The sequence below is a fragment of the Lactuca virosa genome, chromosome 4, assembly GCF_052849685.1.
Source record: "Lactuca virosa cultivar CGN04683 chromosome 4, Lactuca_virosa_CGN04683_v6, whole genome shotgun sequence".
NCBI lineage: Eukaryota > Viridiplantae > Streptophyta > Magnoliopsida > Asterales > Asteraceae > Lactuca > Lactuca virosa.
Window position 1 is genome coordinate 66,822,454 of NC_136429.1, and position 72,089 is coordinate 66,894,542.

Genomic DNA, 72,089 nt, shown 5'->3' on the forward strand with positions numbered 1-72,089 from the left:
ACTTTAGAGGTTGTCGTGCATCACTTAAGTCTCAAAACTCCAAGAGTTTGGAGTTTACGGCCCCAAACGTGGAGTTTACGGCCGTAAACCCTAAAGAGTATAAATATGACACTTAGTCATTTTTGGCTTATTTTTCACTTCCTAGCTCAAGAACACCCACAATTCTCTCTCAAGTATCATATCACATTTCTTCCAATCTTCCAAAAATGTAATTGTTTCTTCCCTAGATTTGTTGATATAACACTTTATCTAGTGTTTATACATGATTTCATCCATGAAATCTTGTCTTTTTCATAGATCTTCAAGTGTTCTTCAAGAACACCAAGAACACCAAGAACACACACTAGTGTTCTTGGGCCCTAAACACTCTTTCAAGCTTCCTATAAGTAAGTACACTCCTCCTATCTAGTTGTTTGCTTAGTATACTTGTTAAATCATGGAAGAACACCAAGAAACCCTCAAGAACACATGGGTTTACGGTCAAGGGATATCCTTGAACTGTAAACACCATCTAGTGGTTTTTAAGTGCCACTAACACCTTCTAGGGCTTGGATATTGGACTAGAACCTTGCATGCATGAGCTGGAAACACCAAAACACGAAATGGTTGGGGTAACCATGAGTTTACGGCCGTAAACTTATGGGTTTACGACCGTAAACACATGTGTTTACGACCGTAAACACATGTGTTTACGACCGTAAACTCCCAAGGGTGGTCCAAGGACCGTAAACTCCAATGATGAGCCATTTTGAGCCCTAGTCCCTTCCTAAGCCTTTGGTACAAACCTGGAACACCTCCCTGAGGGGTATAAGACCTTAAAACACCCAATGATGCAAATTACCATGAGTTTACGGCCGTAAACTCATGGGGGAAATGGCCAAAAACCGTAAACTCATGTTTTGTTGCCAAATGAGAAGTAAACTCCAATGTGAGGCCATATTCTCCTTAGATGCAACCCTTTAGCACTCCTAGCACTTGAAGCAAAGTGTTATCCATGTATTAGGGTGTCTTAACTTATTTAATTAGTTGTTAAAGGACTAATTAGATGCTTATATGTGTCATTATATGTTACATAGGATCCGTGTGTGTGTTCAAGTCCTCACTTGACACTTAGCATCCTATCCGGCACTTCCATCCAAACCACTCACTACAGGTGAGTTCATACCCCTTAATCAACCTTTGAAATGATTTTAAATGCTTTTATGGGGGGGGGGGGGGAGAATACAAGTTGAACTATTAAGTTATTATATCAATCACATGTGATTAATAACTGTCAAGCAAATAGATTTTTGCATGTTAAACCGTTTTATCCAGCTAAAGGTTTTCAAATCTTATTTTCAAATCTCTTTTAAAGTACCAAAATCTCTTTTTAAATTACTAAGCTTTTATCAAAGCCTTTTAAACTTATATCCTTGTTAGATTCATGTCTATATAGATATAGTTATATAAGTAGGGTTTGAAGGACTTAGGACTGATAGTCCGCTTTATTTCCTGTTCCTTGTTTGGTTGTGGACTTAGAGCATCCGGTTATTTGTCCGAGTGTCGTTGAAGTCCTAATTATATATCATGTATATCTGGTTAGATATTAAAACTCTCACTTCAGTTCAATACCTTTGGGTAGCAAAGGTACCTAGATAACCTCTCAAGTAAACTATAATAAGTATAGTTTAGAAACCAACCATAACTTTTATGAAGAAGAACTTAGCTATATCAATATTCTAAAAACTTATACTTTTAATAAAAAGAAAGGTTTATAGAAATCAAAACACTAGATACATCCTCATGACGCGGATTTCACCGTTGTCAAGTTGGTAACCAGAGTCTCCTGGAGGGAGAGCGGGCATTGTGTGTATAGATCTATACGGGACAGACCATCCCACATCCTGACTGCTAGCTACAGTCCCAGCCGACCAAGCCAAGGGGTGACAAATGTCACATCCATTTCGATGCCAGCAGGTCGTCGTGTTTACATCCGTCAATCAGTATGGTTACGAGTATTTTACATTTACCTTATAATTCATGGCCTTAAGTTAAGTACTATCACGATATTTTCTACATATAAAACCATCGTAATATATTCTTCCTAGTTATACACTAGATCACATTTAAACCTTTAAACTAACCTACTTAGGATTAAAGGCTACTTTAGACTCCCCGAGGTGTATTGTCATTTAATACTACCTGGAGTCTGCATTTCATTCATTTAGACTCTCCGAGGCGTATTGTTAATTTAATACCACCTGGAGTCTGCATTTCATTCATTTAGACTCTCCGAGGCGTATTGTTCATTTAATACCACCTGGAGTCTGTATTTTATTACCATATAAACAGCAATGTCATTGCTGAAGTCAAATATTATTTTCGCTATTACATTTAATTGTGGCTTTCCCACATACTCATTAATGTAAAACCATATTTTGATAATGATAGTAATATTAGGGAAAAATGCTCTTTAAACACAAAACAGTTGGGTCTTGGTAGAAGACTGCTTTTATTAGATAAACTCATTTCTTTAAAGTCAAAACAGTCTGGTCTTGGTAGAAGACTACTTTTAATAAGAAAATATAGGATTTTCGGGAAGGTATTCAAATACGCTATAAACTTTTATCACCATCATCTAATGAGATTATTTTGAGGAAAAACGTGTATTTTTATCAATGTCATTAAAATACTTATGAACTCACCAGCATTAAAATGCTGATACTCTCTTTCAAAATAACTTGTATTCTCAGGTCGTCAGTAGACAGGTACACTCCGGGAGCTTTTGTGAAGACAGCCTTGTACCGAGCTGCATTTTATGTTATTCTCTATATCTACTTTTGATGTTGTTGCTAAATGTAACCCATGTAAAACTATTACTATTAATGCAATGGTTGTTGTACTTTGATTACTATACTGCATGTGTTGTGATACTTGACATGACGTCCTCCACCCCAGAACGTTTCCGCCATTCCGGTTTTGGGGTGTGACACAAAAAATCGCCTCTCCAGGTCTCTAATGGTGGAAAATTGAAGTGTATCTGAAAGATCCAACCCCCAGGGTAAATGGTAAACAAAATGACCAAAATGCCCAAAAGTGTGCAGTTGCGCGGGTACCCGCACAAGTGTTGCGCGAATGAAACTCCACCCTCACAAGTGTTGTTGGAATGCTATTGGTCCATTTTTCTCCACTATCCACTCCACTACCCAAGATTCCCTTGGTCCCCTCCATGACTCGCATGATGTGAATTTGGCCAATCACCTTCAAGCTTTAAATATGAATAGTTCATGCCCAAAATAAGAATCCATGACCCATCTTCAAAAGCCCACTTCATCAAAATCTTCAACTTTTTAAGCACAAGTATCCTTTGATGGATCCGTAAAGCCCAATAATGCATCGAGAAGCCCACTAAGCCCAACTCCAGTCAAACCGCAACCGCAATGAGCTCCAAAACCCTACAAAATATCTCATGCAAAATAGAAAGTACCCGACATGATCCATGATTAAGATAATAAAGAATATATAATGCAAAACTAATAAAAAGAGCTAAACATACTAAAATAAACTAATAAAAATAAGGAAATCAAATCAGCTATCAATTATAGCCTCATTTTCCCTCACCTAATCAGCCTCCACCCTCGCATACGTGTTTCCAACCCTACTATCATCTTGAGGAGCCATTTCTAAGCTTGTGTGTGTGTATTGGTGCTCTTGAAGAAGAAGGAAGGAGGCGAGTGCGCCCAACATACTACTTCTGAGGAGACTTGGCTGGGTTGACTCGGCCGTGTTGACTCAGTGGGTTTGACCAGTTTATCTTTTACTTTGACCAAGTATGACCAAGTTTGACTTAAGGGTATTTTGGGATTTTGATTGTGATTGGTCATTTGGTTGGATAGGTGACAGTTTGTGCTGAGATTCGGATTCAGGACCTCATCGGCTACTATTCAATCTTTGAGGTGATTTTTCCTCACTATAGTTGCGGGTCGAAGGCACCAAGGCCGGCCCAGTGGATTATTTATCCTGTTATGTGATAGTATGAGTTATGCTGTAGTGATCTGTTAGATCGGTATCCTGGTATATATGATGATGTTATGCTTAGTGATCTATGAGATCTGTCTGATTGTCTGTGGACTGGTTATATGTATGCTTATCTTTTATGTATATGTCGACATGGTTATGTGTGGTTGGGTTGAGGCGGACTAGTGTAGACTGAAGGTCAAGAAACTTAGGGCATCCCGGATAGGCTGCAGGCCCGAGGGGCGTACCAGTTAGGCCGAAGGCCCGAAGAATGTTCCAGATTGCCAGAAGGCCAGGTGAGGCGTACCAATCATGCTGAAGGTTCTGTGAGCGTACCAGATAGTTTGTAGGCCGGTGCGGCGTTCCAGTCAGGCTGAAGGCTCTATATGCATGCTGTTTGTTATTATGCTTATGTTATGTGTTGGTACTTTGGGGGAAACTCACTAAGTGTTGGCTTACAGTTTTGGGTTATGTTTCAGGTATTTCAGATTACCGTAGGAGGGCGAAGGCGTGTGTAACATCCCAAAATTCAAGGCCAAAAATTTCATTTTTAATTAAGTTATTATAAAACCAATAGTATAAGAAAACATCCATAAGGTCATGTCATGTCAAAACCAAAGTAGAACTAATCAAAACATGTTATCATAAAACAATATCAGAGTGAAATCCCAAAGATCTCATGTGCGGAAAACATAGTATGATGCGCTGCGATCGAGTCGGCTCCTTTCCTTTGAAAACGAGTACCTGAAACCAAAACTGTAAACCGTAAGCACAAAGCTTAGTGAGTTCCCCCATCATACCACATACCATAAAATCATATAACATACATACTGCCAGGCATATCTGGGTGCCCAACCTACCCCTTCGGTCCTCTCGACCGACTACCTTGCCTAGCATATCTGGGTGCTGGCCTACCCCTTCGGTCCTCTCGACCAGTAACCGGGAGCTAACCTCCCCTTCGGTATCTTTCAACCGGTAATCGGGGACTATTTCACCCCCTACCACTATCACATAATGACATAGCATAACATACATGAATATATTGTCAGGCATATCTGGGTGCCCGACCTACCCCTTCGGTATCTTTCAACCGGTAACCGGGAGCTAACCTCCCCTTCGATATCTTTCAACCGGTAACCGGGGACTATTTCACCCCTACCACTACCACATAATAACATATCACATGTATCAAAATCTGTCTAGCATAGCTGGGTACTAAACTACCCCTTCGGCCCTATCGACCGGTAACCAGGGACTGTCCCCCCTACTACCACTATCACATAACATCATATCATGCTAACACATAAGACATATCAGGTAGTAGCAAACCTAGATGATTATCACAAAGACAATCATCTATCATACAACTCCTACTAGTGGGCCGACATTGTGGCCGTAGACCCACCGCTACTAGAAGGTAACTCACCTCACACTGCTGAAGTCTCTTACATGGGCCTTACCCTAGGTCCATTAAATTATTCTAGTCCAATTGCTTGACTTTGGATGGCCCATTAATAACCCAATCATCAAGGCCCGATGGAAAGGCCCAACTCAAGGTCCTAGTGAAATTAGGGTTTCACATAAAATGACGATTAGGGTTAAGCTTCCTACTTAACCCATTAAGGACTTAATCCATTAAGTCCCACATGACCTTAGGTTAATTTGCAATGATTATTAATTATTAATTTAAGTTCATTAAACAATTCTCATGCGGTCCCGATAATCCCAAATTAGGGTTTCATTGCATTAGGGTTTTCCAAACCCTAATTAGGGTTTCCAACCCATCTTAGCCCAATAGGACCAAAATCAAGTCCTTAAGCCCATTACGGTTTTATTTGGGTCAATTAGGGTCCATTACAGCTTACAAGGCCCATTAGGGTTTCAAGCACCCTAAACGAATCGAACTCAACGAGGCAAGCACACCGCCACACGACACGGCGGCAGGAGGCGGCAGCCACCACCCTACGGTGGTGGTTTTCAGTTTTCTTTTCATTATCCAAATTGTAATTTTACACTTTACAATGCTAAAACTCAAAATAAACACATACACTAAACAAAATAAACACACACACAACCACCTTATGGTGGCCGGTGGTGGTAGATGGTGGTAGCCACCACCTCACGGTGGTGGCGGTGGCTTTCTTTAATTTTCCGGCCAATGAACACTTCATGCTACTCTTCATCGGAATAAACCCGCACACACCCATATATACTCACAGCCACCCCACACACGGTGGTCGAAGGTGGCAGAAACAAAATGGCGGCAGCCACCATGGTTGGTTACCATGGTGGCTCTCTTCAACAGCCGGCCAACCAACAAAACGCATAATAAACACGAGGGCAACAACGATTTACACTCACACACCCACCCCGCAGTAACACTTCGGACCCGGAGGAGGAGGACGGCGACGGATAAACTATCGGCGTTGTCAGTGGCAGATAAAGCTGGAAACAAAACAGAAGAGGGAGAAGAGAGGGAACGTCCGAGGGCGACAGCGTTTCTGGTGGTTCCACGATTCCCACACGACAGCAACACCTTCACGGTGCTCCTTCGACCGGCCATGGCGGTTTTGCGACACCCGGTGGTTGGCTTCAACGACTTCTTGTCTTCACGGTGGCGGAGGAAGGATGGCGTCGGTTGGGGAATGACATGCTTGCCGGACTCATCTGATCGGAACCGCAAGGTAGGGTGGCGGCTGGAGGTGAAGAAGGGGGGAGGCATAAGGAGATGACGGCTGGAAGGGGTTGCTAGGGTTAGGGTTACAGATCCTTATATACCCGATCCCATTATAAGAGTTTTCCATAATGACCAAAATGGTCCCTCCAGCTCTAATTAATTTCGAAATAGATCCATATTTTACCTTTTTAACCTCATCCATGTAAATCCCTTACAATTTAAGTCCCATATTTTACTAAGTGGCCCCTCCCTCTACAATTGTTTTCAAATGAGGTCCATAATTAACACTTTAGCCCCTGATTTCATAAATCCTTATAAACGGGGTCCAGAACTTACACTTTTAACCCTCGACTTCTGAAATTGTGACAATTAGCTCTTGGAGACCATCCTTTGATATATAATTATTTATTTTAGGGCTACCATTTGTTCATTAATTAATTTATTTATCTAATAAATAAACATGGTGTTACAGCGTGACTGTACACATCCTCTGTTTATGATCTATGATTTTGGGAAACTATGATGTTGGAAATGTTTTGAAAACTATTTTGTAAACACTTTATGATTTTTGGGTTGTATTTAAAAAGTTTAAATTCATCATGATTTTTATAGATGTTACACAGGTGTATATGAGGAAAAAATTGGCCTACTGCCATCCCAAGCATAAATTAGGGTTCATACCAATGAGCATAAGAATCGACGATTCAAGAAATTGAAATGTCTTAATCAGTAGGTGGAAGAACTGGAGGTGGAAGAAGGTGGTGGTGATGGAGGAGGGTACAAGTACAACAACTGACGCATGAGGATTTTTCGTGAGAGAGAGAGAGAGAGATGTGGCAAAGGGGTAACCGGGTTACCTCTTTATTTTCTCCAAAGTGACCAAATGGACCCGACAAAAACCACTTTGTTCTCTTAAAAGGCACGGAAAAAATTTTAGGGACTTAATGTCACACCCCCGAACCAGACGGCGGAAACGTCCGGGGGCGGGTGAGTTCATCTCGTAATATCATCACAATGTATATAAATGAATCATAGACAACATCATCACCATACATTCAATAATACAACATCCATGGTTTACATCATTGTATTTGTTCACAAATTACATGCCAAAATATTTAATGTATGATGAAAGCAAAAATACGGCAAAAGTACACATTTTCTCGATGACCGACCTGTTTACCGAGTCCCTGAAAATACAAATTATTTTGAAAATGTCAACATATATAATGTTGGTGAGTTCATAAGCATGTTTGTATGAAAACTTTGTATTATTTTGTAAACACCATAAAATCCGATATTTTCTGTAAAAAAACGGTTTGTAAGTTTTGTTTCCAATCTTGTATTAGAGCATGCGTGTTCATGTTTGATAATGTATAAAGAGAGTTTCCCAGAAAATCCTATATTTTCTGTATAATGAAAAAAGTGTGGTCTTAACCCCAATACCTGAGTAATGAAAACGTATAGAACGTACTTTGTATCGCGAAAGGAGTATATGTATTCCGTAAATTTATTTGTTTGTTATTCTCTATGTGAGTCGCTATAACCATGCTTGATATGACTGATATGCCTATCATGACGTTCTTCAGGCGTCGCGTTAGGTAATACATTTGTCACCCTAAACCGGCCCATCTAGCTGTAGTGAACAACTCAGGTGCGGGGGTGTCAACCCCGTATAGATCTATACACAAATTCTCGCTCTCCCTCCAGGAGACTCTGGTTATAACTACAAGACTTATGATGTAAACTAGGTAGGTACGAATCAAGGCGTGTCTCACAAGAGCCTTAACTAAATCTACGCGAATAGTGTGTCTTGTTGTTTAACGCTCTAAGTAATGTTTCAAGTATGTATTTTGAATACAAATCATCGGTGATAAAAATACCATTTGTTTTTATCAAAATGTCAAGTGTTTATTGTTATCAGCCCGATTAACATAGAATGTGTCGTGAGGCTCAATAAACATGAAATTGAGTATAACAGGCCCAATAAACATGTAATGAGTATGTAAAGTCCAATAAACATGTAATGAGTATGTAAGGCCCAATAATCATGTAATGAGTACGTAAGGCCCAATAATCATGAAATGAGTATATAAGGCCCAATAAGCATGTAAATGGGTATTTGAGGCCCATTTTTGTTAAAGAGGACATTTTTAGTCCATGAACCCGTGAGTTTCCAAATAAAGCCCATTTTTATGGAAAATTTACACTTTAGGCCCAAATTAACTGTATATTTTCATTTAAGGCCCTCTTTTTATGAAAAATGGCACTTTTGGGCCCATAAAACCGTATGTTGACAAATAAGGCCCAATAAAACCGAAAATCATCAATTTATGCCCAATAAACCGAAAATGACTCCAAAAGTCGATCTTGTTTATCTTTATTGTCATAAATGGACCTTTTGCATTATTTCTTTTCTTTTCTAGTAACTTTTGCATGTTAAATCTTTTCAACATTAAGTAGAGTTACTTCAAGTATTTAATTTACAAACATCACCGAGATTTGGTAGGTATTTCGAGTTTTATGAAAATTTAACATGTCTTCATGGCATAATCACAACATATAACATTAAAAATACACACACACATGCATAATGCTAAGATTAACCACAAAACTAGCTTGTATTCTCCCCCAAAAGATAGTAAAACTCAAAAACTAGGGGGTATGAAGCTCACCTTAGTGTTAGTTGGGTTTTGAAGAGAGGATTGAAGGAGATTTCGACCTTGAATGCTTCTTAGGAAGAGTTTTCGAACTTAGGGAGCTTTAGGAAGCTTGAATCACGAAAATGAGTGTTTATGAGTGAAAATCTTAGCGTAAAATGAAGTTAAACATCTTGATTATGAAGTAACTTACCAAGAATGATGAACTTGATGAAAACTTGTTAAAAACACACACCACCTCACGATTTCTTGAAGGAGAATGGAGGAGTTCTTGAAGGTTTAGAGAAGAAAGGAGATGTAAGTGAGAGTTGGATTGAGAAATGAGTGAGGTGGGGAGTGGTCTCGGCCGAGAATAAGGAGAGAAGATAGAGAAGGTAGGGTGGTTCTTGCATGGAGGTTATAAGTTGGGTGCATGGAGATATGTTAAATAATTACCTTGTTATTTGATGGTTATTAGTGAGGTGTCACCTTAATAATCACCATCTTTTCTCTTCTTTTTTTTATTAAAACCGAGGATATGAGGGGGAAAGAGAGAAAAGAATAAATATTGGGCTTGAATTGGATAGGAACCGAAAGTATGTAGCCCAACAAGAAATTTTTCGGCCCATTAGGGCCCAATAGGAGCTTACGATCTAAAAGAGGTAAAAGAAAGGGGTTTTCGGCCCAATGTGGTTAAATGAGTGGGTTTTTGGCCCATAGAGACAAAGTGAGTGCTTTTCGGCCCAATAAGGCCCATGAAAATTTTTATGGCCCAAAATACTATTGCTTAATGAATGTGGGTCCAACTAGGGCCCAAATATGGATTCTTGGCCCAAAAGAACCAAGTTGATGGGTTACTGGCCCACTAGGCCCAATAAAGGAATCCTGGTCCGATAAGAGATTTGAACTAGGAAGTTAGGGTTACAAACCCAAAGTTGAGTGAATATAGCGTATTGAATTAGGTTTAGGGCTTCACGAGTGAGTTTTGACTTGAATTGTCACTTTGAATGAACCACTTGCATTGTATTAACATTAAGGTTACAAGATATGCTAGAAGTTAATTACACATGGACAAAATTTCCTAGCCCTAAAATACTAGTTGTGACACTTAATGAACAAAGATGTAATAAATACATAATATGACTGTTGCCTCATTTTCCTATTTTCTTGTTGTATACATCTTCTTCATTTTGTTTTATTTCATAAATATTTGTGAGCATAATAAAACTTTAACATCAAATTCTTTACCCTATCAAATAAATTAATTTTATAGAAAAAAATATTTCAATATAGGTCCACTCGGAGAGGCACAGACTTGATAACGTAATTAAAGTTGATACTTTCATTTTACTTATATTATAATATGATTGCCTTGATTCAACTGTCCATAATCTTGCTGATAAATTATAAACCTGTTATTAGTAAAAACAACAAGTTTCAAATATTAAATTATTGTTTAAAAGTAATATAAATTTTTTAAGTCAATAAAAGATTGAAAATTTCATATTACATTGAATTAGTTATTTTCAACGTCACTCACATATCAGTACTTTTACCATATATTTTTATTTCATGTGTAATCATGTGATGATAATAGAGACCATTTTATTTTAACCTCGTTTATTTGAAACTCTCAAATTTTTTTCTAACTTCTATTTTAACTAACACATTGAATTTATTTATTATTCTAATTTTAATATTAATTCTTTAATTTTCAACCTAATATACTAAATTTATCCATTTAAATTGTATGTAAAATATTCTAACATGGAGTTCTAAACTAACAACTAATTGGTCATGGGTTCAATCCTTGGCAGAGGAGAAAAAATAATTATTTGTCGTTCCAAAAAAAAAGTTGTATGTAAACCATTATCTGTTTAATAATACCAGTTTAAGGTAACACGTTTTAAATTGCATTGATCATTTTTTGTAGCCAGATGGTGTGAGAGACACTAGGTGGTATTGATTCGTGTCTCATATTCTTATGAATCATCTTCGATTAAAGTAAATCTTGGCAAAAGGGGAATAAGCTTGCCCAATTTGTGACATTCCTAATGAAGATATATGTTACACACCAATTTGAGAAGATCAGTCTCCCAAGAACTAAAGAAATAGACAACGAATTGGAGTAGTTTTCTGATATGTTTTATTCATCCCAAACTTGAATTAAATACAAAGAAAAACAAGTAGTGCTAACATAATTCTAGGAATTGGAGAATATGCAGGAAATGGATAAAGTGGTGCTAACAAACAGGAACTGATAAAGACTTTCATGGCAAGAATTAACCAATTAATCTGCACGTTTTAGTCCTTGAAACGATTGTGTTTTGTGATGATTATTTTGGGTCGAGAGGTAGCCATTGGTTCTTTGTTGTGGGCTGTCTTTTGGGCTCTTGTGTGTTGGTCCATATCAATACCTCCCCACTTGAAATGGGACTAGTCCTCGAGTCCATGTATGAATGTTGGGAATCGAAGATTGAAGTCTTCTGCATCTTCCCATGTTGCGTTTGAGATGTTGATATTAGCCTATTGGATCAAGAGTTGGTTGATGTTGTTGTATCTTCGAGGTTGAAGGATAGTTGTTGCTACTGGTGGTTCTAGTGGACTGTCTTGCACCCAGTCTGTGGAAAACTCGGTGGCAGCTGTTTGTTCGAGGCTTTGATTGAGTAGGGAAACGTGAAACACTGGATGGACTCGAGATGTGTCTGGTAGCTGGAGGCGGTAGGCCACGAGGCCTATTTTCTCTATGATTTTATATAGTCCAAAGAAGCGTTTTGATCGCTTTTGGGAATCTCGTGCCTCTATAGAGTGATGAAGGTAGTTACGGAGGTGAAGATAAACCATGTCGCCGACTTGGAAGTGCTTTTCCTGTCGTTTTTTATTTTCTTTCTTGTTCATGCGATCTCTTGTTGTAACGAGTGTAGTTTTCAATGTATCAATGATGTGTTGGTGTTCTATGAGTGTCGCATCGATTGAAGTTGTGGGATTGGTACCGGGGTGGTAGTTATGAATGGTTGTCGCATCTCTTCCATACATGGCCTTGAAGGGAGTCATCGCAATAGCCGAATGAAAACTTGTGTTGTATCAGAACTTAACGAGGTATAAGCAGCGGTACCAGGTGCGAGGTTCTTCAAAGATAAAGGCACGTAAATATGACTCCAGGCAGCGATTGACAACTTCTGATTGGCCATCGCTTTGGGGATGGTATGCACTTGAGTGGCGGAGTTTGGTACCCAATTGCTTGAAGAGTTGGGTCCAAAAGTGGCTGAGGAAAATGGGGTCTCTATCAGAGATGATGGATTTAGGCAATCCATGGAGGCGGTAAACTTCGCGGAGGAAAATGCTAGCAAGTGAGGTGGCGGAGAAGTTGTTTGGTAGAGTGATGAATTGCGCGTATTTGGTTAGGCGATCTACGAGTACCCATATTGCATTTTTCCCCATGGATGGAGGGAGATAAGTGATGAAATCCATTGTGAGATCGTCTCATGGCTTTGACGGAATGGGTAGTGGTTGTAATAGACCATAGGGTTTGTGGGTGGAATTTTTTATTATTTAGCAGACCGAGCATTGGTGGATAAAAGTGGTGATGTCTTGTTTCATTTTTGGCCAATAAAAAGAAGTTGTGAGACGACGAGATGTGACGTTGATACCGGCATGACCTCCAAGGGTTGAGCTGTAAAATTCCTACAAAATGAGCAAACGAAGTGAAGGAATGTTAGGGATAAAAAGGCGGCCTTAGAAGTAGACCACGCCGTCTTGTTTTTTATGGTGAGGCGGGGAGGTGGGATCTTACACCAATTATGTCATCAATCTCTGATCGTCTTGGTGATCACGAAAATATATTCGTAATTCGTCCAACCATAATGTTGTAGGTCTAGATAAGGTGAGTAAGCTTGGGTGATCGATTCGACTGAGGGCGTCGACTACCTTGTTTTCTTTCCCGGGTTTCTAATGAAGCTCGAAATCATAGCCCATAAGTTTCGTAAGCCATTTATGTTGTTCGGGGGTTTGGATCACTTGGGTGAGGGGGTGTTTTAAGCTGTGATGGTCCATGTATATTCTGAATCGTCGTCCTAACAGGTATCAACGCCATTTCTTTACCGCTTCAGTAATTGCATAGAGCTCACAGACATAAGCGAAGTTGGTTTGGAGATGATCGGGCAATTTCTTGCTAAAAAACGATATCGGTTTATCATGTTGGGATAAGACTGCTCTGATAGCTACGAATGACGCGTCAGTGGTGACATCGAATCGTTGGTTGAAGTCAGGAAGGGCAAAGGTGACGAGAGACGACATCGCAACCTTCAAGTTGGAGAAGGAGGTGGCTGCGTCTTGGGCCCAGGTGAATGAGGGTTTTTTTTTAAGATGTCAGTCAATGCTGAGGCGATATGGGCGTAGTTGGGTACAAATCGATGGTAGTAGCCCGTTAGGCCCAAAAAGGCTCGTAGGCTAGTGAAGGAGTTAGGGGTGGGCCAAGACTGTATTGAGATTAATTTAGCTGGGTCTGCAGGAATTCCTTTAGCTGAAATAATGTGCCCAAGGAAGGGTATCTCTGTGATGGCAAAGAGGCATTTGGAAGCTTTGGCGTGAAATTGATTCGTTTGTAGGGTGTCAAATACTATTTTCAAATGTTCGTAGTGTTGATCGATGGTGTTGCTGAAGACCAGAATGTCATCGAAGAATACGAGGACGAATTTGCGAAGGGCTGGCCTGAATAAGTCGTTCATTGCGGCTTGAAATGTAGATTGTGCGTTGGTAAGGCCAAAGGGCATAACAAGGAATTCATAATGGCTATCGATGGTGCGTAAGGCGGTTTTGTGTATGTCGGTGGGTTTCACTCGTATTTGGTGATAGCCTGCTCGTAGATCGATTTTGGAGAAGATAGTGGCAGCATAGAGTTCGTCCAGTAGCTCATCCAAGTTGGGTATTGGAAATCGGTCGCAGACTATGACTGCGTTAAGTGCACGGTAGTCAACACAGAAGCGCCGTGTCCCGTCTTTTTTCTTGACAAGGAGCACTGGTGAGGAATAATGTGACAACCGGCTATTTCGGGTCAACAAAAGTCAAGCAAGTCAAACAAAAGTCAAGCAAGTCAAACAAAAGTCAAATATATAAGTCTTAAAGCATGAAATTATGCCGTGCTTAAGAGATTTCGGTTTTGGGAATCAAAAATCATGAGATTTCGGTTGTGATGGACCGAAATCTCATCCCATGGTCAAAATCATGACATGTTAGGACCGAAAACACCTAAGACCGAAATCATGCTTGATCCAAATCATGCCTAGGACCGAAATCACATGTGATTTTGGTGGGCTAAGGGTGAACTCGGTGGTGATTAGGCCAAAAACACCAATTGGATAAGGTGATGCTTTTCCCAATGTGATATAATCCACATACCAATGCAAATATCACATCACCCTGACCCCCATATATATATATATATATATATATATATATATATATATATATATATATATATATATATATAGAGAGAGAGAGAGAGAGAGAGAGAGATAGGTTCAGGTGTTTAAAGTAAGTATTGTGTTATTGTATGCATAAATGTGGGTCAATCATTTCAAAAACTTAAATAAGGATATATAATCTTAACTATTAATTAATTTTGTTAATTAAATAAAAATTTAATTAATCCCTAAAATATTGGATGACTTTCCTTTAAATCCCTTGAAACCGTTACTGCTTCTTTATCACCGATCCATCCCTTCTTTTTCAACCTAACCGATGCCGATGATTGAAGAAGATAAGAGGCTGGAGCTTGCCCGTTCGCCGACCAACACCATCAGCCACCACCGAGCCACCATCGCCACCGAACACCATCAACCACCATCGTTCATCTTCAACAGGTAACATACTCTTGTTTTTTCCCTTTATTTGGGGATCGACGTTTCTCTCTAGCGACAGTCGCTGCCTTTCCGCCAACGCCGCCCCTCCTCCAGAAAATTAGTAAGTTTCTCTGCTCAATCTATGAAATCGATTTTTCTGAAACTGAAGTTGAAATCTGAAAGCGATTTTCAATGCTTCGCCACTTTTTCTCAAAGAAAAAAAGTGATTGCCCACCTAGCTTACAATGGAAAGTATAATTCGCTTTGAATATTCAGTTCTACAAACGACTTTATTTACTTTATTGATGGGGTTCACGTGGGACGCCTTTGTAGGTGGTGTTGATTACAATCTTCTATCACTTTTAAGATTTTCAATTTTGCTCATGGAATTGTGATTAACTGGATAGGGATTTGCAATTGGAAACGGACTCACTGAACCTGGAATCTAATTCAAGGCGGATGTTGATTTCGCTTTGGAAAATCAGTTAATTACAAAAAAATATTACAATGAATTGATTCAAATAGTACCAAAGTGTGAAGAATCAGTGAAAAAGGCATTAGGGGTACCAGAGGAAATACACTTTGGGGCGTGTAATGGTGAGGTGTATGGAGCAATGAAGGAAGACATTATGAGAAACCTTGAAGTTGGGATTCCAGTGCTTTTGGAATATGGTATTCAGATGCTTGTTTATGCTGGGGAATATGATTTTATTTGCAATTGGTTAGGTAAGATACGAATTCCAATTCTGTTGGAATGGAATCACGAAATCCAATTCTATTGGAATCACAGAAGTTGATGCTTGAAGAACGGACCAAAAAATTGAAACGGGCCACATTATTCTTTTGGAATGTATTAGTCGTTGTTAGATTTTGATGTTTTCTTTCCCGATTTGAAAGTTTTTTTAGTTTTATTCTTTAACAATAAATGTAATTCTTAGCAATTGTTACTCGCATTCTATAAGAATTAATGTAATGTTTGTTTTTATTCTTCAATTGATGGTTCAAGAATTTGTTATTCTCCAAGAAGTTTTTAAAGTTATTTTTAAACTGATGGTTCAAAACTATTGTTTGTCTTCAAAATATTCATTCATTTAAAACATTTATTTTGTCAGAATAGATAATCTGACATTCTCATAGAATATCATTCTAACAGAATTATCTTAGAATTATAATCTAATTAATTAAAAAATGAAAATTCAAAATTAAAAAAATCAAATATATCTCAAAATTCGAAACTTTTTATTAATTAAACTTGTGTTTCCTAATTAGTAAATTTTTTGGTAAATTAAGAAACTGAATGTTACCTATTTATCCATACAATAACACAATAATCACTTTCTTAATTTACCAAAAATGATTGGCCCACATTTATTCATACAATAACACAATAATTAATTTGAATAGAATAACCTAAGCATATATATATATATATATATATATATATATATATATATATATATATATTAGGCCGAAATCTTCATGCATAAGGTTCATTACATCTTCAAACTCTCCCAATTCTCTCTCAATATCATACAAACATCTTCAAAACTTCATACAGTTTCCCAGAAACACTTCCAAACTTTCCTAGGAAAACTAGTTCTTCATTTGATTCTTGGCAATTATTGTAAGTACCCTTGTTTAATCTAGTGTTTTTATAACACTTTCATGCTGTTTAACTAATCTACACATAATATCGTGTGTTAAATACTTATAGGATACGAACACCTTCACGTATTCTAACTTGAAGAACATTCCTATCACGTTGTTATCTAGCCAAGAACACACTCGAGGTGAGTTCATACCCTACAATTTTCAAGATTTTTCTATGTTTTAGGGGGCGGGGATACAAGTAAAACACAAGAAACTTGTGTTAATATACAAACCATTACATATGTTATTCTTACAGTATATATATATATATATATATATATATATATATATATATATATATATATATATATATACGGGTACAAATTTGATTACAATAATAAACTTTATAAATATAGTTTATAAGACTTTAACCCTTTTGTAACATGTTGAGCAAAAGGGTATAATTATATAAAAATACATATATAATTGTTTCATTCCATTTTATTATCATAGTAAAAATGATAATGTTCATACAAAGGATTTTTCAATACAGCGAAACACTTTTATAAACTATAATAGGTATAGTTTATGGGACATAGACGCTATTTTACCATTTCGGGATACAATACAAAAATAATTATTTAAAGACATAATTATTTCACACCACGTAACTACTATGGAAGGATAATACTTCCAGATTACAAAATGGGTTTTCATTATACTATACGTAAACCGTTAATGCGGCTTTGTGAGACATACCTTCACCGTACTTACCAAAGTACATACTAAAGTCTCTGTATTATAACCAGAATCTCCCGTAAGAGTGTGTGACACTTGTGTATAGATCTATACGAGACTAACAATCACGCACCTAAATTGTTAGCTACAGTTGGACCGGCAGGTCTGGGGTGACAAATGTCGTACCATTCCGACGTCTGAAGACCGTTGTACAGGCCAACTAGGTCATTAGCATGGTTATAATAATTCACAAGGGGTATTAACAATACGTTTGGTTTACGAATGCATACATATCTTCAAATGGTTTTATTTAGATAAAACTACATTACACTATTTTTCAGTACAATACAATTTACATTTCTGGAAACATGCATTCAAATGGTTTTATAAAGATATAAAACTACAATATACTACTTCAGAGTACAACAATACTTATACATTTTCAGTCTTAGGGTTCCTAAGACTACAATTCACTTTAAAAGAAAATATTGGATTTTCTGGAAGAAAACACTATCATTTTCAAGGAACAATGGCATATCTTTCTCATACAAAATGCTTATGAACTCACCAACTTAAATGTTGATACTTTTTCAAAACCACTTGTATTATGAGGGAATTAGTAGAAAGGTACCCACACAGGTTTTGTGAAGATGGAGCGTAGCAGTGTTACGTCTTATATTTTTGTCGTATGTTTTTTTTTGGAGCCAAACAAACAATGAATCGAACTCAATGTAAATATTAAATTATTAATACGATAGTTGTAATACTTTAATCTCTATTAATCAATTGTTATGATATTGTACATGAAAGTCATCCACCCCCAGACGTTTCTGCCGTTTTACTCGGTTTGGGGGTGTGACAGATTGGTATCAGAGCATTGTTTATAGTGAACTAAGTATATCAAACCATGTAAGATATACAAGTATAAATACAATGGGACTAAAACACTCTGACCAAGAAATATAGTTTTTTAAATATACATATTTTTATAAAAGTGTCGTAATAAGAACCATACTAAAAGTATTTAGATAAGTTGGACGCTGAGGTTAAGCCTAAATAGTTATGTAATAATATATGGGATGAATATAGCCTGATCAACTATATTTTTGCAAGATATGACTAACATGTGTTTGGGAATAATCGTGGTGAACAACGAACCTAAAACTTACCAACCCTATATACCTAGAAACTTTAGAACCAAACATAAAGTTTAAAATATTATAGGAGTATTTTATGATACTATAGAACCACACACTTAGATTCTTTATGTACCTCCATTCTCGCGCAAACGACATGGCCGGATTTCTCCACAAAGACCCCTACTACCCTACCGCGACAGCCAACAGAGGGATCGAGGAGGAGGCATGAGCCCCCTTTTTACCTCTCTCTTTCCAGGATGCGCCCCCGCAATGGGCGACCCAGCTCCATGCATAAGCTGGAGAAGACAGCCGTCGATCGACATTTGACATACACCCACTACGTCATGATCCGGGCCCTAGAACCCACAGATCGAGCACTACCTCTGATTGTACCATGAATGAACCGCTTGGGCACTCGGGTTCAGGCTTTCCATCATAAAATAATGAAGATCAGTGGCGAAGCCCGGAACACGACATTGCAAATTCGACACATCCACGAGGAACAAGAACATGATACGGAGGCCATACCAAACCAACAAGCAGATCAGGAGAACAATACAGACCGCCTACACTCCTTAGAGGAGGAGATAACCGTAATAAGACGACCAATCCTTACAACTGAAACTAGGGTAGTCATAGCGAAACAGGGAGCGGAGGAGGCCACTCGCGAGATGTGTGAGATGGCGGGACACCTTGTGTATCATTTTGGTATATGATAGACTAGTATATCCTGGTAAGTTAGTGACTACACTACTCACACTATGTGTTAGGCTTATTGCATCTTTCATCACAACTAGTAGTAGTAAATCAAGTGAGATATGCCCTCCCAAAACCCATGAAACCCGAACCAACTTAAGGTTTTGACATCTATATGTTATTTTGGGTAACTTAAAATTTTTACAATACCTACTACTACTTACTACCATAAGTACATCACGAGGATGTTGGTCGAAATATTGGAATCGTACAACAAAGCATGATATCTATATGTATATATAGATATAGATGGGATACAACTAGCAATGACCATAGCTACTTATGAACTCTTTTCATACCATACAACAAGAATCATGCCATCATGCGAAAGTAACCAGCACACCTGCGCAACACCGGTTCTACAAATGACTGAAAGCATCTAGGGATCGACAAAAGAGCTATGCAGATAAACGACGAAAACCCTTGGAATTCCAGGTTGTTGACCGCGTTCTGTTAAAGGTCTCACCCTGGAAGGGAATGATACGTTTTGGAAAACGTGGAAAACTAAATCCAAAGTACATCGGGCCATTCGAGATTCTTGCTAGAATCGTCCCGGTAGCTTACAAACTTCAACTACCGCAGGAACTCAGCAACATACACCCCACTTTCCACGTGTCCAATCTGAAGAAGTGTCTGTCCGACGAGACTCTTGTAATCCCACTCGATGAAATTGAGATAAACGAGAGCCTACACTTCGTAGAGGAACCTGTAGAAATCATGGACGGGGAGATCAAGAGAACGAAACAAAGCCAAATACCAATAGTGAAGGTCCGCTGGAATGCCAAGCGAGGACCTGAATTCACTTGGGAACAAGAAGACCAGATGAAACAAAACTACCCACATCTCTTCCCTAGTTCATGAGCCCCAACTTTAGAACTAATTTTGGGGCGAAATTCCCTCTATTGGGAGATAATGTGACAACCGGCTATTTCGGGTCAACAAAAGTCAAGCAAGTCAAACAAAAGTCAAATAGATAAGTCTTAAAGCATGAAATTATGCCTTGCTTAAGAGATTTCGGTTTTGGGAATCAAAAATCATGAGATTTCGGTTGTGATGGACCGAAATCTCATGCCATTTCCGAAATCATCACATGTTAGGACCGAAATCACATGTGATTTCGGTGGGCTAAGGGTGAACTCGGTGGTGATTAGGCCGAAAACACCAATTGGATAAGGTGATGTTTTTCCCAATGTGATATAATCCACATACCAATACAAATATCACATCACCCTAACCCCCACATATATATATATATATATATATATATATATATATATATATATTAGGCCGAAATCTTCATGCATAAGTTTCATTACATCTTCAAACTCTCCCAATTCTCTCTCAAGATCATACGAACATCTTCAAAACTTCATACAGTTTCCCAGAAACACTTCCAAACTTTCCCAGGAAAACTAGTTCTTCATTTGATTCTTGGGAATTATTGTAAGTACCCTTGTTTAATCTAGTGTTTTTATAACACTTTCATGTTGTTTAACTAATCTACACACAATATCGTGTGTTAAATACTTATAGGATACGAACACCTTCACGTATTCTAACTTGAAGAACATTCCTATCACTTCATTATCCAGCCAAGAACAAACTCGAGGTGAGTTCATACCCCTACAGTTTTCAAAAAATTTCATTGTTTTAGGGGGGGGGGGGGGAATACAAGTAAAACACAAGAAACTTGTGTTAATATACAAACCATTACATATGTTATTCTTACGATATATATATATATATATATATATATATATATATATATATATATATATATATATATATGGGTGCAAATTTGATTACAATAATAAACTTTATAAATATAGTTTATAAGACTTTAACCCTTTTCTAACGTGTTGAGCAAAAGGGTATAATTATATAAAAATACATATATAATTGTTTCATTCCATTTTATTATCATAGTAAAAATGATAATGTTCATACAAAGGAATTTTCAGTACAGCGAAACACTTTTATAAACTATAATAGGTATAGTTATGGGACATACATGCTATTTTACCATTTCGGGATACAATACAAAAATAATTATTTAAAGGTATAATTATTTCACACCACGTAACTACTATGGAAGGATAATACTTCCACATTACAAAATGGGTTTTCATTATACTATACGTAAACCGTTAATGCGGCTTTGTGAGACATACCTTCACCGTACTTACCAAAGTACATACTAAAGTCCTTGTATTATAACCAGAATCTCCTGTAAGAGAGTGTGACACTTGTGTATAAATCTATACGGGACTGACAATCCCGCACTTAAACTGTTAGCTACAGTTGGACCGGCAGGTCTGGGGTGACAAATGTCATACCGTTCCGATGTCTGAAGAACATCGTACAGGCCAACAAGGTCATTAGCATGGTTATAATAACTCACAAGGGGTATTAACAATACGTTTGGTTTACGAATACATACATATCTTCAAATGGTTTTATTTAGATAAAACTACATTACACTATTTTACAGTACAATACAGTTTACATTTCTAGAAACATGCATTCAAATGGTTTTATAAAGATATAAAACTACATTATACTACTTCAGATTACATCAATACTTATACATTTTCAGTCTTAGGGTTCCTAAGAGTACAATTCACTATAAAAGAAAATATTGGATTTTCTGAAAGAACACACTATCATTTTCAAGGAACAATGGCATATCTTTCTCATACAAAATGCTTATGAACTCACCAACTTAAATGTTGACACTTTTTTCAAAACCACTTGTATGCTCAGAGAATTAGTAGACAAGTACCCACACAGGTTTTGTGAAGATGGAGCGTAGCAGTGTTACGTCTAATATTTTTGTCATATGTTTTTTTTGGAGTCAAACAAACAATGAATCGAACTCAATGTAAATATTAAATTATCAATACGATGGCTGTAATGCTTTGATCTCTATTAATCAATTGTTATAATACTGTACATGAAAGTCATCCACCCCAGACGTTTCCACCGTTTTACTTGGTTTGGGGGTGTGATAAATAAGGGCTTTGACTGGGTTGTATAACGCCTTCCTGTAACATTTCTGAAATGAGTGTGGTCATGATTTCTTTTTGCTATTGTGGGTAACGGTAAGGTTTGGCATTTATGGGTTTGGTGTTTGGAAGGAGGGGAATGTTGTGGTTATGTGTTTGATCAGGTGGAAGTCCATGGGGGATATCGAATAAGGGTTGGTGGTCGGCGATTAATTTGGCGATGGTGGGTTGGGGTGGGGTTTGGTGTCGGAAACTAGTGTGGCTGGGGTTTGATGGTGAAAAAGCATGGTGTGTAGGGAGGCAACAGAGTTTTTACGGATGAGTGTGTGGAGGGAACTTGAGGATACTTGAGCGAAGAGCGGTTCACCCTTGAGGGTGCATTTCTTATTGTCGACGATGAATGAGATTTGTGGAATGGAAAATTCAGCGATCAATGGTCCTAGTGAGCTAAGCCAGGTGATGCCAAGGATAATGTCTGCTCCTTCAACAGGGAGCACGAAGAGGGGTACCGAGAAACTGGTTTTGTTGAGTTCGAGTGCCACACTTGGGAAGAACCCATTGCATTCTAGGTTGTGACCGTTCCTAATCATGACAAGGAATGGCGTGATGTTGATTGGTTGTTGTGGAAGTAGGGCAACGATACATGGTTGAATAATATTATGGGTACTTCCACAATCTATGAGGGTGGTGATGGGGTGACCTTGGATGTGTCCGGTGACACGGAGGGCCTGGTGAGATTGGAGTCCAAAAAAAGCAGCATTGGAGAGAGACAAGAAGTGTGGTTGTTGATGTGTTCCCTGTTCAAGGTGTAGGTTGGTCATCTGATTGATTGTGTCGAGACTGGGGTCGGAAATAGAGCTTGCGTGGGTATCCATGGGGTCGTCATTATCAGCTATCAAAAGGAACTGGGAGGGCTACACTTATGACCTGGATGAAATTTTTCTGGGCATCTGAAACAAAGACCCTCTGCTCTGCGTTTTTGTAGAGATTTTGGGGAAAGGCGAGAAAAGGGAAGTTGGTTGGAGTTTATGTTGGTAGATGGGAGAGCCAGCGTTGTGGCTGGTGTTGGTAACAGGGGTGTTGTGGGAGGTTTGGAGTATGAGCTGGATGTGGGTGTGTATGGGTGAGAAGATGAGTTGTAGCGATGTCGATTAGTATTGAGTTTTTCTTCGATAAGTTTTGCTAGCTTGTATGTTTGGTTGAGGGATTGAGGGTTGTGGAGTGCGATTTCTGCTTGTATGTCGGAACGTAAGCTCGAGATGAAACAGTTACGTAGGGCGTGGTTAGGAAGATCATCGACACAATTGCTAATTTTCTCGAATTCAGCTTGGTAGGCCGCTACGGTAGAGACCTGTCTGAGTTTGAAGAGGTTGGCTTCGTGGTTTTCATATGAGGAAGGGCCGAAGCGGGTTTCAATGGAGCGGGTGAACTCTTGCCATGTACCGAGGAGGTTGTTTGTGGAGAGGTGTTTGTACCAGCTTAGGGCTTCGCCGGTGAAGTAGAAGACAACTAGGGTAATCCGTTGGTTGGTTGGTATGTTATAATAGGTGAAATAGTTGTTAGCTTGGAAGATCCAATCGAGAGGATTGGAACCATCAAAATTAGGGAGTCGCATTTTTGGGGGATGGGGTTGGTTATAGTTTACCGGTGGTGGAGGAGGAGGAGGAGGTGGTGACGGTAGTGGTTGTTGGTTGTGTTGTTGGGTGAGGGTAGTGAGAAGTTGAACAACAGTGTTCAGGGTGTCGTGTTGAGTAGCCATGCGAGCCGATTAGGGTAGTCATGTTGGCGATTAAGGTATCGAAGCGGCCATTGGAGACTATAGATAGCTTGATGAGGGCGTTGAGCTGGAGCCCGAGAAAATAATGCTTATAAGATGGAGCCCGAGAAAATAATGCTTCAAAAGGTGACTTATTTTGTAACGCCCGAGTAGGGAGACGATTAATAATGTAGATTGCAGAACGAAATGCATGAACCCAATAAGAAGAAGGAGCGTGCCCATTGAATAGCATAGCAAGTCCGGTTTCAACGATGTGACGGTGCTTTCGTTCCACCCTCCCGTTTTGTTGTGGAGTGTACGGGCAAGAAATGCGATGAAATGTGCCATTTTTTTCAAGAAAATCGCGAACATGATGATTTATGAATTCCGTGCCCCCATCACTTTGAAAAACCTTATTTTTGAAGAAAATTGTGTTTGAACAAAATTGATAAAAGCCCCAAAAACCATATGAAAACTTGATTTGGTTTTGAGAGGATAGAGCCACATAAATCTCGAATAATCATCCACAAATAGAGCATAATAGCGATAACCATCAATAGAATCCACGGGTGACGGTCCCCATAGATCACAATGAACTAAATCTAACACATATAAAGCTCGTTTATCATTAAGTTTAAAAGGTAAGCGATGTGCTTTAGCAAGTTGGCAAGGAGAACATACAACGGGTGACAGTAATAAAGATGTCACCGATAAGTGTCCCAATTTATTTAATAGAGAAATAGTATCAAAAGAGACATGACCCAAACGGGAATGCCAAAGTTCAAATGATGCCTTCAGTCTTGAACGTGCAACAGCTGTAAGTGCTTGAGATTCATGAGAGAGAACATATAGTCCTTGTTCACATCGGCCCTTTGCTAGAACCCGCTTCGTTGCTCGATCCTGAATAAAAAAATTGGGTTGGGAAAACAAAACATCCACATTGTTATCAGTTGTCAACTTGCTAATAGACAATAAATTATTGGTAATATTTGGGACTACCAACACATCTCGTAGCCGAACATTATTATGAATGACAGATTGACCAACATGGGAGATGGGAAGAGTATTACCATCTCCAAAAAGAACATTTGCATGACCATCATAGGGAGCAGGTTGTGTAACAAAATTTGTGGAAGCCGTCATATGATTTGTAGCTCAGGAATCAACAAACCAGTCTGGAGCATTTGTGGTAACATGACACCGAGCGTGGAAAGCTTTTGCTAATTCCGTATCTGTACCGGGTTTATGAGTGGCATAGGAAGAAAGATGTGGACATGTATTGGCGTAGTGACCATCCTTACGACACAACTGGCAATGTGGAGGACGGCGACCGCGACCGCGACCACCCCTATTAAACCGACCACCACGACCACGGTAGGAATTTGGTGGCCTGGTGTCAGCAGTGAATGCAACAGCAGAAGAGGTAGTTCCATGCAAGGACTGTAAAAATAATTCATGTGCTTCCGCTTGGGAAAGAAGATCTCAAAGTGTAGTAGGAGATCGAGAAGCACGAACAGCAGTAGAAAAAGTCTCAAAAACAGACCCGAGACCACATAAGAACCAGTGAATTTTGTCCGATTCATCAACCGGGTGACCAACAGCAGATAACTGATCACAAATAGATTTAAACTTACGACCAAAATCGGCAACAGTAGACGAACCTTTGGAGTTTTGGCGAAGCTGATCACGCAAGGCTTGAACACGCTCAATTGAGGAATTGTTGTAAGCATGTTCAAGTGCTGTCCAAATCTGATAGGCAGTAGATAAGCAAACAATTTCTGAGAATGTTTCCTCTGTAAGAGAGGCTTGAAGGAGAATAATTGCTCTCTGATCAGCCAAGACCCAAGAAGAACAAGCCAGATTTGGTACAGATTTGCCATCAACAAGAATTTCAGGGGCTGGTTTTGAGAGAGTTCCATCGACATGTCCCACAAGATTTTGATATGTGAGAAGAGAGATCATTTGGTTTTTCCAGAGAAGATAATTAGAGGAGGATAATCGATTGGTGATAAGATGAAGGATGGTGTTCATTGGGAGGGTAGAATCTTGAGAAGAGGAAGCCATAGATGAAGAAGAAAGAGGAAACAAGAAGTAACAGAGGGAAGAAGAAGAGATAGGGGGAGCCGACCTGTGCTCTGATACCATGAGAATATAACTCGTCACACCAAATAAGGTGGAGAGACAACAGATTTATACAAAAAAAATTTACAAGATACATCCTCAAAGAATTAGAAAACATACAATTACATACACACAAAATAGAAGATGTACAAGAGACTTAATGTTGTCTAATACTACAACATATGGCTTCTAAATCAACAGGATATCGTTAATGTTGGAAGAAGCAAAAAGTCGTCACCGGAGACAACCTGGGGGTTAGTTGTTACATATCACACAAATTTATAATTTATAATTTATAATATTTTACTGATATTAATAATTTCTCCATAACAAGAAAATAGAAAATGGTCATAATATACCACTGACCGAAAGTCTCAAACTCAAAACTCAAACCACAATCACTACAATTATTATGCTGCTTTTAATGTGTTGCCAATATCAATAACAAAGCGATAACGGACATCAGCTTTTGCAAGACGCTCCATTGCAGTGTTGATATATTCAATGGGAATGAGTTCAATCGCTGCCGTTATATTATGTTTTGCTGCAAATTCAATCATCTCTTGTGTCTCCTTTATCCCTCCTATCAAACTTCCTCCCACCATCTTCCTACCTGTCACATGCATCATCAAATCTCATTAATATTTCTTATTCATACAAAATATACTCAACCACATTTTAATGAATTCAGGAAAAATAAATAAAAGATTCATACCAAAAAGCAAAGGAAAAGCAGGTAGCTCATACGGCTTGGTTGGACCACCAACCAAAACCAGTTTACCATTAGGCTTTAACAGAGCAATCAAAGGCACAAGAGGATGATCAGCAGAAACAGTGTCAATAATTCCATCCATAGAACCCACACCACCCTGCATCTGGGCTTGATCACGACTCACCAGGAAAGAATCAGCACCAAAAGTATTAATAGCTTCTTCTTTTTTCTTGGGACTGGTGCTGATCACAGTAACCTTAACACCAAGAGCTTTAAGAAACTTAACAGCTACATGACCCAACCCACCAAGCCCAACCACACCAACATGCATTCCAGGCTTATCGAGCCCATAGTATCGGATTGGGCTGTAAACAGTGATTCCAGCACACAGAAGAGGTGCACCACCATCAAGTGGGTAGTCTTTGGGCCATGTGACGATGAAGTGTTCGTTGGCTACCATGTGGTCAGAGTAACCACCGTAGGTTACCATAGAAGAGTCATTGTAGGTTTGTACCATTTTTGGGCAGTATTGCTCTTGATCTGCACCACATTGATCGCATGAATGGCAACACCCAACCATACAACCCACCCCCACTTTGTCTCCTACTTTGACTTTTTTGACCTTGCTGCCCACTTCAGTCACCACACCCACAATCTCATGTCTGCAACGATCGACAAAAACAGTAGCAATTTGTTACAAAAAGTAAGTATCAAAAGATAACCCTAATCAGTAGCATATGAAAATGGAGGAGTGATTAATTAGTAATTAGTTAACTACCCAGGGATCATGGGATACTTGGCGTTGTGCCATTCATTCCTGACAGAGTGAAGATCAGAGTGACAGACTCCACAGTACAACACTTTGAACCTCACGTCTTCATCCCCTGTTTCCCTATAATCATCATTCATCACAGATTGGACATGAGTCAGCAAAAACTATGAATGCTTATTATACGAAGAAACTCGTTGATTAATGGTATATAGCTATTGGTATCAGATATTACTTGAGCTTAGATGTAATTATCGATGATTTAGCGTCATAATCAAACAGTTTACAGAAAAAGAAAAAAAAAAGGTACTTCAGACTTTTAAGCGTCCAAAGTAAAATAATAATCATATTAACAAAAACGTCGTAATTACTCGAAAAGTCAAGAAAGTAATATGAATATTCACTATAAAACAAAAAGATATTCCGATCAACTTGGAACTCGACAAAAAGAATTTTACTAATCATTCACTAATTTAGTATTGAAGTTCCAAAATAATATATCAGATCTGTGTATTGTATATACTTTCTAAAGTGTTAAAACAAAAAATTAAACCATAACAATCTACGTGAAAGGAAATAATAAACAAATTATACCTCCGGGAGAAGTTAATGGGGGAGAGTACGCCAGAAGTGTCTCTGGCGGCGTAGCCCAAGGCCTTAACAGCATGCTCCGTCTCAGGTGAACTCCCCATCGGCGATTACTGTGACTGTGTGTGTTTTCCGATGAAATGTGTGATAGAAAAAAGTGAATGCAAATGTGTATGTGTGTTTAATTTGATAGAGAAATGATGCGTTGCGCTATTGGGAATATATGGTGGAGCAGTGTCCATTGAGTTATAGTGAAAAAGTAATGCTAACGTAACAGATGATGTACAGGGAGTCATACGGATTTAGTTGCTAACGTCACAGATGACGAACTCTGATACGGAAACCCCGATAGGGGTCAGTTGTGTTATTCGTGAGAAATTATATTTTATGTCTTTACATTAAAATCGAATATTCATTTTTGGAAGTATATATTATGTCTTTATTGTTTTTATAATACTTATTTTTAGAAATTATATAATAATTAATTAAATAATTTCTAAAAATCATTTTTACAAAAACAATAAAGACATAATATATGCTTCCAAAATGAATATTCGATTTCAATGTAATTTTACATTAAATTTGATAGTGATCAAAAGGGTTTGTCACATCTCTACAAAATAATTAAATATCTAAGTTATTTGAAAATATTATAATTTCAGTTAGTTTTTCACTGTAATTTATTATAAAGATTTACCCGTAAGCAAAATAGGATCCTTAACATTTAAAATTGGAAGTCACATAATGGTTAAAATTTAATTTCTAGAATCTTTGCAATTGATATTAATTGCTAAAGGTTAATGACCGCATATGATCATTTCAAATTTTTAGAAGTTTTTATGAAAATAACTAAGTTACAACCCGTGGGAACCACGGGTAAAATATTTTTCAAATTTTATTAAGTTAATAAGAATAATTTTTTTTTTAACTTTTGTATTGATTGTTTAACATTAATATATATTTATTTGAATATCTGATATACGTTATGTATTATGTATGTGAATACATTTAATATAACTATGATTTATAAAATAATTTATTTAATAAAAGATCAATACATGCCCAGTTTAACTAAAATGTTTTTCTTGTAATATCTTTATATATTTAATCAACCATATTTTTCCCATTATTTTTGTTTCTTTTTCATAAATTAAATAATATTTAAATATCATTATTTGCTAAAAAAAGTATTTGTGTTTTCGCAATAACATTATAAATTTGTATAGCGATTAAAGGACGACTTAACAATTACTCATATATTCTAGTATAGGACTCTATAGAGTCCTAATTGAACAAAAATATCATAATCCTTGCTTTCATGCGATGAATTTCATCACAAAAAAGTAGTTTGACACAAATGTAACGAAAATCAACCCATGACATCAAATAATTCAACTACAAGTACAAAAAATTTCTTATATCTTGATTTTGATAAATCGATGTCTTCTTGTTTTGCTTATAATTCTTACATAGAGTAGTTTTAGCTTCTTTGTCGGCTCTTGTGATCGTAATGCAACTGTCAATTGTCGATGGAGTTTCCTTAAGGAAAGCTTCATGTAATAGAGCAACATATATCCAACTTATTCATTTAGTTAGTTACAACTCGTGCCTGCAACAACACCATTCTAGCTATAAACAAAAACATAGTCCCAATAAAATGCATCAAATATGAAAAATGAAAGGGTGGTATTTTGGTCTTGTAAAAGAAAAGGAAATGAATTAAATTTTGATTCCTTCAACCCATCCCTTGAATGATGAAATGTAGTATAATATGCAACCTGAAATTTTAACAAAATTAGATTCAATCCATTTGGCATCAACAAGTAAGTTATACCATAGTTAGATGTTTGGCCGTACTGATGAGCTTAAAGAAAATGGTATATAATAAATTGGCACACTCCAAGTTGAACCAACTTGCCTCGCCTAGCATTGAGATGGAAGAAAAAAAAAGATGAAAAATAAAAAGATGGAAGTTATCTGTAATCTAAGTTATAATAATAAAATAGTTGATTTATAAAGCACAATAATACGTATTGACAATTTCAAAAGATTGCCACAAGCAACAAAGTTAATCAAGTATATTGACACAAAGACTAAAAAGAATTAAAAAGAAAATAAATACATGTATGATACAACTGATAATTGCTAGCAAGAATCATCTACAACCACAATGAAAAAAGATGGTGAGAGTTTACTATTCTTCATTATTATTCATTGCATCAAAATATTTCAAAGAAAGTATGAACAAATGATATGTCATTAATCAAGATGATCTTTCAAAATGGTCTTTATTTCGTTCTATGATTGCATTCCTCTTCCAATTCTCTACAACTTTCTTAACAATAGAAATGGCTTTGCAATCTTCTCAGCAGAAAACATGTGCTCTATAATTCCTAAAGGTCCTGTTGGAGTACTTTGACCATAGTCTCCATCTCATGCTCAACCGACCTATAGAGTTCAAAATCCACATAAACATCAACAATCAAATTTAATCATACATGTATTCATATAAAATTGCATTATTGCAGAACAATAAAATGTAAGGAACACCTCTTCCGGTTTTTCCAGATTGAATTGAAAACAAACCCTAACAAACTACTTTGAAAAACATAACATGAATGACGGTCCAAATTAACGTGTCTAAAATTATTAACACCTCACAATACTAACTCGAAATGTCAGAATCAAAATGAAGCAGATTAACACTAATAAAGAAACAATAATTCAAGAAAACAGAAAATTGTTCGACATCATACTTCATCACTTTAACACCTTTGGGATAATAAAAACCCTACATATATGGAGATACATGGTAAATATCGAGAGATCGATGCGATGATGGAGGAGGCAATAACGTGGATTTGAAGATGGGTGTACCGAGAGTTAGGCGATTTTGATTACATTCGAGGAATTAAAATGAAGGAAGGGTATCAAAGTAAATTAACAATGAATGGAAAATGAAATGTGGGAGTGACACGTCATCAAAGGATTGTTTTATTAAGAGAGAAGATATGATCGTTTCCAAAAAAAAAATCTTTAAATGAAAATTATATTATATAACTAGGTTATAACCCGTGGAAACCAAGGTTCGCAAAGTAAAATAACATACAAATTATAAAAATTAGTAATCGTTATTAATAGATTTGCAGTCATTAAGTTTTTTTACAAAATTTAATATGTTAACCGTTACAAGATTGTGGGTATGGTGACTGAGGTGGGCAGCAAGGTCAAAAAAGTAAAAGTAGGAGACCATGTCGGGGTGGGTTGTATCGTCGGGTGTTGCCATTCATGCAATCAATGTGGTGCTAATCAAGAACAATACTGCTCAAAAATGGTACACACATATAATGATTCTTCTGTGGTAACCTACGGTGGTTACTCTGACCACATGGTAGCCAACGAACACTTCATCATCTCATGGCCCAAAGACTACCCACTTGATGGTGGTGCACCTCTTCTGTGTGCTGGAATCACTGTTTACAGCCCAATCCGATACTATGGGCTCGATAAGCCTGGGATGCATGTTGGTGTGGTTGGGCTTGGTGGGTTGGGTCATGTAGCTGTTAAGTTTCTTAAAGCTCTTGGTGTTAAAGTTACTGTGATCAGCACCAGTCCCAAGAAAAAAGAAGAAGCCATTAATACTTTTGGTGCTGATTCTTTCTTAGTAAGCCGTGATCAAGCCCAGATGCAGAGTGGTGTGGGTTCTATGGATGGAATAATTGACACTGTTTCCGCTGATCATCCTCTTGTGCCTTTGATTAGTCTCCTAAAGGCTAATGGGAAATTGGTTTTGGTTGGTGCCCCAACTAAGCCATATGAGCTACCTGCTTTCCCATTGCTTTTTGGTATGAACATTATAACAACAAATTAATGTGGCGATTAAATTGTTTGAATTATAAAGAAATAACAAGGTTTGATGATGGCAGGTAGGAAGATGGTGGGAGGTAGTTTCATAGGGGGGATAAAGGAGACACAAGAGATGATTGAATTTGCAGCAAAACATAATATAACGGCAGCGATTGAACTCATTCCCATTGAATATATCAACACTGCAATGGAGCGTCTTGCAAAAGCTGACGTTCGTTATCGCTTTGTTATTGACATTGGTAACACATTAAAAACCGCATAATCTCATAGTGATTCGCTCCCCGTTGTACAGAAGAACGATCTTCGGAGTCAACGTATTATCCACTTTATTTATTATTTCAAATACCAGACCCATTTCTAACCGATCGAATTTCCGATTTTCGTCAAAGAAAAAAAAACAGGGAAAACTTTGAAATTTCAAAACACATTTTCCGATTTTCGTCAAAAAAAAAAAAAAAAACGTTCAAAGCACGCAATGTTGTTCGAAAATGTGAGGGTGGTCATTTCCGAAATTTGCTAAAAAGTTGGGTTTTTTTTTATATATATATACTAGGTAAGTTTTGAGGCCCGTGCTAAGCACGACCCACTAAGAGCAATTTGATTATTTTTTAACATTAGGGTAGAATGTCATAGTCAGAAGGATTTTTCCAAATAGAATGTTCAAAAAAAAAAAAAAAAAAAGATGAAACTACAAAGTTGTAATATGAATTTGGGTTATACCAGGTAGTGTTTCTCTCGTGTGACATATAGTGTAAGTTAGGTATTTCATGTGTGCAACATATAGTTAAGTTGGGGATTTTGTTTGATGTTGTCTAATATATACTCTGTTAATACTAAAAATGAAGTAATATTACAATGCTTGTATGGGCGAGGAAAATGAAATTCATTGTCATTTCTTATAAAAATGAAAGTACATAGTCGATATTGGTAAAAATAATAAAGTCTGTTGCCATTTCCTGCAATTTATATATTCTACTAACATCTACGAGCTGAAGTGTAAAGAAATAAACCATGTAGGCCTAACAAAATCTCATTCTAAATTGTAAATGGACATATATAAAGATTCAAATACAAATAGCTTTATATATTATTCACAACGACTGTATAAAGATCATTAGAACCTAACAAAAAATGCAAGAAGTTTTGTCATGGTTCTTTCTTGCAATTTCACCTTCAGTTGCTTTGCAATTGCCCATACATCTTCACATTATTGATGCTTCTTTACAAAGAATAATTAAAAAGAAAAACTTTTTGTTTGGGGTTACATTGAGGTAACAATTGAAATGTGGGGTTATCGTGCATTTTAATCACCGTTGTAACTAATTTTAAAGATATCCAATAGATAAAAATCAGTGAACTCATACAACAACCATTTCTCCAGTTTTCCCTCAGAGATTGATGGTGTATTTCTTGTATTTGTTCTATTGGTAGAATGCTTCAACGAAGCATCTGAGATCTACAGTAAGGAAATGCCAGCATTTCCCTAACAACTTTATCTGCTTTCCAACCCGTGAAGTCAGCTGAAAGCAGTTCACAATATCAACAAAAATAATAGGGCTAAATGCAAGAAAGAGTAACGCCATGTAACTTACGTCATTTTTTTGAATTTGTACAAATATAAGTAATTATTTTTTCGGTGCATGTGATACAATTCTTGAACCTTGTTAGTCTTTTCAAAGTGTAGTTGTTAAAATTAAAAAATGACCATTATACCTTTTTCTCTTTCATAGGGATCCAAAAATATTTCCCACACTCTACAGAGTATCCTTGTAGTAGAACTATGTTTGGGTGCCTTAAACTAACATATTTGAAATATTTTCTAGAAAATTATCTTCCTCTTTGTAGTGACAATGACACAATGTTGCATTATCTATCTTTCTTAATGGCTATCATCTATATAATAGTGATATTTAGCAGCAAACCTGTCATGAACAACCAATAACATGGTTTCTCCATCCTCGATGACAATTCTTCACATGCACAATCTGATGCCATGATAAGCATCACTATGCCCTTCAGACGAAAATAACTCCAATTTGAAGACTCCTCTTACAAAACAACAAACATAAGCAACATGAAAAAGTTTTTTATAGGTGTCAAGAGGGGATTCTTATAAAGCTTGTGAAAATCATTTTCATTTCATTAGAAAACTAATCAGTGTGAGAGAAACACATTCAGAAAACTGGATCAAAACAAAAATAAGATGTTCAACGAACAAATCATATAATGTGTTAGCAATATTAACAATTCCACCTAAATGAATGGCATTTTTCAATTTTGTGCATAGCTATGATTCTTGTAAACCCAAAGAAAATGATATAAAAAATAGATAGTTATATACCTGCCATAAAGGATGGAGATAAGAAATTGACTCCATTTTACCACTTGTTTTGTATATTTTTGATACATGAAGAAGGTTTATCAAATTTCAAAACAATCCACTCAAAATAAACAATAATTAAATTTTATGCGCTTGAAAACATTTTATTTATATTAAAACTAACTAAACCAAATTTTCTTCCTTTGAATTAATCTCAATACACACTCAAAGAAATGAAATAAAAACAACAATCAATAATACAAACCTTGTTGGGGAGGAAAAGAAGCAAATATTACAGAAATCCTAATTTCTTGCACATTTGAATAAAATTGGGATGAAAAGTAAAACTTAACAGGAAGATAATACATAAGAATAAGACGGGGCTGTCTTGAAATCATCTATTGAATGAAGCTAGTGCATCCTTATCATTCAACTAACAAAAACACATCCAACCCAAATCACCAATAGAACTATGACAACTTGAAAACAATCGTATTCCAAAAGGTATATAAATAATACCTTTTCCGTTGCCATGATTAAAAATCAACAACCAAGAAATCAAGAAATTGGAGAAAAAGAGTTTGTTGCCATCCAGAACAACTGGAGACAAATTCAATGAATCCCCTGGATTATATAAAAGCCCAATTATAAAGAAATTAATGAAGATCGTAACATAACAATAAACATACATGAAAAACATAAGAATGAAATCAATAGCAATACCATCGTTCAAGCATATAAGAGTTAAGAAGATAGCCGGTGGATGAATGAAAAAACTTGCACCAATTTTGTGTGTAATTGTGGTTTTTTTAGAGGAGGCGTCGTCGGTATTATAATTGGTGGCAAACCCTAATATTATAACCCCTGTATGAGGAATTTAAAATCACAAAGGGTATGTCATGAAACAAAAATGGGATCGATTATCCATGTCGGTGATCAATCGATACATCAGATTGGGGAATATGAGGCAATGCGATTCGATGTTATTCTCCATGGCGGAAATGTGAATCGGCGTTATTCTCCATGGCCTCGTTTAGAAGAAAGGTTAAGAGGCGGATTGAGCAGCCGTTTCCCTGAACCTTCCATGAAGTTCGTGAAGAAGTAAGACAATGGGGGAAGCGATGGCATATCGGGCACCTTGGAGAAGATATCTAGTAGAGGGAAGGCGTCGCCAATTTAGTTCTGCACGAAGAGGAGCGGTTGTATGGTAAGGTAGGTCACAAGGGGAAGCGGATACGGTGCACTGGAGAAAATTAGGCGGTGTGAATCGACGTCAATGGCGTCGTTAGAATATAGGTGACGTGGCGTTTAATGAAGGTTGGAAATTTGATTTTGGAGGCATGAGAAAAACAAGGTTTTTATATATAATAATGATATATATATATATATATATATATATATATATATATATATATATATATATATATATATATATATATATATATATATAAACACCCTTTTTATCTCCTTACGCCAAAATCAAATCTACAGAGTTTGTTTCACGCCACGTATCATATCTTCATAACGACGTAACCTTCAGCAACAGGCGTTTTTAACTTCGCATCCTCCACATAAATAGCCCCAACGATTCAGCGACTCCTCTTCCCCGCTAAGCGCAACTCCAGATTCCTCCTCAAACAATCGACCGAGAGATATGTCTGTTACCGCCACCGCCTTCTTCCACCCAAGACTATTCTCCGGGTCACTTGGTTTTCAGTATCCGCCTTTCCCAATACACCGCGATGACCCCTCGCCGTGATTCTCCATGTAGTTTTGTGACTACACCTGCTTCAATCTTTTTATTGATCGATTTTATTTTCTATTAGTGTGCCAAAATTGAATCGAAACACTTTTCCTGATTCTCAGGTATTCATCCATCCCTTTGAAAAAAGTAATAATTCATAGATATCCCTACTTTTGTCTAAAACTTCGATTTTTAAAACATCCCAGCTTCTTTCCTTATTTTTGGATTGATTGATTTTTAGTAAGTAAGTTTTTGTCGGATTGTGTCTAATAGACGTATGTAATCAGAATTTGGAACCATAGGTTAGTTTAAGGACGATTGGTTCTTTATGTGGGTATACATATAGAGTAGGAAGATGTTGAATATGTCATGCAAAAGAAGAATTTAATTATGCTCATAACGTGTTTGATAAAATGCCTAAGAGAAGTTTCATCTTTAGAACCTTAATGATTAAATGACAAGAAGAAAATAAATGATTGATTTTCACATACCGACATTGAGGTGGTTGTATTCATCGTTGGAAGTTCAAGATGAACGTGAAAAGGTACTTGTTTTTCTTCTTCTAAGCCTATCAAAAATTCAATTTGGACGTTTTAGAACTTTGTGCGATGATATCATGCCAAGTGCTTATGAAAATGCCTACGTGATAATTAGAACCAACAACATGATTCCCACTACTAAATAAAGCAAGGTTATTTTGATATTTGTGAAAATTGATACATGGAACTAGAAATTTCATTTCAGTAGGGTCGGATTCCCTGTTGATCAATCTTATATTTACATGTTTTTTATGCAAACATTTACACATACACATCTATGATAAGAATCATGTATATATGTTATTCCCTTAAAAAAAACTCAAGTATGTTCCACTCTATTCCTAATTTAACTATTTATTTATGTCCTATTTTAAGTTTATTTATCTTGTGAAAAAAAATTATTATGTAAAACAATGTTAAAGTAACATGAATGACTTGTTAGCAGAAGTTGTTTCAGGGTTTGTTTAGGGTGCTTAAGAGTTTTTTTTGGCACAAGCACTGAAACAGGAATCATCTGATATGTTTTTCTTACAATCATTAAAGAGGGTTACCATAAAGACATAATTGTCAAACCTCTTATTGTTAGGAATAAACTACAAACATGAATTGAGGGTTTGGAAATACTTTACTTGATGGACATTCAACGTGTCAGGTAAGAAGTTAAAGTATTAATTCATCAAATCTCCAAAAGAAGATTTCAGATTATGTGTTTAATTGTATATTTTAAAGTTTTTTTACAAGTGTTTTAACTCCAATCTTAGTCACATGTATATCATATGTAAGAAAGCATTAATTGAGCCTAATCTACAAATGAGGGGACCATGAAAAATAATTTAGATTTGATTACAAAATGGTTTTAAACTTTGCTGACAAACTAACCAGAACACTAGAACATCACATCGGGTAATCTGAACAACAACTAAGGCTACTTTCATTTCTTGAGGTGTGAGGTATATAAGACATGTATACCAAGTTTCAATGTTGCTTATTTTTAAAAGTAAAAAATTATATGCTTTAAACATTATTTTTTTGCTCTTAGTAAACGGTTAAACATTTTGTTGCTTTTTCCCATTTCTTTTTACCACAGCACGTTAAAAGTATACACAAACAACTTTTCTTTCATAAATTGTGTCGTTATTCACTTTCGTGCTCTAATGTTTTCCTTTTCAACCAACGCAACGTGTCCTAATGTTCCCCTTTCGCATGGTTTCCAGCCTTCTCCATCGTTTCCATGAAACAATTCATCACAAAAATGATGTGTTTCTGGTGCCTCCTTCAGGCGCTTTTACACGCTTCCAAGGACGACGCGAAATTGGAACGATGCTTGTATGCGCTTCCCGGTTCCAAAAAAAACGATGCATCAAATCGGTACGACCTCTCATACACTTCTTGAAGAGACAATGTGGTCTATATATACCCTATTCTCTCCATTCAACATCAGTCTGTTTCAATTGCTATTCAGTTCGCCATACTTTTTCACTCTTCCTCATCATATATCATCGTTGACGTGTTTTTTTTTTTCAGGGTCTTAATGGAGATACTCCAAAGCGGGAGCAATTATTGCCCATATATGAAGAAAAACTGAACATATATTCGACAAAAAAACCCTTCTATTTTCCATCTTCTCCAATCACACGTCTTGCTTCTTCTACAACAAAAAATGAACATATAGTGGACAAAAAAACCCTAATTTTCCAACCTGAGTGAGCGCAAGCATTTATTCTTCCTTTTTCCAAGATTCTTCAAAGGGGTTGCATTACCTTCGCAAGTCAATTGTAGTTTACCCTGCAATCTTAAGGTTATCTATTAGCACCATTAATTGTTAAAGAAACTAATTTTACCTATGTTGTGTTCAAATTCACCATTAATGTTGCGTGTAATAGTAATTGCATCTACCAATATTATATTCATATCTTCATACATTTTTTTATCTATAAATTTGTAATATATGAGACATGATGTCTTGAGATATGACATATTCATGGGTACATTAGAATCTCGTGTTTTTAATATTCTGTTTTAACCTTAAACGCATCTACAAGTTTGGTTTTAATAGAACTTGGTAGTACAAAAGCTTATAGAGACCTTTAAGATAAGGCAACATGTATCTCAACAATAATCATGCCATTCAGTGTTGCTTGCAATGCCTCAGTAATGAAGATGATAAGGTTTGGATTTTCTTTGTCAATCTTAGTTTTAATTTGATCAAAGTGTTCTTAATTAGAATTGGTGCGTGTTTTTAAGACATCAATTAATTCATTTGGTTTATTGGTTTTAAAAAGTTCTTTGTGTGAAAGGCTTGCAAGAGAAGTCAGACTTGTTGCAATCAAGGCAATATTGGTATTCATAACATTGGTATGTTTTTATCTAATGGCACTATATTATGATTTCAGGGCTATTACGTGCTTTTAGGACATTTCCTCTTCAAATTGTGACTGTTAGTCATGGCTAGAGATGAACAGAATGCACGTAATAATACATTCTGCTAGACCTTGTGCTATCAATCTGGATAGTATAACTCCATGATTCATGTCAGTGCATATTGACTCATTAGAAAAACATGAGAGGAAATTGGTTATCTGATTGTAAACCAAAAGATTAAGATATAATTATCATTTACTAATTAAAAAGAGATTATTATCTTTTTTAATTTGTATCTTATTTCTCGTATTGTTATTATTTAAATTTATTTCTCTTATATACTCTAAGGTGTTTTACAAGTTTTTTAATGCCAAATTTTCTCTTTAAGGTTTTTACATATCATATTTGTGTTGTGCAACAAAAAGAATGGTTGGCATTCGCTATTTTGTAACAAAATGCATACCAAAGTTTGTGATGAATAAACTTGGTATTATAGCTTGTAAGATTCTAAATCGAACAAAACATATTTTCCTGTTTATTGTTTTCATGTTTTTTTTCACATGATTCTTGACGAGAGAAGATGCTCTTGTTAACAAACTTAGACTTCCATCTTTGTTGCTCAGATTGCTGGTGTAGATGATTCACACATGATCCATGAAACAAGGAATGAAGGTTTTAAATTTTCATTTCAAAATAGCTTTTAAAGCTTTCAATAGACTATCTAACTAATAATAAATATCCATTATGATTCATATTGTTCGCTTTAACACTCGGTCGTTCTAAAATTAACAGGATGCCATCATGAGACCTTCTTTAGAACAATGGACAATACATCAAAGATTAATTAAAATCGGCCTATCTGAATAGGCCTTGATAGATTTTCCATAATACAAAAAATTCATAGAAGTAAATAACAATGGACTTTCGGTAATAACAATGTAGATTCATTTTCTTTTTCTTATTCATGCATTGTACATTGAAAATACATAGGGCTGTAAACGAACCGAATGAACACGAACAAAGGCTTGTTCATGTTCGTTCGTTTAAGTTAGCCGAACAATCGAACGAATACGAACGAAGTTTTCTTGTTCATGTTCGCTCGTTTAACAAATTGTATTGTTCATGTTCGTTCGTTTATGTTCGTAAACATGCTAAACGAACATAAACAAACAAAGATAAACAAACACAATTGAACATATATGAACATAAACGAACTATAATATAGTAATGTAATAAAAAAACAATTTAAAATATATGAACATAAAAAAACTTAAACGAACAAACATAAACGAACGTAAACGAACAACATAAACGAACGTTCACGAACGTAAATGAACGAACGAAACCATTGTTCATGTTCGTTCGTTTAACTAAACGAACGAGAATTTGTGTTCATGTTCGTTCATTTATTAAATAAACGAACATAAACGAACTTTCTGCCGAACAGTTCACGAACGGTTCGTCGAACGTTCAGTTCGTTTACAACCCTAAAAAACATCTATTTATAACACTATTCTTTTACTTTTTTGGTTACTAGCATAATATATTTTGGCCAACTGTAATACCAATGCACTCATATTTGTTTACCAATAATAGTATTATTCTTACATTTTTTTTATCGATAGAATCATTTGAAAAATATGAATGAAAGTTCATTGCTATTTGTTGCGTTTAACCTTACGGAAAAAAACTCAAGAAAGAAAATTACGATGTGTTTGTTAGAGTATGGTTGTTAGTGTAATCTTATGGTTTCCCAGGAAATACCAAAAATACCCTTCACGGGCCGTGCTTAGCACGGGCCTCAAACTTTTCTAGTATATATGTTTTGGTGAGTGCCCAAGACTCAACCTTTTTCTTGTCATGTTGCTAGATCTCTTATTTTGTCCCTTTTTTCCATGATTTTGATGGACTTAAGTGATGAGATCTCATAAAGTTTGCAAATTTATGAATCTCCATGTCAAATAGAATATTTAGTGTCTTGGATCTGATATAATCAAGTTTGGATGTCATGCATGGGATTTTGGTCATTAAACCCTATTTTTGACCTAAAATGGAAAAGGCATGTTTTGGACATGCAAGTTTATAAATCCATGATTTTTAAGATCTCTTTGGAGTATGAAATCTTTCTGGAACTTTGGAGGTGCAACTCTAAGGATTTGGTGCTTAATGAGAGTCTTGATGCATTAAGTCACCATTAGTGGTTGGGTTTGGAAGTTTGGCTTATGGAAGGATTTGAGTATTAAAGTTGGAAACTTTACCCATCAAGACCATGGGAAGGACTAGGTCTGATCCTTGGAGTTTTGTAGTTGATGGAAAAAGGACTTAGCAGGTTAAGATGTCCAGACGCATCACCACGGCGTGGTTGAGGTCACCACGACGTGGTGACTTGGTCCAGACCTGTCTGTTTTGGCGGTTTAGGACCACGAGGTCACTAAGGAAGCCACGATGTGGTGGCTAGTTGGGTTGACTTTTGACTTTTGATTTTGGCCTGGATTTTGACCAAAGTTTGACCTAGGGGTATTTTGATATGTATTTTGAGTTTTGGTCACTGTATTTATAAAGGTGACTGATAGAGTTGCTTCTGGAGCATCGTGCTGTTTCAGTTTCTCATCTGTCTGTGAGGTGAGTCTCCTCACTATACCCGTGGGTCGAAGGCACCAATACCGGCACACTAGGAATTGTATTGTAGAATGCTAGTTGTTTTTGTGATACTTGCATGAAAGACCATAGGGGTGTCCCATGGCCATTGTATGTAAAACCGGGATTTGGCCCTCGACATTACAAGGAAAGACCATGGGGGTAGCCCATGACACTTGTTTGTAAGATCGACATCTGACCCTCAACATTACAAGTATCATATTTACTGATTGGGTTGAAATAGACCCCAGAGCGAGGCTCTAGGGCAGGGCCCATATTTGATTTTTGGGTTGGAATATACCCTAGGGTCAGGCCCAAGGATATGTATGGTATGTGGTATTTTGAGGAACTCACTAAGCTTTGTGCTTAAGGTTTTATGGTTATGGTTTCAGGTACTTCCGGTTCAAAAGGAAAGGCCCGCCGTGACTGCACAACATCTCCCAGAGTTTTCCGCATTTATGATATTTACTTTGATGTTTGTATATAATATATTCACTTGATTGGTTTGGAACAACTCGTTTATATGGATTATTGTTTTAAAAAAAATTATTATGAATTTTTGGGACGTTAAAAGTTGGTATCAGATCTGGGGCACGGGTCGATGTGTTCGATAGGGACGTCGATCTCTATAATGAGGGGTGAAGGTGGGTTGCACCTGATCCCACATCGACTTGGAAGGAGAACGAAGCAGTTTCTTAAGAGGGGGTGTGGATACCCTCTCTATCACAACTCGTTTTAAAGCCATGAAGGCAGCATATCCCATAAGAACTTTACAGTTAAGCGTGCCCGGGCGAGAGAAATTCAGGGATGGGTGACCCCCTGGGAAGTTTTCGTGTCGGGAGCCTAAAACGGACAATATTGTGATACGTTCTAGAGGGGGATGTTAGAAATGGTATCAGAGCCTTGGTTTGAGGGATTCGGGCACACTTTCGGGCATGTCAGAACTCAAACTGAAGAAATGATAATCTTTTAAAAGAAAAACAAAATTGAATTTCTAAAAGAATTTTACTAAGCAAAAAGGGGTGCGATGTGTGCAATCTGCCTAGCTCAAGTAAGTGATTCCTAGAATACCCATATATGTTGATATGTTATATGATATAAATGTTTGCATGCTAGGATAAGGCTAAGGATACCTTCAGGAATCACATGATAGATTTTCTTGATATGTGGTGCCTCATAGCCTAGGAGAATTGGATGATATGCTAGATTTGGAATCTATATTGGTAGAAGTGATTGCTAAGTGTATGCTTTAAAAATTATATACGATTAGGATTATATAGCCCTATAATGACTCATTTAGCCTTATTTCCTGTTCCTCATTTGGTTGTGGTCCCAGGGTAGAGTCTTTTATTCGACAGTCTATTTGATCATGTATTGTGTATAATTTGCATACATACGACAACCGACAGTGAGAGTGGAAGTTCCTAGCATGGGTGGTAGTAAGTGAACTTGGGATGTCCTTTGTTTGTTCCGTGGCTTGGAGTGTTACTGCACGAATGCTGCTTGCTTTGTGCTTTGTGGAACCTTTAGTGATGTGAGTTAGCTACTAAGTGAATACATTAAGTTATATGCTACAAGGGTTAAATAATCTCAGAGTGAAGGATTTGGCTCTATTGCGCAACTCTCGTTTGAATTTAACCATTGCGGGGTTGAGTCTTTTACTCGAAGGAATATCTAAGCTTTGTTGCATGTGATTGTATTCATGAAGTAGTTAACTGAAATTATTGGGAGTTTTTCAGCAGCTGATGGCAGGGTGAGATCGGGAACCTAGGAGAGCCTAGAAAGTGCTTTAGTGGGTTAATTGTGTTGTTTAACAGGTACGTGGTACCAGTTTAAGAAAGTAACTTAGAGGATTCGAGATAAATTTTGAGGAAAGTATGGATAGGTGTGGAAGGTAGTATTGGGCCCGCACTACTAAAATCACAGAACCCATACTTGAATCGAGGGGAGTCACGAAAAATCTAGGAAACCTGTGGGATGAGGACTCTTTGGGTATGTTCTGATTATTGTATGGTTGCTTTTAAGAATGGTGATGAGCACTCGTGGAGGAGAATCTGGTTCAAGCTCAGGCACTGGTATTGAGTCGATGGATGGACGCATGCGGGAGTTCATATCATTAGAGATTACCCACGGTATTTTATAGCAGAAGCATGTGATGTTTGGTACCATCAACGACGGGATCATGGACCTCTTGGATGATCGTCTCAGGCCTTTTGGGCCAAGATAGCAGCAGGAAAGTTGGGGGCTCATTGGGAGCTCAAGGCTTATGGAGCCCTAGGATTTTTCGGGGGTGGGGATCCTATTGCTAGTTCTTGTCATGAGGGATTGAAGGTAGGTTATGCCTCATGCCTTCAAGGGGATCAATTTTGTGATTGGATTGCCATTAAGATTTCGCGAACTGTACACAAGGAGTTACCCGACATTATTGGTCATGTCACTGATAGGTTGGTCACGAAGTTCGAGGATTCGATCTCGACTGTTCAGGCAACTGATGGGATAGTCGAGGTGACTCGGGATCAGGAGCTTGGTTTGGAGAGATAATTGGGAAAGAGAAAGTAGACTCATGACCCGATTTTGCTAGCAACATCTAAACAGTTTAATGTTGCCATGCCAAGTGCTAGAGGCCTGAGGGGGCACGATATTTATGCTAAGGGTGAGGGAACCCGTGAGCATGTGTGCGGCAAGTCCAAATGCGGCAGGTGTGGATGGAAGGGCCACCTTCGCCAAGAATGCACCCTAGAGGTAGAATTATGTCATAGTTGTTATCAGCCTGGTCAACTTAGGGCAAGTTGCCTACGGTTGTTGATTGGGGCGACTCAAAGCCCATCACCCGTGACTTTTTCAAAGGGGAGAGCCAAGACTTCAAGACCTCGCAGGTATGTATCCTTTCATGCATTTTAATTGCTTCTGCTTATGTGAGTGAGCGTTGAGACATTATGTTCGGTTTAGTTTTGTCCCCACCTAAGAATCATAGTTCCTTGTGATCGTCTGGTTATTATTATCGAGGGGTAGGCATATGCCATTTTGCATGCCGAGAGTTATGAGTAGGGCACATCTTGTTAAGCTGGATTTAGATCGTCGGGCATTTTGTTGTGGGCCACTGGTGGAAGCAAACTAGGGGTATGCTTAGAAGATCAATAGTCGGATCAACGTGTTAGTTTAGCAATGGGGCAGAGGAAGTTGTAGTGCAAGTTCGTTTGACTATTGGAATTTAAGATAGTTGTGGGATATATGGGATCGACCAGGGTTCGAGTGCAAGAGAGTTGAGGCAAGATTATCATGATAAATTCAACACAATGAGCCAGAAGGAACTGCAACATGAGTTCATTTGAGTAACTGAAATTTGAGATGGTTTAAATGTTTTCACGGTTGAGAAGAATAAGGGTTTGGTCAGAATGCTAGTTCAAGGGAGTTGCGGCCAGGTTCATGTTTACGGAACTATGAATGTGGTCCTTGCATCAGAAGCTTTTAGGAAAAGGATCTCGTGAAAACCGGACTACCCCCATCTGAGACAACAAAGTCAGAATTCAGAAGCGCTTGTGTCGCCCGGGATGGATGTCAGCTGATTGTTGACATGCTTTGAACTGCTTGCTACTGCTAGTAGGGAAAGGGTAGTAGTGAACCATCATTTCAGAGTGTGGATGATGAATTGACCGCATGGATTTGTTCAGTTACTAGGATTGTCAAGAGGATTTAAATGGGCTTTGTTAAAGATGTTTTGAATACATCGATTTTTTTTGGCAAGTGGGTAGTTGAATTGGTTATTCGTCCGTTCTGGTCGACAGTTATAGTTCTTTGTCACTAGCTGAAGTGGCTTAAGGATTTGAAATTGTATCACGGGAAGTGCTTTGGGTAGAGAAGCGTTTAATACGGTATGGGGTGTGGGTATCCTAGCATGTATGGTATTGGAATCCTAGTTCTTGGAAGCAGAGGATGACAAGAGTGGAATAGTAAGGTTGTGTCATGGTTCAGGAGTCCATCGGTTATGGGTTTGATAGAGTGAAGTTGAATCCAAGTGGGGGAGAACCGTTTGGATTATTGGGAATAATTCTAGGTGCGAAACAAGGAGAAATTTTATACTGCAGACAAGTGGAGAGCCAATTCTAAATGCGGTGTGGACTGAGATTTGCTCAATAAATAAGAATTCAGGTTATCTTTTCCGAATATGTGAAGCATCAGTCATGACGCATAGAGGAGATGTGATTAGATACAGGTGGAGGGTTTATGTTAGATCCTCTCTGCCTTTTCTTGTCTAATAAAGGCTTTGGGGTTCGAAGCATAACTCAAACACCTGATCGGGGTATAGTCGGATGTGGGTTCGACTCATAATGATTATGGTTGGTATGGTAGATGGAGAGTAATACCATGGGTTGGGTCCATGGTAGTATGGAAGTGTTGTAATACTACGGGGAAGTCGTAGCATGCACAAGGTTGATAAGCAGTTGTGGAAGTATTGTAAGACTACGGGGTAGCCGTAGCATAAAAAAGGATGATAAGATGTCAGGGAAGTGTTGTAAGTCTGCGATGGGATGGTAACGTTCACCAGAATGAGGTAGGCCATTGTAGGAGTGGTTGTTGGGCTGAGGAAGGATCAGCGCATGCCTGGGTCGAGGCTGGCAATATTGTCAGAGGACTACTCTTTGTTGAGTACGAGGATCGTTGGATCTGAGGCGATGTTGAGCCTGTGAATCACTCATTTGGGTAAGACCCGCTGGCAAGGCCCGTTGGGTTGTGACAGAGTGGGTGAGACCCGATAGGAATTGGCTGGAGCAAGGTATTGGATCATGTTTAGAGCGGGATGACTTTGTGGTCAGTGGTTGGTATCTATGTGGTGTGTAGGCTAGGGTAGCCCGTATCATCCAGACTCTTAGTAGGAGCCTGGTGGTGGGACCAGGTGTAAGACTGTCAGTCTCAACGGTCGATTGGGGATTTGATATCTTAGTTTAGTGGAAGGTCTCTGTATAATCAAAAGATTTTGGTTAGAGTGTAGTGTAAATCTTTGGATTTTGGGATGTGAGTTATGTTACGGGTTGGTATATGGATGAGACTCGCGTTGGGAGCCGCCTTTGTTTATATGAAAGATCTTTTCATCAGCAAGGTATGGTCAAGGATTCTGCCTACCAAGGGTATCAGTTGGGTAATTTAGGATCGAGTGGATACCTTTCAGTTTAGTTTGCGGAGAGAGGTCATAGTGATTATGTTTCAGAATGATTCAAAGCATATGAGACTCGATTCATTATGTCTCACATAAAAATTTGATATATGTTCTTTCTCTTGCTATAATATTCCATATATCGAATTTCTTATGTTGAACCATTTAAACATGATATTCATATATGTCTATGATTAAGCTCTTTTAAACTATACAATCTAAACCTGTGGAATCGAAACAAAGTATATATGGGTGCCCTCTCCTTTAAGTCTACTATAGCAAAACAATTCTCAAACTTTGGAATTTGCAAATTGAAAACTTTGTTCCCTATGAATAGTATTATCAACATGCAATACTAGCATAACAGTTATGATCCCACTAGCTTTGACATGTACCCATAAATCAACTGGACTTCTAGAAATCAATACTCTTGACTTTCTTAATGATGTACAGATTTCCGTTACGAGATGCTTCAGTAAGTCTCTAACTAGAATTCTTATAAACCTTCATTGGATAGCACATGTGTGTGTTTAAACCCTTTCAGAACTAGTAGATATATGCCATGAAAGTTCATACAATTCCTTGCCATTCCTCACAATTCGAAATATGAAGAGGGATGCCATAATCATATTGTGAATTTGAGAATGCAATTAACATAGCCAATATCCATTTTGATCTTTATCGGATCTTTAAAATCTACTAGCGAAAGTATTTCCTCATAATCATTCTCATGAATTAGAGCGAATTTTTTCCAGATAGATTTTAAGGTGCATACATTCCCATCCATGTGAATCTATCATTTCCAACCTACAATCATAAGACAAGGTTTAGGACAAAACCAAATTCAAATTTAGCTTTCCTTCATGGACTGAACTTTTCTGTTATAATTTTTTTGCCTTCTGGTAGATCAAGGGCCTACCAGTGCTTTCATGTTGTTAGCAAGTCACCCATATTGATCAATGTACTTTCACTGGCCAACACACTTTTGCTTTTGCAGTTAAATGAAATCATAGAACTTATCAGCTTTGCCAACTCAACTATAAGTGAACAGAAATAAGAATGTGTCAACCAAACATGATAGGTTATCAACCTCAGGTTGCGTGCTAGTGATAACTAAAAGGTTTATTGTCGATTGACTCTTGAAACTCTCAAGATCAATACGACTCCCACTGACTTCTTGACATATGAGCTTCTCTCAATAAACATTCCTTGACGAGCTAAAACAAATATTCAAAAGTTCGTGTGGTTTCTCGCCAAGAAAAAAAACTGTAACATACACGTTTATAACCATATATAATTATCGTGTTTTGTAAGCTTGATAGCTTAAAAATGAATACTATTGAATATTATATGATTTTGAGTGTTAAGTTCTAACAAGATAGTTTTATTAGACTTGAAGTAAAACTATGTTTAGAATCATTCGGAAAATATTGGAAGTCTTATGAGATTCCGATTAAAAATCAACTATTGAAATTAACGAAAATATAAAGTTGGAAATAATTAAAAATGATGTTATTGAAAATTTTAGATTATCTCGTTAGAAACATTTAGGCGAAAACCTCATCGAAATCCGAGTTATAACGAAGAAGTTATGACTCGTTAAAGTTTCGCGACAGAACCGACACGACACTATATGGCGTAAAAAGTGAGTTTTCAATAAACTACTTTTTAGCATTTATGATCTAAATGAAAGTCGAAGTATTCGTTAAACCGAAAACTTTCATAAAAAGAACGTCCAAATCTAACTTCGTATGAGGAAGTTATGATTTATCTAAGATTCGGCATAGCAGTACACAGCCCAAAACTCGAAATAAAGATCGAGTGATTTTTATCCAACACTACCTAAATGAGAATCGAAGATCTCGTCAATAGTAGTACAACGGTAAAAAGACAGGCGAAAACGGACGTCGGATGAAGAAGTTATGATTTTTTAACGGACTTTTCCTGTCCCGACCTGTTAAAAGTATAACTTTCAAAATAAAGTCAAAATTAGCCGACGGAGTCTAAACGAACGTTGTAGAGCATAATTTCACCTACGCGTGGGTATAAAGAACGTCAAAAACGGAGTTCGTATGCGAAAGTTACGATTTTTTGAAGTTTTTGGCACAAACTTTGAGGCTGGTCCGAAGGAGTACGCCTAGCGTACTCGTGTAAGTGATCCGGATTCCGTCACCCCCCTACTCCTTCGCATGATGGACACGTGTAGTAGCCTTGACGCGTCCGAGCTGATCCCTTCGTACGCCCAGCGTACGAAGGCGTACGCACAACGAAGAGCCTTGCGAGGCAGTACGCCCCGCGTACTCTAAAATTACACCCAGCGTAATTAGGTGCTTCGGACACTATAAATAGGGTGCGAGGCTGCCCGAATTTAGTTTACAATTTTCACACTTTTACACCCCTATCTCTCTCAAGTTACATTAACACCCCCGAAGCCTAGGAAACATCCCCGACACCTGAAGCAAGTCCCGACGCACCGAAGACCCGAGAAAATAATCTTTTCAAGTTGAAACTCTGCCCGCACAAAGCCCGGTTTTCAACTATAATCCCCGGTTTCGTCAAAGAAAGTCATTTTTGGAACGAAGTGCTGCCCAAATTATCATTTTATCATTCGGTTATTTCACAGTGAGTTCAATATAGGGACAATTGTATGTTATGTGTTATATGTGCAATGTGCTTTCCCGTGTTATTATGATAATGGAGCTATACCTTTGACCATGAAGTGAATGACTAAGCATCACTTTGGTATGACCATGAAGCCTTTGGCCATGTAGAGCATGTCTTGTATCACTTTGGTATTGGCTTTGTGCCTTTGGCCATGTAGAGAATGACTCGTATCACTTTGGTATTGGCAGAATGCTAGATAGGGCTAAAAGCCTGTATATTCTAGCAAAAATGATAAATCAGAAATCGTTTACTTTCTATGCCACTTGGACTGAAGTCTTATTGATGTATATCATGTTGAAATTGTTGTATTTCATTGATTGTAAATCTTTGAATCAGATTATTGGTTGATATGGAAAGTCTATCATATGATACTCATCTGCCTTTGTTGTTCTTTGTCCCTCTTTGTTTCTGTCATATTGATATATATATATATATATATATATATATATATATATATATATATATATATAGCATAACGTTATATATATATATATATATATATATATATATATAGCATAACGTTATATTGTAACTGTTATTGAACTCACTAAGCATCACCCGCTTATCCCTCTTAATGTTTAACTTATGCAGGTGATAAGCATCCTGAATAGTAATATACTGTAAGAAGATGTAGAATAGTTAATATTGTCACTTTTGTACTTAGTGTATAAATTCTTGGGAAATTATGTAATATATAAAACTTTGTAAAAATCTTAATAGTTGGTTTGTATCCACACTTTTGTAAATTATATTATGAATATACATGTAGCATGTTTGGAGTAATAATGTTAAGTATGAAAGGGGTCTTTCAAAAACACTTCATAGAATAGGTCTCAGTTTATCTTTTGTTTCTCGATTAACGAAAACATCACAACTCCAATTCTATATGTGCTAAAGTAAGACAACATTTTACTCTACATATTTCGAGGTGTTTTCAACCTTCTTAGATTATAAAGAATTTCAAGATATGATTCATAGTTACTAGAGCATGGCTCAACAACTTGATTTGGAATGAAGTATGACTCATCTCTTGATCGAACTTATTCCAATAATATCTGATTCCTAGTCTTAGTCATACAATTGCACTAAGATATTTTTCGAGGATCAATTGTGATATAAATCCGCAATTCACTAAGATGATCATAAAACATGATACTAAAGCATTATCCTTTCTTCTCAGATTGGAGATTCTTTTATCTTTCTGCCTAATAGATTTTTCATATTCGTTCTGCTACTCTTTGAAGTCTTTCAAAGTATCAGAATTATGCTTAATCTCATAAACACAACCATATTACTGAAGCATCAGTAAATCATGACGAATGGAGTTTCTGTCCTTTGTGCTGGCTCTGAATAGTCCATATCAACATGTACTAGATCCATTAGTCATTCACTTGACTCACATAAACATGTGATCAATGAATTAGTTATAATTTTCCAATGAACAAGATTCTCATATACTATATAATGCAACTTGTACAACACCAAGTATTTGTCCAATTGGTGATGAAATTTATTTTCACTTGCTTAATTACGACAATACCACAAGCGATATCATAAGAATAAAATCCACAATTAATATTGCTAATATTAGAAATATAACCATCACTTTCATAAACTCCATTGCAAGGAAATATAAAATAAGGCAACCAGATAAACCAAAATTTCACTTTTATTGAAACTAAATGAAAATTTGAACTTGTCCTTACAACGCATAAAATGAAAATCATGTTTCTAGACATCTCCGAATAGCAATCTATTAAAATATCTCAACTCCTTAGTAGTGGCTCCAAATTTTGATCTTCGAACCATGTGACCAAAGTCCATTTCTCATGATCAGATTTAGCTTACCTTGCTCAAGCTTCCTTCTTCCTCTTAGCTCCTTTAATACCATCAAAATTTGATCATCACATCATGTATTAAGAGTCTATGAATAGGAACTTATAAAACAATGGAGTCAGATAATGGATGTACCTAAAGTAGAGTCACACGACTTGAATTTACTATCTTTAAGATCTTTTAGGTATTTTGGACAACTTCGTTTCCAATGTCCCTTCAATTGGTAGTGGAAACAAATGGACTCTTTGGGGTTAACACATGGAACGATTCCAGAACAATCCTTTCTCTTTACCATACGACCAAACGATTTGATCTTGGACGACCCCTTTCAATTGAGAGAGAAATCATTTCTGGACCACCATTGACACCATTGTCAATGTCGATGGAAACTTTTGAAATAGACCAAATAAACATCTCTGCTTTAGATGTGCTCTCAAGCATTTCTGTTTCAACAACAATCAACATTTGGGTCAGATCAATTAGGTTCATGTCGATATTCCTCATATAGAAGTTCTCAATGAACTGATCATATGACTTTAGAAGCGAGAGAAGAACCAAGTCAATGGCTTGTTCCCTTGGGAAAATGACACCCAATCTATCTAACTTGTCAATGTACGATTTCATGCACACAAAGTTTCCATCTTGATGTTTACATGCCAATAGGGATTAAGTAGTCTCATATCTTTCAAATTAAGGGAAAACGTGATGTTGGGAGAGTCACAGGAGGAGGTGGAAGAGTCGAAGAAGCATGATGTCCAGTTCCACCAATTCCCGAAGAAGGAAAAACATTTTCACCTTGATCCAAATGTGGAAGATCATCTTCAGAAGGAAGAGGAAAACCATTTCCAAAAGAATGAAGAAGGCCATTTCTATCTTCACAAGACATCAAATTAGGAGAAAAGAGAATTCAAGTAAGTTGATTTTAATCCTTAATTATTAACCCAAAATTTAAATTAAGGCTAGGATCCATATTTTCAATTCGAACTTTGAAAAGGGATGCCGTAATCAAATTCAAATCTATTTTAGGTAGGTAAGACTTTTACCAATTCCAATCTTATGAAACTCCTAGATCTTTTGAGATTCATTGAATCTTGTCAATGGTATGTTTAATCTCAGATCATGCTCTTCTATTTATGACTGGGATGCCGAGGATCACAAATAAGATGTGAATAACCATACAAATATGCTTGGCACTCTCGATGCCAATTATCATCTCCAATTAATGTGTCAGTTAACCACACGCGCTCCATTAACAATGATAGTTTTCGAGATGTCCATTATTACTCTTTATAGTCACTATTAGTGTGTCGGTTAACCACACTCGCTCCACTAACTACATATTAAGCATAATGTGCAATTTCATGGATTAGCATATGTAACGCCTAGTTCCTGGTATGTATTTAATTCAAAATTTTATTCATTTTTATGTAGGAACTCGGCGAGTTGGAGGCCCCAAACTCGTCGAGTAGGGAATGTATTTGGACGCGGGTTATGAAGTCTACTCGACGAGTAAGACTGGAAGAATGAAACCCTAATTTACGGGGTTTGCACCCTATTTAAGCATCTTAAACCCTCCATGTTGGCCTCATTTACAGCCTCCAAGTCCCAAACCCTAAATCTCGAAACCCTAATGCTTTGTGTGAGTTTGTGAGCCATCCTTGAGAGAGTCTTGTGTGTTTGAAGCTTGTGGAAGAAGAAGAAGCTTGAGGACTCAAGAAGGAGTTTGTAGATCCAAAAACTTCACCCCATCCTTGTCACACCCCGAAACTGATGGCGGAAACGTTCCGGGGCGGAGGACGTCATGTGTAGCATCACAACCAATGAATAACAGCAATCATAGCAACACAACCATTACAGTGAATACTTAAATAAAAATGTTTACATGAGTTAAAACTTTGTCTGAAACTTTGTTTGAATTACATCCAATAGCTTTGTATAGTATAAACATAAAACTCTTATTGCTCCAGTTCCTTGGAAATCCAGCAAGTACCTGTCTACTGATTTCCTGAGAATACAAGCAGTTTGAAAGAGTATCAGCATAAAGCTGGTGAGTTCATAAGCGGTGGTTTGTAGTGAAAATCGTTGATGAGTTCGTAAAATGTTTGTATAGTTCCAAGAAAATCCGATATTTTCTTTAGTGAAAATGTAGTGTTCTCAATTCTGTATAAAACCATGAATGTTTGTCACTAAAAACTGTAGTGATATGCGAAATTATTACTTCATGTGACTAGCTAATGCTAATCATGATGTAATAGTATTTCGTGCGTGCAACCATTGTATGTTCGTTTCTATTTGAAAACCCTGAAAGTTCTCCAGTTGTAGTGTGTATTAGTTCTATTTAGTGTAAATAAAACTGTTGAAGAATGTCAAGTTGTAAAATAAAGGTGATTTATACATATTGTGAGTCATATAACCATGCTTGATATGACTAGAGACCTTTCCAACGTTCTTCAGGCGTCGAGTTAAATGACATTTGTCACCCTAGGCATGCCTACCCAACTGTAGCTAGCAGTTCGGGTGTGGGATTGTCAGTCCCGAATAGATCTATTCACAAATCTCACGCTCTCCCTCCAGGAGACTCTGGTTATACTATGGTAGGATTTATCCCTGTACACCTAAGGGTACAGTAGTGAAGTAGCGCCTCACAGTATCGTACAATCTAGTTTACATGTAGTGTAGTAGCGTTCTACCGTAGTGAAAATCCGTATGTATACCGTATATAGTGATAATTACAGTTATGAATACCATGATAAAGTAGTGATGTAAACTGTAAACGGTTTCTGTCTTAGTGCATATGTTTAGTAGTGAAAGTTTCTATACTTGATATGTTTTAGAAAAATCCCAAACTATACCGATTATAGTTTGCATGTAAAACGTAGCGAATAACGTGTCCGGAAAAACTATGCAATTTTAGTGAAAACGTCCCTTATGCTCAGCATAGTACAAAAGGGATTTAAAGTATGAGATTTGCATAAGTTTTATGTATATTCTTGAAAACATTTATGTGTAGCTTGTATTCCCCCCCCCCCTGAAAACATTGAAAATATGGAAAATGTAGGGGTATGAACTCACAGTTGTTGTGTGAAATCGTTGACTGAAATGAAGATCCCCGAGTTGTTGCACGTGACACTTAATGGAATCTTATTATCAAATAAATACATATAGGTATCTAAATTAGCGATTTCGTTAGCTAAAGTGTCAGAAGAACACTTGTGTTCGGTTGAGGAATGTTACCGGGACTGATCGAATCGAAGAAAGTGGGTTTTCAGCCAAAAACACCACTTAAAAGGTGTTTATGACCGTGAACAAGGGTTTACGGTCGACTGATAGTTTAAGGTTTCTGAAGGCTTGGTGAGTTTACGGCCGTAAACTCAAGAACAGGGTTTATGGTCTTTGAAGGCTTGGACCGTAAACTCAAGAACAGGGTTTACGGTCTTTGAAGGTGGACCGTAAACTCAAGAACAATGGTGCTGTTTTCGGAGAGATAAGTGCTCCAGACGTCCCGAAGTGACTCCAAACGGTGTTTCTCGATGCTTTCCCGAAGTTTGAAGGTGTTTTTAGGTGTTTACGGTCAAGGTTTTTAGAGAGAGAAGGAGAGAGTTTTCGGCCAGAAATGTTCAAATAAAGGTGGAGGTCTCGCATTTATAGGGGTTTTGTGGTCGGTGGTGGGGGGTCCACTGTTTACTGGCCGTAAACGGGTATACGACCGTAAACGAGTTTACGGTCGTAAACGAGTTTACGGCTGTAAACTCACTTAGGCCGGAATTGATTGATTTTTCGAGATATTCGGGTTTCCGCGCGATTTTTGGTTCCGACTCGCAAATAATTTAATTATATATAACTAGATTATTTTCTATTTTCTAAACCAAGAAGTTGACGGAGAAGTTAATGAATTCGAAATTTTATTAACGGAAATCGCGTAACGGAAACGGACAAAATTTCGGGTTGTCACAATCCTCGTCGTTTTTTGGTAAGCAAGTCTCAAACTTGCCAAACGATTGCTGAGATATCTTTCTTAACACTTTTATTGAGTTTTTGGTCCAAATACCCTTATCCTTTGGAAATGGACGTCCTAAGTTAATACACTTTCAGATCTAGGGTCTTGAAGGGCTTTCATGGCATAAAGGTGCAAACTTTATGGCCATAGAACCCCCATGCAACCTTTAGACTACCATTTTGGCCTTTTAAGCTCCAAAGGGCCATGCATGAACAGAAAGTTGAAGGCTTTACGTGTTCATCTAGCCTCTAAGGTCTATATCTCTGTTTGTACACCCTATCTCGAAGTATTGATGGCTTTTTGTGATGTCCCCAAATTTCTTGGCCAGAAAAGACCGATTTTGTTTATGCTTTTAAAATAAAATCAAAGTAATTTTCCAAAAGATGTTGCGGAATTTGTTCCCAAAACAAAATATAATAAAAATTTATCAAATCATTTCTTAAAGAAATATATTTTCCATTTCATAACAAAACCTCGGGATATCATGTTCCGATACAGATCAAAAGCATAAACAATATATTATAAGCCTTACAACATTTATTTACATCTACTGGCCTATAATCCAAAATCTCTCGTTAAGTCATCCAACTATGCTCTTGCCACTACCTGTAGTATAGAAAACTGAGTGGGTCAGGCTTGGGAGCCTGGTGAGCATATAGGGTTTTCAACCTATAAATAATAAATTTATTAATTTCATCATTCAACAATAAATTTATTAATTTCATCAACCAAAAATAACATTGATTAACCGTTCACGTATTCCTCACTTTATGTCCCTAAAGTATCTATTTATAAGGGACCTAGTCTAAAGATTTTCATCGGGGCGACAACACTGCTTCGGGGGTTCCTCAGCAATTTATGTTAAATAAGGCAACCATCGGGGTGACAACACTGCTTTCCTCAGAAATTTATGTCAAATAAGGCAACCAATGGGGTGACAACATTGCTTTCCTCCGCAATTTATGTCAAATAAGGCAAACATCGGGGGACAACACTGCATTTCCTTAACAATTTATGTCAAATAAGCACGAAGTCACATCGTCGCCAGGGTTTATACAACAGGCACTAAGTCCATAGCTGCCAAGGTACTAAATCCATAGCTACCAACGTACATCTATATCGTACTAAATTCATAGCTACCAACGTACATCTATACCGTACTTTCATCCCTCATTCTTTATCTACCCATGTTTTACCCAACATATTTGAAGATAAAATATATATACATTTTAAATCATTTTAAACATGTATAAAACATTCATTCAACATCCATCTCAAATAAACAAACAACATATATATACATAGCACGTATTTTATATAAAATATTTCATATCTATGTGTAAGATGAAAGTGACTATACGCTCACTTGATTTAATGATAATCAGGCAGCACTTCGTTTCCTAAAACGATCGTTTCCGATGAAACTGGGAGCTTTAATGAAAAACCGGGCCTTGCGAAGGTTGAGCTTCAAACCGAAAAGATAAATTTATCGGGCTCTTTGAGCACTTCGGAACGTATTTCGGGTGTTGGAAATGATTCCGGGGCTTCGTGGGATTAAAAATGACTTAAAATAAAGTTTAGGGGTGAAAAAAGGGGCAAAAATCAAACACTACCCGGGAGATCTCGCAACCCCCCCCCCCTTTATATGGTGCGAGACCGAAGATCAGCGGCTGAAAGGGCTCCACGCGGCGGCAGATGCGAGGCTCGGATCCGGAGGGGAGGCAGCTGGCGCGCTTCGGACAGGACACAGAGATGGCACGCGTCCGAGCTCGGAAGACACCACGGATGTGAGGCGCGTCGGTTTCCCATTGGACCGCGGCTTCGGCCGAATCAGTGACTGACACGAGGCGGACACTAGGCGGTTGCGGGTGCGAGGTGACGTGGCGGTTACTGTTCATGCGAAATTATTCGGTTTTCAAGGATTTCTCGATTTTTGAGCCAAAAACTTCCGAATTTCATAACTTTCGCATACGAGCTCCATTTTTGACGTTATTTATATGCACGCGTAGGCGGGAATATACTCTACAACTTTCATTTAGACTTCGTCGGCTAATTTTGAATTTAATTTTAATATTTTTATTTTTAACAGACCGGGACAGGAAAATTCGTTAAAAATTCATAACTTCTTCATCCGATGTCCGTTTTCGTCTGTCTTTTTACCGTTGTACTACTATTGACGAGACCTTCGATTCTCATTTAGGTTGTGTCGGCTAAAAATCACTTGATCTAAAATTCGAGTTTTTAGCTGTCTACTGCTAAGATGAAACTTAGAAAAATCATAACTTCCTCATACGAAGTCAGATTTGGGCTTCTTTTTATGCACGCTCTCGGTTTAACGAGAACTACGACTTTCGTTTATATTACTAAGGCTAAAAATCATTCTATCGTAAATTCACTATTTACGTCACGTAGTGCCATGCCGGTTCTGTCGCGAAACTTCGATGGGTCATAACTTCTTCGTTCTAACTCGGATTTCAGCGTTCTTTATATGTACGAAAACCTTGTCACATATACTACAACTTAGTTAAGATTATTTATTCTAAATAATACTCTATCAAAAAGTCATTTTTTGACGCTCATCGTCTCTAAATTGACTAGCCCGAATCTGCGGGCGTTACAATTATCTCCCCTTTAGGATGATTACGTCCCGAAATCATAAAAAAAATAGGGCTTTTATAATGACTCCATACATTATCTCTTCATCCTAGGTAATAACCGTAACTTCTATGTTCCTTTGAATGAGTATCTAACTCTTGGACTTCTTGACTGCTAGCGGTGCGCAATCTTGAATTTACTCCTCGTACTATGTTGGACTTTCAATCGTAACCTTCGAGTTACAAAATAAATCCTTATTGAGGATTCCTTCTTCTTCTTAGAATAAGTACTTTTCTTCATTTATTGTAACAGACCGATGGGTCATGTTCTGATGACCTCTCATCGTATAATGCAATGCTTAGACTCAAGTCTCTTAGAGACAAATTCCAGAACAGACTATACCTTCCTTCATGTTCTAATGTGATACAATCACATTTCAACATGTATCATTTCTAACTACCAACTTCTTTAACAACGAGCGCGATACTTCTATTGATCGATTTGATCATCTTTCACTTCAATCTTCTGACTTAAGTCAGATGCTACATCGAACTTGGTTCTATAAACCACGTGACATACTCATCTTAGTCAGACTTGATTCGATATGACCTCTAGGGTCGGAATAACAACCATCTTCTTAGTCATTACTGAAACGATGGTAACGACATACTCGAATAAAAGGAGATCAATTACTAGCTTCTTGGTAACCTTGTGACTTTTCCTGATCCAAGTGTGAGTCATGTGCTTCCAGTAGTATAAGCCTCTACTACTATTCACACTTACTCATACTCATTCCAAGTATTGTCTCGCAGTTCTCCAAGTCACCATACATGGATTTCACATAGTCATTCAATACATCAGATAACAAAACCAGGGTTTATATTATTTCTTGAAACGATTACACAGAGGTTCAAGTTTACCCTATACTATGCCTCTAATAGGCTACATCACATGTTACTAGCTGCATGGCTACTTTATATCTTGGTTTTGGGAATATAAGTTCCTTACTCCTGATCCCTTGCATTTCCATCTGCTTCGTCAAGGATCATTTGGAATGCCCTTGGTTTTGGTTTTGGTGGAACATTGGGCCTTGCTGCCTCTTTCTTCTTTGGGCAGTCTTTCAAAATGTGCCCTTCCTCGTTACATCCATAGCACATCCTCTTGTTGGACGGACACTCGTTGGCGTAGTGCCCTGGCTTTCCACATTTAAAACAAGTGACCTCCTCGCCACATTTCCCAACATGTTTCTTCTTGCACTTATCACACTATCTTGCTTCGCCTCCTTCTCCTCCAGACTTCGAGAATTTTCTTTTCTCGTTGGACCCTGAAGTTCCTTCAAACTTTCTTTTCTAGCCAACTTCAATCTTGTTGGCGACTCTTCCCTTAATCATATCTTCAACAGACTTGGCAGCCCAGATAGCTGCCTCCAAAGTAAGTGCTTGACGCACTGGCACTACATACTCCCATGGAAGTCCCTTTGCGTACCTGTCTATTTTCGTCAGCTCATCTGGGACAATACACAAAGCGAACTCCATTTTGTCTGTGAAGTTATTTGTGTATTCATCAATGGTCATACTTCCCTTCTTCAACGTCATAAATTGGTTTTCTAGCTCAAGCACATTTTGGGCCGAGCAGTACTTGCGCTTGAATTGCACCAAGAACTCTGCCCAAGTCAGTTGCAGTGGCTCATTAGGGCTTAGAGTCTTCCTAAAAGTGTTCCACCAGCGAACAACACCACCTCTAAACTGACGCACCGCAAATATGGTTTGTAACTTGCCTTGACAACCACATGTCATGAAAGCCAATTCCATTTCCGAGATCTAATCCATTACTCCGACGAGATCTTCTTTTCCAATGAAAGTTGATGGCTTGAACGCCATAAAGTCTTTATACTTGCATCCATTTCTCCCCACTCCATCCTCGTGGTTATTTCTCCTAACCACAAGCGGTTCAGTTTGACCAACAAATCTACTGTAATTTTCTTCCTCTGACTGATCGTCATTTAATTCAGGTTGTTCAACAGGTATTGAAAGTTCATCCCTGTTGTTCAACAAAATTTGCCTAATCTCTTCCCTCTATTCGGTCATCATAGCCCGAATCATGGCTTGTACTCCAGCCATAGTGATTGGCTCAGGTGCAGCTTCTACTATCGGCACTTGCTCAATCACTTGGGGTTGAGGCTGCTGATTTCTGTTTTCATTTGCGTTTCCAACTCCACTTTGAATTCTTGCCATTTTGATCTATACACCAAATTAGGCGAATTTAGATCTTTATTCACGATAGACATTCAAAATCTTCATTATCACTTCGAAACGTTTACATGCTAGTTCTAATATCGTAGTCATACGCTTAGAATCCTAAACACATAAGGTTTCCGGATCCGGTCAGCAACAGACCATAGATCCGAACAAATAATATCATCTATAGAAAACATATAGCATTTAACACATAAAAGCATTTTAGGCATTTTCCTAAAATATACTAGTGCTCGTGTCTAAAATATGGTAGACACTCATCTCACGATCATTGCTTAGCATCCTAAGTTTAAGTCTAGAAAAATTTCCTACAAATTCCTAGTTCGCTTAAACTAATGCTCTGATACCAACTGTGACATACCCAAATTTCTCGGCCAGAAAAGACCGATTTTGTTTATGCTTTTAAAATAAAATCAGAGTAATTTTCCAAAAGATGTTGCGGAATCTGTTCCCAAAACAAAATATAATAAAAATTTATCAAATCATTTCTTAAAGGAATATATTTTCCATTTCATAACAAAACATCGGGATGTCATGTTCCGATACAGATAAAAATCATAAACAGTATATTATAAGCCTTACAACATTTATTTACATCTACTGGTCTATAATCCAAAATCTCTCGTTAAGTCATCCAACTATGCTCTTGCCACTACCTGTAATATAGAAAACTGAGTGGGTCAGGCTTGGGAGCCTGGTGAGCATATAGGGTTTTCAACCCACAAATAATAAATTTATTAAATTCATCATTCAACAATAAATTTATTAATTTCATCAACCAAAAATAACCCTGATGACCCGTTCCCGTATTACTCACTTTATGTCCCTAAAGTATCTATTTATAAGGGACCAAGTATAAAGATTTTCATCGGGGCGACAACATTGCTTCGGGGGTTCCTCAGCAATTTATGTCAAATAAGGCAACCATCGGGGTGACAACACTGCTTTCCTTAGCAATTTATGTCAAATAAGGCAACCAATGGGGTGACACCATTGCTTTCCTCCGCAATTTATGTCAAATAGGGCAAACATCGGGGTGACAACACTGCTTTTCCTCAGCAATTTATGTCAAATATGCACGAAGTCACATCGTCGCCAGGGTTTACACAACAGGCACTAAGTCCATAGGTGCCAAGGTACTAAATCCATAGCTACCAACGTACATCTATATCGTACTAAATTCATAGCTACCAAAATACATCTATACCGTACTTTCATCCCTCATTCTTTATCTACCCATGTTTTACCCAACATATTTGAAGGTAAAATATATATACATTTTAAATCATTTTAAACATGTATAAAACATTCATTCAACATCCATCTCAAATAAACAAACAACATATATATATATATATATATATATATATATATATATATATATACATAGCACGTATTTTATATAAAATACTTCATATCTATGTGTATGATGAAAGTGACTATACACTCACTTGATTTAATGATAACCGGGCAGCACTTCGTTTCCTAAAACGATCGTTTCCGATGAAACCGAGAGCTTTAATGAAAAACCGGGTCTTGCGAAGGTTGAGCTTCAAACCGAAAAGATAAATTTATCGGGCTCTTCGGGCACTTCGGAACGCATTTCGGGTGTTGGAAATGATTCCGGGGCTTCGTGGGATTAAAAATGACTTAAAATAAAGTTTAGGGGTGAAAAAGGGGCAAAAATCAAACACTACCCGGGAGAACTCGCAACCCCCCCCCCCCTTTTATAGGGTGCGAGACTGAAGATCAGCGGCTGAGAGGGCTCCATGTGGCAGCAGATGCGAGGCTCGGATCCGGAGGGGAGGCAGCTGGCGCGCTTCGGACAGGACACGGAGATGGCACGCGTCCGAGCTCGGAAGACGCCACGGATGCGAGGCGCGTCGGTTTCCCATTGGACCGTGGCTTCGGCCGAATCAGCGACTGACACGAGGCGGACACTAGGCGGCTGTGGGTGCGAGGTGACGTGGCGGTTACTGTTCATGCGAAATTATCCGGTTTTCAAGGATTTCTCGATTTTTGAGCCAAAAACTTCCAAAATTCATAACTTTCGCATACATGCTCCGTTTTTGACGTTCTTTATATGCACGCGTAGGCGGGAATATACTCTACAACTTTAGTTTAGACTCCGTCGGCTAAATTTGACTTTAATTTTAATATTATTATTTTTAACAGACCGGGACAGGAAAATCCGTTAAAAATTCATAACTTCTTCATCCGATGTCCTTTTTCGTCTGTCTTTTTACCGTTGTACTACTATTGATGAGACATTCGATTCTCGTTTAGGTTGTGTTGGCTAAAAATCACTTGATCTAAAATTCGAGTTTTTAGCTGTCTACTGCTAAGCTGAAACTTAGAAAAATCATAACTTCCTCATATGAAGTCAGATTTAGGCGTTCTTTTTATGCACGCTCTCGATTTAACGAACACTACGACTTTCGTTTAGATTACTAAGGCTAAAAATCATTCTATCGTAAATTCACTATTTACGTCACGTAGTGCCGTGCCGGTTCTGTCGCGAAACTTCGACGGGTCATAACTTCTTCGTTCTAACTCGGATTTCAGCGTTCTTTATATGTATGGAAACCTTGTCACATATACTATAACTTAGTTAAGATTATTTATTATAAATAATCCTATATCAAAAAGTCATTTATTGACGCTCATCGTCTCTAAATTGACTAGCCCGAATCTGCGAGCGTTACACTTTTGGATCAAGATCTAGATCTTTTAGACTTAGGGTTTGAGTTAAATATCTTGGGGAAGGGTATTAACGGGTAAGGTTGGAAACTTTACCCTTCTAAGGATATTTCCAGTATATATCTGATGTATGGAGCTTAGATCTGAAGATTAGTGACTTAATCTATTAATATAGCTTAACAGACTGAAGAACTCGACGAGTTGGGTCAAAATGCCCCGACTCTGTAGAAGGTAAGACTCGACGAGTTCAAGAACGGACTCGACGAGCGGAGTTGGAAAGTCCCAATGTTGTTGATAGGAGAAAATCGACGAGTTCGTGAAGAAATCGACGAGTTGGATCGTGATTTCAGGGTTCTATGATTTATGCAACTCGGCGAGTTGATGGACCAACTCGGCGATTTAAGTCAACCCAGAATGTTAACTTTGACTTTGAATTTGTAACACATGTTCCAGGATTGCTTAATGGATGTAAGTTTTTAGGGTCTTGGTGCTGGGACTCAGCGAGTTAGGAGCCCCAACTCGACGAGTAGAGTCATTTAAAGGATCGCGGGATTTCGACCCTACTTGACGAGTCAGAAGGCCCCAACTCGGCGAGTAGGCGCTGTAAAGGAAACCCTAAATTTTAGGGCTTGGTACCCTATTTAAAGGACTTATGTCTCATTTGCAGCCTCCCTTATTTCCCCCTTTGTCCAGAGAAACCCTAGTTCGTGCACCTCCCTCTCTTTAAGTGTGTGTGTGTGAGCTTGGAGAGTGATTCTTGGTGCTCTTTTGGAAGGAACTTGAAGCTTGAAGAGGTTGTATTGAATGGAAGGCATTAGACCCGGGATTTCCTCCAGTGTTGCAGCTACTTTGAGGTATAAAGTCGAAACCTTGGCTTTTCATTGCTAAGATTTCCTTCTATGGAAGTTTATGGCCATTATTAGCATGGTTTAGGATCATTCTTGGATTTGAGCTTGATATGAGCATATGGATTTAGATATGGATATCTCAGGGCCTTTGGGGACTTAAAGTTGCCAACTTTATAAAGTCTTGGCCCCCTTCATGCTCTCAGTCCCTTGTCAAGCTTTTATTAAGTGTTTCTAGCCCTGGATGCTTTGCATAACACGTAAAGTTTGCAACTTTACGTGGTAACTACACCATAAGTGGTTGGATCTGTGATTTGGAGCTTTGGTTTCCTCTGTAAAGGGCCGAAAACGAGAAGGGCTAAAGGGACTCGCCGAGTCCTTTAATCAACTCGGTGAGTCGGCCAAAGGGTTTACGGCCAATGGGTTTACGACCAAAGGGTTTACGGCCAGGGGTTTGCGGTTGAAGGTTTACGGCCGCAAACATTGGGGAACTCGACGAGTCACTCAAGTGACTCGGCGAGTCAATGAGTCAAGCAAGAACTCGACGAGTGGCTGGCTATACTCGACGAGTTGAGGTCAACATGGACTGTTGACCTTGGCGGTAGACCTTGACTTTGTCCAGGGTTGACCTGAGGGTATTTATGGGTTTGTGTTAAGCTAATCACCTGATGATTATGGGCAGTTGAGAAGGAGCAGCATGTGGGTTATATCTGACTTCAGCTTATCAGTTCAGTATTCGAGAGGTGAGTCTTCTCACCATACCAATGGGTCTAAGGGACCAAGGCCGGCCCATTTTATGATATGTGGTACACTAGCTGTAGTAGAGATATGTGGTATGATAGTTGGCTTTATGCTAAGTGGTATGCTAGTGATTATGTGGTATACTATTGATTATGTGGTATGTGTTATGCTAGTAATGTTTGTGATACTTGCATGGAAGACCATGGGGGAAGCCCATGGCACTTGGATGTAAGACCATGCGGGGGAGCCCATGGCTGTCCGACAGGGAAAGACCATGGGGGGAACCCATGGCACTTAGGTGTAAGACCATGTGGGGGAGCCCATGGCTTACTTATGCAAGGATATGTGGTAGAGATAGCTTTTATAGCTAATGATATGTGGTAGAGATAGCTTGTATAGCTAATATGATATGCGATATGTGGTAGAGATAACTTGTATAGCTAATATGATATGCGATGTGTGGTAGAGATAGCTTGTATACCTAATGTGATATGTGTTATGTGGATTATGTGTGGGGTATGCTCTCGGGAACTCACTAAGCTTCATGCTTACAGTTTTGTTTATGGTTTCAGGTATCATTGTTTTGGGAAGGAAGGGCTCGGCTTGATCGCAGTGCACACACCCGTGTTTCTGCAATATATGATTTTGGGACGAACTCTGATGAATGTTTTAATTAATCATGTTTTAGAATGTTTTGATTTAAGTCATATACGTTTTGTTTGCATTGAAAAATGAAATTTTTACCCTTGATTTTTGGGTCGTTACAAGTTGGTATCAGAGCCTTGGTTTGAGGGATTCGGACATACTTTCGGGTGTGTCTGAACTCAGACTGAGGATCAGTAAAGCTTTTGTAACAACCACAAATTTCAACCAATTTAAAACATTTTATTTCATTCAAAAGCCATTACGTTCATACATCTTGTTTTCAAAACAGTTTAAACTTCAGAGTATTGAACCATAACGCATAAAACATAAACATGAGGAGCGGTACGATCACGCCTTCGCTTGCCACGGTCTCCTGAAGCACCTGAAACAATAAACCACAACTGTAAGCCCGAAAGCTTAGTGAGTTTCCCCCAAAGTACCCATACACACACAAACATACACATACAGCAAAGAACAACATACTGCGGGTCCATTCAACCTTCCGGTTGGAATACCCCCGGCCCTCAACCATCGGGTTGGAATGCCTACATAACGCGAGCCCAATCATCCTACCGGGATGGAATACTCTCGGCCCACAACCATCGGTTTGGAATGCCCAAACACCTATACATACAACAATAGCTACTATGGGTTCAATCATCCCTTAGGATGGAATACCCCAGGCCCCTCAACCATCGGGTTGGAATGCCAACATACTATGAGTCCAATCATCCTACCGGGATGGAATACTCCTGGCCCACAACCATCGGGTTGGAATGCCCCACTTCCTATACATACAGTAACTACTACTACTATTATTATGGGTCCAATCATCCCTTGGGATGGAATACCCCAGGCCCCTCAACCATCGGGTTGGAATGCCAAACTACTATGAGTCCAATCATCCTACCGGGATGGAATACTCCTGGCCCACAACCATCGGGTTGGAATGCCAATCTACTCTAGCAGACATGCACATATATCAGGCAACCACATAACACTCTATAGAACTAGCACACTAGGGCCCTATCATCCTACCGGGATGGAATACCCTCTACCACTGCTCAACATACATAACCCGCAGGTATCCTCCTACCAACGTACATAATGCAAGACCCACTACCGGTCTAAAAATAATCACTACCCAACTACCAGGGCACTGATCCAACAGAACTAGCCATCATACAACTATCCATCTCTCTAGGATACTAGACAAAAGGCATACTCTCATATCACTGTCTTATCCACCACGATGCTAGCAAGCATATCATCACATAATATAACAAGCTCTAACAACAATTCAAAGGGCCGGCCTTGGTGCCTTAGACCCTTGAGTACAGTGAGGAAAACTCACCTTGCCACTGCCGAAATCCTGCAAATCTCTGACTGCTGATTCACCGGGAATCCCCACTATCACATGCAAAAATCATCTCATTATACACTATCATGACTTTCTAGGCCAAGGGCCCACAACACTCATTAAGTCCATCATCCTCTTATTGGGCCAAGACCCAAAACCAAATCCTCATGCAAAGCCCAATATTGGCCCAATTAACTAAATTGGGCCCACCTCACCAAATGGGCCTAGATCCAAGGTCCATAATAATTATTGGGTCTAAATTACTCCATCCATAATGTTCAGTCACGGCCCAAGCCCCACCAGCCCATAAACAGCCCAATCACTTAAGGCCCAAAATCAAAAACCCAACAGAGGGAGTACACTGGGCGTACCCCCCTTGGTACGCTGGGCGTACTTCGATGCTCACGGATTGGAAACGGGACACTGACCCACTACGCTGGGTGTACATCCATTTACGCGGGGCATAATCTTGCTGACTAAAATTCCTCATAAGTTCTTAATGGCTTAAGCTCTTAAGCCCAAACTTCAGATCCATCGACCAAACATGCCTAGGATTCATAAAGTCTCAAACTTTATTACTTGGGACGTCCATAAAGCTCTTAACTCAAGGTCTTAACCCAATAAGACCTTCCTACTTCTTACATGGGACAACCAAAGCCATTGGGACCTCATTTTTCTTACTCAAGACCTCTCCAATGGTCTGAAAGGACAGCTCATCTTAACCAAAACACATCATGCATCAAGATGTGGGTTTTTGGGACAAGAATGGTGTCAAAACTTCACCATACATAGATCTACACAAAATAGATGTCAAGCAAGAAGCTTTATACCTCAAAAGGGCTCCAGAAGATGATGCCTTCCCAGATCTACGAGCTCCAGCCACCCAACTCCTTCCTTGACAACTTCTTCTTTCTTCTCCTAGGCTCTCCTTTGCCAAACCAAGCTCCCCAAGGTCAAATATCCACAACCATGGAAGAAAACGGCTACTTAGGGTTTCTGAGAGTAAGAGGGCATATATGGAGGCTAGGGTTGGAACCATAATGTTCCTTATATAGTGGCTGGCCCTAAAATTAGGGTTTCTGGACACTGGACGTACGCTGGGCGTAAATCCAGTACACTGGGCGTACGTCGAGGAACTCCGCGTTTCATTTACTCTATTACGCTGGGCGTAACCCAGCCTACGCTGGGCGTACCCACGCGTGTCCCAAGCATGCATGGCCTTTCTTTGACAACTTTTCCATTAAGTGCCATAAGTGTCAATATCTTCAAAGTGCCATAACTCCATTATTCTAAGTCCGTTTCCGACGAACTTTATATCCATGAAAAGGTGGCGAGAAGCCCTACGCTTCTAGCAACACACCCCGACCCGAAGCCTTCTCGAATAAAACCCATTGCCCATAAAAAGACCAAAACGCCCTTACTCTTGATCTCGGGAATTCCATAAATAATTACTCTTAGAACGGGGCGTTACAGCTTTCAAAAGAAAAATGTTTTAAGTAAAGAATTTCTAAGACAAGAAAGGGTTGTTGGAGATAGTGTCTAAGTCCATAACTATATTTGGTATGTACTTGACCCGACCCGGCATGGTCCATTTGGGTTGCACTTCACCCGAACAATTTACGGATAATCTTTTGAGAATAGTATAAGTTATGATTTATTAATATATTATAAGTTCTAATATATTAATATAAAATCATATTATTTAATTAGTGTTGATCTATAATTAATTTAGAATTAATTTAGAGATCAAAAGTATGACTAATTAAATATGGGCTCTTGTATTTATATAGTGTGGGCTAATGCTTATTTGGAATGGGCTAGGCTTGCATGGAAAGTCCATGGATACTCTATGGAGCTTTAACCCGTGGATCTCATGGAAATGAAAAGACATGGGTATTAGGGTTTACATGGATGTAACCCTAATCCACCACACTATATAAAGGAGGCTTTGGTTCTTGAAATTGCACTAGTTGATGTGTGTAAACCAAGAGGGTCGATTTCAAGAAGTTTGTGACTATTCTCTCAAGTTTCCAAGTTTGTGGTGATTTGTGACTTCCATTTGAGGCATCCACATTATTGGTGCTAGGCTCTCAAACTCCAAGCAATCAACTACTACTACAAGGTAAGTAATTCTACTAGTTTTATTTGATTCAAGTATCCCATGCCATGCTAGTTAGGATAAGAACCTTGGAAAAATAATTATTTGCATGTATTTTAGTCAAACATAGATCCAAGGTTTCTAGGGTTGCATGTACACCATAGGAGTGTTAGAATGCTCAAAACCCATCAGTGGTATCAGAGCCTGGTTTGTTTATTTGATACTTGATGCAAAACAAAAAAAAAACTTGAAAATCGAAGTTTTGTTCAATAGCTCGTATCAAAATTTCAAGTTTTGTATATGTACTTACGATTCTTGAAATTTTTGATATGAACATTCATAAACATATGAGTTTAGAAGATCATAGAAATTATGTGCTAATAATTGATTAGATTAATTCTTGATCTTTATGTGTTTTAATGGAGTCCATAACTAGTTCTTAAGTTATGGATAACCAAAATTCACATTTATAAATAACCATTAAAAGAACACATAGGTTACAAAAAATGAAGAGTCTTCATTTTTAATAACCATTAACTCATAAGTTATGAGAAATGAAAAGTTTTGAAAGTTTACAAAACTTGCCCTCAAGTTTTGGAACATGTAAAGTCATATTAAAAACTTTAGTTCCAACCCCTAGAATTTTAAAAGTTAAAATTTAACCCTTATACTTTATAATATTATATGTTTAATAATATTTATATATGTATAAGATCAAGTCGTCTTACCGCTAGTACGCCTCATTCACGAAGCCGGTCTATAAGGGGGGTATAAGGTTGTTGCCTATAAAATGGCAACTTAATGGGTGTCCACTCTCACCCACCGCTTCCTTGATCGGTGGAGGGTCGTTAGCCGAACGGGTAGGACAAGGACTTATAAATTCTCATTAAAAGTATAATGATAATACTAAAGTAACTAAACTTTATTGAATTCCCAATCTTAGTTATTTTAGGAAAATGTGAATAAGGTGCTAATCCATGAAATTACACTTTACACTTTGTTTAAGTCGTTAGTGGAGCGTGTGTGGTTAACCGGCACACTAACTTGAACTTAACAAGGTAGGTAAAGGGTGACTTAATGTTTATCATAGTATCGATGGAGCGTGTGTGGTTAACCGGCACATCGATTGAGGGGTAATACATTAAGGGTACCAAGTAATTTGCATGGTTACTTCACACCTTGTTTTGTGATCCTCGGCATCCCAGTCACAAAGCTTGAAGGGCACACTCGAGATTGAAACATGCCATTGAAGAAAGTTCAATGAATCTCAAAGAATCTAGGAGTTTCTAAACCAATTAAAACCTAATTAAATATTTCGTTTTTCATGGTGGAAATTGGTGAATCGTCATTCACCTACCTTCAAATATCTTATAGCTTAGATTACGGCATCCCTCTTCTAAGTTATAAAATATTGTGTTGGGTCCTAGCCTTAATATTACATTTGGGTGTTTTGTTAAGGACTATCTCTATATCTAATCTAATCTATTCCCTCTTCTTTTCAGATGTCTTCCAATAACAATGCTTCTGGCTCAAACCCTACTAGCTTTTTCTCTCTCATGAATCTTTGTGGGAGAGTCATCTTTGATGGGTCCAACTTTACAGATTGGATCAAAAACATCAGGATGGTCACTCGGTATGAGAACAAAAAATATGTTCTCGACAAGGAGCTGAAGGTACCCGAGCCAACTGCTACTCCTGAAGAGCTTGTTGAATATGAGGTACATGAAAGAGATGATACAAAAGTGGCATGCATCATGATGGCCACCACGACAGCCGAGCTCCAAAAGTCCTATGAGGACTATTATCCTTTTGAGATGCACCAGGACTTGATGGACCGCTACCATCAAAGTGCTCGTCAAGAGCGATATGAAATAATCTCCTCCATGATAACAACCCGAACGAAGGATGGTGAACCCATCACGGGCCACATGTAGAAAATGCAAAGGTATGTGGACCGTTTACTGAAGCTGAATGTGAACTTCCCTGAGGAGTTAGCAATAGACATCATTTTGCACTCCTTGCCATCGTGTTATGATCAATTCTGCATGACATATCACATGAACAAGGAAGAAGTCACCCTCAGCAAACTTCAAGGACTCTTGAAGACCGCCGAAAGTGGTCTAAAGGGTAAGTCGGTTGTTACTACTCCTACTCCTACTCCAACTGCGGCCAATGTCTTGGCAATCGGGCATGGCAAAGGGAAGAAGAGAAAGAACCCTTCTAAGGGTACCAAGGGTAAGACCCTTGAAGGCTCCTCTTCAAGCAAAACCAAGAAAGGTTTTGTCACTCCTTCTGCTAACCCTAATGAGGCTGAATGCTTCTATTGCCATGAAAAGTCGCACTGGAAGCGAAACTGCCCAAAGTACCAGCAAGATTTGAAGGATGGGAAAGTAAAACCCAACCATGCAGGTATATACACTATATTGTCTAATAACTCACCTCATTATAAATCTTGGGTCCTTGATACAGGTTGTGGTATTCACATATGTTGTGATTTGCAGGGACTAAAAAGAAGTGAGAATGTGGAGCAGGGAAAGATAAACTTGATCATGGGAAACAGGAAAGCTTCACCTATCACCAAGATAGGAGTTTATTCCTTAGTGCTAAATAGTGGGTTTACATTAGATTTGAATAAATGTTATTATTCGCCAGAAATGGCAAGAAATGTTATTTCCTTTCATGCATTGTATAAATAAGGTTTTACCTTTTATTTTGATAATAATAATGGTAGTATTGATGCTTTCTTTAATAATGTTCTTTATTTTAAAGCATTACCTTGTGATGGCGTGTATGAAACTGTATATGTTGTAGATAATCTAGGAAATAATGTATTGTGTATTAACTCTTCCACTAGCTTAGATAAAGCATCCTTATGGCATTGTCGTCTTGGACATGTAAGCAAGAAACGCATAGGCCAACTCCAAAAGAATGGAGTCTTGGAGTCATTTGACCTAAAGTCAGATGATAGTTGTGAATCTTGTTTGCTTGGTAAAATGACAAAGTCACCTTTTACTAGCACTTGTGCTAGGGGTGAAGGTTTGTTGGACCTCATACACACAGATGTGTGTGGACCCTTCAGAACCACCACAAGAGATGCTAATCGGTTCTATGTGACTTTTACTGATGATTTTAGTAGATATGGATATGTCTACCTAATCAAGCATAAGTCAGAAACCTTTGAGAAATTCAAAGAGTTTAAGCAAGAAGTGGAGAATCAATTGGGCAGGAACATTAAGATGCTTCGATCCGATCGTGGTGGTGAGTATCTTAGTACTGAGTTCCTTGACCATCTTAAGGAATGTAGGATTGTCTCACAATTGACACCTCCTAGGACACCACAGTTGAATGTTGTAGCTGAGAGGCGCAATCGGACCTTGTTGGACATGGTTCGTTCCATGATGAGTCGA

At 37.9% G+C, this 72,089-nt stretch overlaps 2 protein-coding genes and 1 long non-coding RNA gene across 3 annotated transcripts; 1 reads left to right on the forward strand and 2 right to left on the reverse strand.

The window, feature by feature from the left end:
- Positions 1-26,535: 26,535 nt before the first annotated feature.
- LOC145105109 (putative mannitol dehydrogenase) lies at positions 26,536-28,545 on the reverse strand. Its single transcript, XM_079042244.1, has 4 exons — positions 28,333-28,545; positions 27,748-27,861; positions 26,973-27,631; positions 26,536-26,870 (listed from the first exon to the last, which is right to left on the reverse strand). The coding sequence occupies exons 1-4, from the start codon at positions 28,428-28,430 to the stop codon at positions 26,668-26,670; spliced, it is 1,074 nt and encodes a 357-aa protein (XP_078898370.1). The 5' UTR covers positions 28,431-28,545; the 3' UTR covers positions 26,536-26,667.
- A 2,726-nt stretch (positions 28,546-31,271) lies between these two features.
- Positions 31,272-32,799, forward strand: LOC145105113 (putative mannitol dehydrogenase). The gene is made up of 2 exons (XM_079042247.1): positions 31,272-32,171; positions 32,253-32,799. Exons 1-2 carry the CDS (start codon positions 31,529-31,531, stop codon positions 32,453-32,455), a joined length of 846 nt encoding a protein of 281 aa, XP_078898373.1. The 5' UTR covers positions 31,272-31,528; the 3' UTR covers positions 32,456-32,799.
- A 657-nt stretch (positions 32,800-33,456) lies between these two features.
- On the reverse strand, positions 33,457-35,701 carry LOC145105114 (uncharacterized). Its single transcript, XR_013707243.1, has 4 exons — positions 35,237-35,701; positions 35,033-35,137; positions 34,116-34,241; positions 33,457-33,713 (listed from the first exon to the last, which is right to left on the reverse strand). It is a non-coding gene; the product is annotated as an uncharacterized LOC145105114 (long non-coding RNA).
- Between the last annotated feature and the right edge of the window lie 36,388 nt (positions 35,702-72,089).

What these genes read in the sequence shown, in the direction of transcription:
- LOC145105109 (XM_079042244.1), bottom strand. Translation starts at nt 28,430, where the DNA reads ATGGGGAGTTCACCTGAGACGGAGCATGCTGTTAAGGCCTTGGGCTAC. An exon ending in CCCATTAACTTCTCCCGGAG is followed by an intron (nt 27,862 to 28,332) that starts GTATAATTTGTT and finishes TGATGATTATAG; the next exon opens with GGAAACAGGGGATGAAGACG. An exon ending in TGCTTTTCCTTTGCTTTTTG is followed by an intron (nt 26,871 to 26,972) that starts GTATGAATCTTT and finishes TGCATGTGACAG; the next exon opens with GTAGGAAGATGGTGGGAGGA.
- LOC145105113 (XM_079042247.1), top strand. Translation starts at nt 31,529, where the DNA reads ATGGTGACTGAGGTGGGCAGCAAGGTCAAAAAAGTAAAAGTAGGAGAC. An exon ending in TGCTTTCCCATTGCTTTTTG is followed by an intron (nt 32,172 to 32,252) that starts GTATGAACATTA and finishes TGATGATGGCAG; the next exon opens with GTAGGAAGATGGTGGGAGGT.